This window comes from Cetorhinus maximus, chromosome 16 (assembly GCF_964194155.1).
Source record: "Cetorhinus maximus chromosome 16, sCetMax3.hap1.1, whole genome shotgun sequence".
NCBI lineage: Eukaryota > Metazoa > Chordata > Chondrichthyes > Lamniformes > Cetorhinidae > Cetorhinus > Cetorhinus maximus.
In genome coordinates, this window is record NC_135894.1 from 43,149,359 (window position 1) to 43,210,306 (window position 60,948).

General features: G+C 41.6%; 1 protein-coding gene across 5 annotated transcripts; it reads left to right on the forward strand.

The window, feature by feature from the left end:
- Nucleotides 1–12,456: 12,456 nt before the first annotated feature.
- riox2 (ribosomal oxygenase 2) lies at nt 12,457–59,759 on the forward strand. 5 transcript variants are annotated; one of them, XM_078559778.1, is made up of 11 exons: nt 12,457–12,955; nt 13,331–13,387; nt 21,966–22,405; nt 22,509–22,628; nt 23,173–23,301; nt 25,763–25,866; nt 26,728–26,830; nt 28,886–29,054; nt 41,972–42,060; nt 50,264–50,368; nt 58,330–59,759. In XM_078559778.1, exons 3-11 carry the CDS (start codon nt 21,968–21,970, stop codon nt 58,486–58,488), a joined length of 1,416 nt encoding a protein of 471 aa, XP_078415904.1. In that variant the 5' UTR covers nt 12,457–12,955; nt 13,331–13,387; nt 21,966–21,967; the 3' UTR covers nt 58,489–59,759. The 5 variants fall into 5 exon arrangements, with proteins under 5 accessions (XP_078415904.1, XP_078415908.1, XP_078415905.1 ...); XM_078559782.1 differs by having other exon boundaries at nt 23,188–23,301; XM_078559780.1 differs by lacking the exon at nt 12,457–12,955 and adding an exon at nt 13,034–13,053.
- The last annotated feature ends 1,189 nt before the right edge of the window (nt 59,760–60,948 follow it).

Consider the following 60,948-nt stretch of genomic DNA (forward strand, 5'->3'; position numbering starts at 1 on the left):
AAAAAGCAACTGTGATGTCACAGGAAGCTAGTAAGTTGATTGGCTGGTAAGTGTTCTGTCTAAGGGACAATGTGTGAGAAACCAGCTTAGGACAGGCGAGTTCAGGTAGATCTATAAAAAAGAACTAAAACTTCTAAATAATAAACCAAAATTTGAAAACTTTAAAATGAAAATAAAACAAAGATTAAAAATGCAATAAAACAGTAATTTAAACATCTAAAACACATAGCTTTGTAGTTAAGAAGCATATAACCTTTAGTTGTCAGTGGTACTAGCATTTGATAAATACAGTAAATTGTAGCATATATAGGAAGAAAGTAATTTAAGTAAATTAACTGAGTAACATAATACCTGTCCTGCCATTCTAACTTATGTTGCAGATGTGGGAGCTTTTGGATGCCAAGGCGATCCAGGACAAACATATCTGCAGGAAGTGTAAGCAGCTTGAGGAATTTTGGATCAGGATTATTGATCTGGAAGCTGAAATGCAGACACTGCGCAACCTAAGGGAGGGGGAGAAATACCTGGATACCTTGTTCCAGAAGACAGCAACACCTCTTAGAAGAGGGTCATCTGTTTTGATGTGTGGGACAGGAGGATGTGACTGTCAGCGAGGCAGATAATGGGACCGAGCAGACAGTAGTGTAGGAACCTCAGACTTTGCAATTATCAAACAGGTTTGAGGTGCTCACAACCTGTGGATGAAAGCGAGGTCTGCAAGGTGGATGAGTTGACTGGCCCTGGCACTGTGGCACAGAAAGCCGTTCAAGCGAGGGGAGAAAACAGGAATGTAGTGGTAGTGGGGGATAGTATAGTGAGGGGGACTGACACTGTTCTCTGCAGCAAAGAGTGAGAGCCCAGACGGCTGTGTTGCCTGCCGGTGCCAGGGTTTGGGACATCCGCTCAGGGCTGGAGAGGAAGGGAGGGGGAGGATCCAATTGTCGTGGCCCATGTAGGTACCAATGACATAGGTAGAACTAGGAAAGATGTTCTGCAAAGTCAGTATGAGCTAGGTAGCAAATTAAGAAGCAGAACTTTAAAGGTAATCTCTGGATTATTACCTGAGCCAATTGCAAATTGGCATAGGACATATAAGATTAGAGAGATGAATGTGTGGCTCAAAGACTGATGTGGGAGAAGTGGTTCCGGTTTGTTGGACACTGGCACCAGTACTGGGGAAAGTGGGGGCCGTACCACTGGGACGGTTTACACCTGAACCGTGCTGGAACGAGTGTCCTCGCAAATCGCATAACTAGGGAAGTAGAGAGGGCTTTAAACTAAACAAGAGGGGTGAGGGATTAAGCTTGGGTAGAGGTAGCGATTCAACGTGTAGAGTCTAGACAGGAGAGCAAAATAATAATATGAGAAATGAGGGTCAGAGAATGGCAGGAAGGGACAGAGAGAAAAGGCCTAAGAATACATCAACAGTCAAGACTAGATGTTACAAAGGTAACAAAAAGACAAAACTGAAAGCTTTCTATCTGAATGTGTGTAGCATTCATAAAATAAATGAATTGATGGCCCACATTGAAATAAATAAATGTGAAATGATAGCAATTAAGGAGACGTGGCTGCAGGATGACAAAGATTGGGTTCCTAATATCGAGGGGTACAATGACATTCAAGAAGAATAGTAAGCTAGGTAAAGGTGGAAAGGTAGCACTGTTAATGAAAGAGGGCTTTGGTGCAATAGTTAAAGATGACCTTGGTTCAGGAGATCAGGATGTAGAATTGGTTTGGGTGAAGATGAGGAATAGTAGGGGAAAAATCATTAGTGGGAGTGGTCTACAGGCCCCCCAACAGTAGCCACAATGTAGGACAAAGTATTCAAGAGAAAATATTGTATGTTTGTGATAAAGGGATGGCAATAATCATGGGTGAATTTAATCTACATATGAACTTGAAAAATAAGATTGACAGTAGTACCCTGGATGAGGAGTTCTTAGACTGCTTTCAAGATAGTTTCTTAGAGCAGCATGTTCTGGAACCAACCAGAGAGCAGGTTATATTAGACTTGGTATTGTGTAATTGTGCAATATGACAGGATTAATTAATGACCTCAGAGTAAAGGCACTCCTAGGTAGCAGCAACCACAATATGATTGAATTTAACATTCAGTTTGAAAGGGAGAAGAGTGGGTCTAAGATTCGTATTTTAAACTTAAATAAGGGCACCTATGTGGGGATGAAAGCTGAGCTAGCTGAAGTGAACTGGGAAACTAGGCTAGAGGATAAATCAATAAACAAGCAGTGGCAGAGATTTAAGGGGTTATTGCAGAGTATTCAGAATAAGTACATTTCTATTATAAAGAAAAATTTTAAGGGGAAGACCCACCCCCCTTCCCCCCGGCCTAAAGAAGTTAAGGAAAGCATCAAACTTGAGGAAAAAGCATACAACTCCACAAAGATGAGTGGCAGGACAGATGATTGGTCAGAATATAAAGAACGGCAGGGAATGACTAAAAGGTTAACCAGAAGAAATTAAAGTATGAGAGGAAACTAGCTAGGGCCATGTAAAAACAGATAGCAAGAGTTTCTAAAGGTATTTAAAAAGGAAAAGAGTAAGTAAAGTGAGTGTTGGTCATCTAGGGAGTGACAATGGGGAGTTAACAGTAGATATTAAGGAAATAGCAGAAGAAATAAACAAATATTTTGCTTCTGTGTTCACTATAGAGGATACAAAAAACATTCCAGTAATAGCTGCAAATCAGGAGGTGAAAGGGAGAGGGGAACTTGGTGAAATTGAAATCATTAGGGAAACGATACTGAGCAAATCGATGGAGGTGCGGGCTGTCAAGTCTCTGGGTCCCGATGGACTACATCCTAGGGTCTTAAAAGAGGTGGCTAATGAGGTAGTGGTGGTGGTGTTAATTTTCCAAAATTCTCTAGATTCTGGAAAGGTTCCATCAGACTGGAAAGTAGCAAATATAACCCTTCTATTCAAGAAGGGAGGGAGGCAGGAAACCAGAAACTATAGGCCAGTTAGCTTGACGTCTGTCGTGGGGAAGTTGTTAGAATCGATCATTAAGGAAGTTATAGCTGGGCATTTAGAAGAGCTCAAGGCAATCGGGAAGAGTCATCATGGTTTTGTGAAAGGAAAATCATGTTTAACAAATTTATTGGAGTTTTTTGAGGGAATAACATACGGGGTGAATAAAGGGGAACCTGTAGATGTACTATACTTAGATTTCCAGAAGGCATTTGCTAAGATGCCTTTTCAAAAGTTATTATGGAAAATAAAAGCGCATGGTGTAGGGGGTAACATATCAGCATGGATAGAAGATTGGCTGGCTGGCAGAAAGCAGAGAGTATACATAAATGGTCTTTTTTGGATTGGCAGAATGTGATGAGTAGAATCCTGGGGACTCAACTTTTTACAATTTACATTAATGACTTAGATAAGGGGAGCGAAGGCATGGTAGCTAAATTTGCAAATGACACAAACATAGGTAGGAAAGTATGTTGTGAAATGGACATGAGGTTGCAGATGGGTATAGATAGGTTGAGTGAGTGGGCAAAGATCTGGCAAATGTGGGAAAATGTGAAGTTGTTCACTTTGGCAGGAAGAACAAAAAAGCAGAGTATTACTTAAATGGAGAACGGCTGCATAATCCTGAGGTGCATAGGGATCTAGGTGTTCTAATACATGAGTCACAAAAGGTTAGTATGCAGGTACAGCAAGTAATTAAGACTAATGGAATGCTATCCTTTATTATGAGAGGGATTGAACATAAAAGTAAGGATGTTATGCTTCAGTTATACAGGGCATTGGTGAGACCGCACCTTGAATACTGTGTGCAGTTTTGGTCTCCTTATTTAAGGATGTAAATGCGTTGGAGGCAGTTCAGAGGAGGTTTACTAGATTGATACTTGGAATGAGTGGGTTGTCTTATGAGGAAAGGTTGGACAGACAAGCCTTGTTTCCACTGGAGTTTAGAAGAGTGAGGGGTGATTTGATTGAAGTGTACAAGATCCTGAATGACCTTGACAAGGTGGACATCGAAAGGATATTTCCTCTAGTGGGTGAGTCCAGAACTAGGGGGCACTGTTTTAAAATTAGGGGTTGCTCTTTTAGGACAGAGACGAGGAGAAATTTTTTTCTGAGGGGTTGTACGACTTTGGAACTCACTGCCTCAGAAGGCAGTGGAGGCAGGGTCATTGAATATTTTTAAGGCAGAGGTAGATAGATTCTTGTTAGGCAAGGGAATCAAAAGTTATCGGAGTTAGACGGGAATGTGGAAATCGAAACACAAGATGATCACCAATGATCTTATTGAATGGCAGAGCAGGCTCGAGGGGTCGAATGTTCTTACAATATAAATGCAAACTTATACCACCTGTGTGTGAAGAAGTCTTTCTTAATTTCACTCATGAAAGGTCTGGCTCTAATTATTTGACACTGTCCCCTAATCCTATACTCCAGTTAGAGGAAATAATTCTCTCAATCTATCCTATCTGTTCCACAATGGGTTGCAAGATATCCTCTATAGAATTCTATGATTCTTAGCTGTGAAATTTATGAATCATTCTTTAATTTTAAAAACAAGAAGTGCTGGAATTAAACTATAGATTCATTGGGATTGAGAAAGGGCTCTGAAGATATGTTAACATTTTGGAATCGAGGTCTTTTGTTAAAGTTGAGTGAAGTTTCTGAATTCTGAGTAAAGGACCTCCTAAATAAAGTATCAACCTGCATTCTCTTCTCAGATGATTACTGATCAGTTGTACGTTTCCAGTATTTGCAAGGCTTTTTTTTTACATCTTTTGCTAAGATTTTTGTATACCTAATATTGGAATATCTTATTTTGGATTGGAGGTAGTATGCAGGAAAACATTTTTCGTATAAAACAAACAGTTGTAGCAAACTTATTGGTGACATTGTTGAATTGAAGTCTAATTTCATCTAGAAATTTCCTACAAACCCAGGACAGTATTTTGTAAAGGAAAATAGTGTGCATTGTCTTGATTACTAACAAGTTTTACAGCTCTTAATTAAAACAAATCACACTGCAGAATTTCATGATCCAGTCTGCAGCAACAAACTCCATCCATTGAAATGGTGCTGTTTTGAATTTTTTTACCACCCCCCCCCCCCCCCAAGGAGACAAAAGAAGGTTTTCCAGGAAGATAGCCTGATAAACTTCCCAGTGGAGTGAGATGCAACATTGTCCACAAACATTTTCAGATGTGTTCCACAAAACCTTAGCTTTTTTTTTCTAGGTACTGACAGGTACTGTCTTTTACATAGAATTACAACATGAAAAGAGGTCATTTAATTCTCCCAGTTTGTGTTGGTATTGATCCTCCATTCCAGCTCTTAATTGCTTGTGCTTGCTATGTTGCCACATTTATTCCTTTTTCCTTCAACCACCCATTAGATGTCTCTGCTTCAGTCTGTAACACATTCCTTACCCTCACAATCCTCCTAAAAATTCTCCTCCTAAATCTCTTGCATTCAATAATATCTACATCCACTTACTCTAAAATTCTCATCCTGTTTTTAGTTACTTTGCCACATCCTTTCACAATTTTAAGCACCTCCGTGAAATTGCTCTGATGAAAACAGCTTTGTAATATCTTTGCAGGACAAAAAAGAGACAGTGTGCTACATGTAAAGTCAAGTACCTAACTGAAAACAATAACAGAAAATGCTGGAAAAACTCAGCAGGTCTAGCAGTACCTGTGGAGAGAGAAACAGTTAATGTTTTGAGTCCGTATGACCCTTCTTCAGAACTGAAGAGAAGTGGAAATGTGATGAAATTTATACTGTTTGATGGAGGGGGGCAGATGGATCTGAATAGAAGGCCAGCGACAGGTGGGGACAAAGGAGGGATTGACAAAGATGTCATGAACTAAAGGACAAAGGGAGAGTTAATGGTAGCAGTTACTAGCTAAAAAAGGTGCTGATAGTGGCATAAAGGTAAGAAAGCAGAATGTGATTATAGCAGAACAAGGGTAGCATTGTGTGAAGGAACATCATGGAACAAGTAACAGATGGCCCTGTAGGGGATGGGGTGGGGGGAGGGGGCAGCAGTGGGGGAAAAAAGATGGAGGATGAGATAGGAGGAGGGTTAAAAAAAGGGGATAAAACCACAGATAAATGAATAAAATTTTTTAAAGTGGATTAAAATTAATGTAGACAAGGATTTTAAAAAGGGTGAGGTGGAGGAGAGAGTTCATGGTCTGAAGTTATTGAACTCAATGTGTAGTCCAGAAGGCTGTAAAGTGCCTAATCGGAAGATGAGGTGCTATCCCTCCAGTTTGTGTTGGGTGTCACTGGAACATTGCAGCAAGCCAAGGACGGACATGTGGGCCTGAGAGCAGGATGGTGTGTTGAAATGGTAAGCGACTGGAAGGTCTGGGTCATGCTTGCGAACAGACCGGAGATGTTCAGCAAAACGATCACTCAACCTGTGTTTGGTCTTCTCGATGTAGAGGTGACAACATTGGGAGCAGCAGATACAGCAGACTAAATTGAAGGAGGTGCAAGTGAAGTGCTGCTTCACCTGAAAGGAGCGTTTGGGCCCTTGGACGGTGAGCAGGGAGGAGGTAAAGGGCAGGTGTTGCACCTTCTGCAAGTGCATGGGAAGGTGCTGTGGAAAGGGGATGAGGTATTGGAGGTGATGGAGGCGTGGGCCAGGGTGTCCCGGAGAGAACGGTCCCTACGGAATGCTGATGGGGGAGGTGAGGGGAAGAGGTGTTTGGTGGTGGCATCATGCTGGAGCTGGCAAAAATGGCGGAGAATGATCCATTCAATGTGGAGGCTGGTGGGGCGAAAAGCAAGGACAAGGGGGGACTCTATCATGGTTCTGGGAGGGAGGGGAAGGTGTGAGGGCAGAGTTGTGGGAGATGGGTCGAACACAGCTGAGGGCCCAGTAAACCACAGTGGGGGGAAGGGGGAACCTTGGTTAAGGAAGAAGGAAGACATGTCAGAAGTGCCGTTTTGGAAAGTGGCATCATTGGAACTGAAAAACTACTTTATTCCAGTTTGATTACAAATGGCCTTGAGGCTGCTAATACATTCATTCCTCCTCAATAAAGTTACACAAAAGTTCAAATTCCATACTACATGTATACATTTCTTGTTTTTCATTTATTTAGAAATCTAACTTAACCACTGGTTTCCTATTCCTAAGAGGATACCTCCTTTCTTGACCCAAACTTCCAGAACTTGGGGGAGGACCATGACCCACTTTTGCCTGAGTCTGAAGTTTTCTCCAACAAAGATTGATTTTGATCTTGACCTTCAATTGAATTTTCCAATTCATCAGACATATCTGCCTGACTCTGACTCAGAACTGGTTTTGAGCACAACTTGTGTTGGAGTAACTATTGGCACTCTACTTGTATCCCAACTATCCAATTCAACACACTCATTTGATTCTTCCCAACCCCCTTCTTCTTCATGAACCTCTGAAGGTAAAACATGATCTATATAAACAAACCTAATCTTTCCGCTACCAAACATCTTGACCAAATATATGCGGGGACCAAATATTTTCACAACTTTTCCTGGCAATCACTTGTGATGATCTTTCACTTTAACCTTCTGGTTCGACTTCAGAATTATTTCTGTCACTCTACCCCTATCATGACTCTCCTGCCTGGATTGTTTCTGTTCTATTGACTGCAAAGTGTGGCTTCAGCAATGAAGACCTCATTCCAAGCTGACTTCTAAGAAACAATTCAGCTTGCGTTCTGCCGGTGTTAGTGTGAAGTGCATTATGATAAATAAACAAAATTTGTCAGCTTGTGATTCAATGACAAATGATGATTTTACCCCATTCATTCTCATAAATTTTACAAACTCTTCTGAACAAAACGGAGGTCCATTGTCAGACACAATGTTCTCTGAGAAACCCCACATGCAGTAAACAAACTGCAAAATATCTAGTTTTGCTAGTTGCTGTTCGATTTATTGTAACTCCTCAAACCACTCTGAATGGCTATCTATCACAATGAATAGCTGTTGCCCTTCAAATTCTGCCAAAATTGATATGTAGCCTCTGCCACACTCTAGCTGGCCATTTCCATGGTTGCAAAGGGACTGATGACAGCTTCTTTTCTACAGCTTGACATGCTCTGCATTGTTTGTGTGTGTCTTCTCTGTACTTATCTAACTCTGGCCACCACAGATAGCTCCTTATTACACATTTTGTCAAGCTCACCCCTAAGTGTTGATCATGAAGATCACATAGCAACTACAATCTGTACCTTTCCAGAATTACAACTCTGGCTCACCACAGAACACATCAATTAACAACTCATTCTTACACACAAAAAATGGCCTGATTTCTAAATCCAGTATTTGTGTTGGCCACCCATTTATGATATAGTGGTGAACCCTTGCCAATCCAAGCTCCCTACGAGTTGTTTTACCAGTGTCATCTGCTGTGACCGAAAAATCATCTACATGTGAAAAAAATACATCTTCCCTGTTGGGCTCTACCTCTGAGGGGGATGGTAATCAGTTTTAGCATTACAATGATCTTCCAATCATCTGCGCTTAATGACATGCTCATGAGCAGATAAAATCAAAGCCTATCTCCGTATTTGGGCTACAGCTAATGTGGGTACTGGATTCAATATAGCTATCAGTGACTTATGATCAGTTTTGATCATGAAATTACGATCATAAAAGTATTTATGAAATCTTCTTACTCTGCAAATCAAAGACAATGCTTCATGAACATCTGAACATAAATCCGCTTACTGGCACTGAGGAATCATGAGGCAAATGCAATAGGCCTCTCCTCACCATTATCTAACACAGAGATCACAGTACCTACCCTGTACGGAGAGGTATCACATGTTAGCTTAATCTTTTTTGACACATTGTAATGTACCAGCATTGTAACATCTACCAATTTACTTTTACACAACTGGAATGCTTTGTGACACCCCCTTGTTCAATTCCACAGAACACCCTTAAAAGATCATTCAATGGGTGCAATAAGGTTGGAAAATTTGGCATGAATTTACCATAGTAATCCACTAGACCCAAAAATATCTGAGCTCAGAGGTATTTTGTGGATCTGGCACATTTTAAAAAATTCATTCCTGGGATGTGGATGTCACTGGTTAGTCCAGCATTTATAGCCCATTCCTAACTGCCCTTGAGAAGGTGGTGGTGAGCTGCCTTCTTGAACCGCTGCAGTCCATGTTGTGTAGGTACACCCACAGTGTTGTTAGGAAGGGAGTTCCAGGATTTTGACTCAGTGACAGTGAAAGAACGGGGATATATTTCCAAGTTAGGATGATGAGTGCAGGGGCAAGCAAATACTCAAGCATTTCATACATTCCTGGGCCTGCTTTAGTCTGTAATATCGCCCTTTCCTTTCTCCCACTGCCTGATTAACAGCTGGATTATCAGGAACAGGAGGATATAATTAGCAGTGAAATATATCTCTAACCACTCCATATAGATACCAAAAGACACTCAGTCACAGCTATACGCTCCCAGTCACCCAATAATACCTGTTGTTGCAGCTATCTTTGAAGGTCAGTCCACCCATGTGTACAAACAGCCTTTTAAAAACTATTTCTCAGCAAAGTTAACACTCACAGTTCCTTTACTGAGTGGCTGGAAGCTTCTCCAACCAAATTTTCTGGCTAGGGAATCCATAATACCACCTCGTTGCTAGACTGTAATATCTTTGGAGGAGAGAAAAGAGACATTGTGCCACATGTAAAGTCGAGTACCCAACAGAAAAGCTTGTTTATTCCGGTTTAACTATATATACATACTTACCCAAATGACCACAGGAGAGTGCTATTACAAGCTTCAACTTTTCAAATTCATCTCTATATTTGTATTTCCTTATACCAGACAGCGTCCTGGTAAATCTCTTGCCTCAATATTCTTCATACTTTCAACCAATTTTTCATCTGATTTGCCAAACCGCCCCCATTCTATATCCATCAGCCTTTTGCAAAAGCCTCCTTTATGGAATCATATCAAAGGTTTTCTGAAACACCACATCTATGACTTTTCTCATATCCACCATTACCTATCACCTCCTCAATGAACTTTAAGTTTGTCAAACACAGGTTTCCTTTCTGAAATCTGTGCAGGCTGCTTCTAATTATTTTAATTTCATTTAGACATTTAGTAATTTCATCTTTAATGATTCCCAAATTTTCATTACAGATGTTAATGTTGGCTTGGGGCATTTTATCACATTAATGGTGTTATATAAATGCAAGTTGTTACAAAATGAGATCAAACTTTTAAGTAAGAATATCAAGAGGAAGATTATTACATATTGTGTTAACATATTTTACACTAAACATTTTGTGAGTTATGTTTTCTAAAATTAAAGGAAATATGAGTCTTAATTTGGTATCAATGGTGGTAGAAAGCTCATACTGTAGCCATGGCTAATCTTGTAAAATTATTTATTTTATAAAATGGAGTAACACAGCCCAAGCTGCTATTTTGCAAGTAGATAACAAACCTTTCATACAATTAGTCCAATTGTCCATGCATCAAAGGTTGTGTTGAGAATTGTAACAGAGAGTGGGTGGGAGTTGCGGAACTACATCAGAGATGACCTGTTTGGATTCCAGGGAGTAAGAAGGACAAGAGAAACAATTGACATTATAAGATGAATGAGTGAACGCAGTTTAGAATTTGGACCGGAAATGTATGTTTGTTTTGTAGATTTTAAAAAAGCATTCGATTGGGTTGACTAGATTAAGCTCTTGGCAGTGCTGAAAGACATCGGAATAGGCTGGAGGGATACACGACTCATAAGAAATATGTACATGGAACAAACAGCAACAGTGAGAGTAGCCAACAGGGAGTCAGAACCATGTGTAATTGGAAGAGGAGTTCTACAGGGGTATCACCAGTCTTCCTCAATGTCTATGCAGAAGCAATGATTAAAGATGTGTTTGAAGGTGCAGGATCTGGCTTTAAGATTGTAGGTGGCGGGGGGGGGGGCGTGATGATGAATGATAACATCAGTTGGATTTGCAGATGATAAAGCACTTATAGCAAGTACAAAAGAAAGATCACAAAACTCGTGGATAGACTATTAACAGCAGGCATGAACTTTGGAATGAAAGTGAACAACGGCAAAACCAAAATGCTGCATATCTCAAAAGCACCAAGAAATATTCACATATTCATAGAAAAAAAAAAGAACCAGAACAAGTCCAAGAATTCAAGTACTAAGGAAGCACAATACCTGCAGAGGGAAAGTGCAAAGAAATAAGAGCAAGGATAACAGTTGGAAAGGCTATATTTAGTACAAAAAGACAGTTGCTAACCGGAAAGCTGAATAAACAAATCAAGAAGTGACTTGTAAAAAGCTTGATCTGGAGTATTTTTTTTATACAGATGTGAGACTTGGACCTTACGGATGGAGGAGACCAACTTGCTAAAAAGCTTTCAAATGTGGGTTTGGAGGACAATGGAAAGGATCAACTGGACAGAAAAAGTAACAAATAATGAAGTGCTGTAGAGAGTGACCAAAGAAAGAAATTTACTGAACATAATTAGGAAAAGACAGAGACACCTGATAGGCCACATCTTCAGAGGAAATGGACAAATAAGAGATGTTATGAAGGGAAGACTTCAAGGAAAAAGAGGAAGAGAATATCAATGCTGCATGGCTTGGAGATTGAAGGAAGCTAGTGTAAAATGAAACGATTGGCACAGGATAGATAGACATGGAGAACACTTAAGAGCCAAGGACCTGCCTTAGGGCAGAGCACGCATGATGGTGAACAAATCTTTGCACCCAAGAACTTTCCCAAACATGAAACTACCAAGGATTAATGGTAAAAATTTGCTGGAGATGCACACAAAACTGCAAATAATGAAAATTTAGAATAGAAACAGTGCTACAAATTCACAGAATTCTAGCACTGCCTATAAAGAGGAAAGATAGCATCCTGATTTTGGTGCAGTCCCTTTTTCAACCCTAACTGGGTCTAATGTTGGGCCAGAATTCACTGCAACTGTGATAGCAGTCTGAAAGTCCAAACACCCTGCCATCTATATAATTGATTTCTGCTGTGTAGTTGAGTTTATTTAAACCCCTAGTTTTCTTTCTTGATGATCCTATCATTACTGCTGTACAAGAGCATCATGTTTTTACAAGATGCACCGCAGCAACTCAGCAATGCTCTTTGACAGCACCTTCCAAACCTGCGACGACTATCAACTAGAAGGAAAAGGGCAGCAGACACATGGAAACGCCAGCGCCAGAAAGCTCCCCTCCAAGTCACTCACCATCCTGACTTGGAAATTTATCACTGTTCCTTCATTGTCACTGGGTCAAAATCCTGGAACTCGCTCCCAACAGCACTGTGGGTGTACCCTACCTATGGGCAAACAGTGACACTCTCATGTTACGAAAAAACATTGAAAAATCAGACTGACAATGGTGCAACATTACTTGAAGATGTTAGAGATGAACATCTTTTAAGCAAGTTTTTTTTTGCCTCAGTGAGTCTATTTATGGAGCTGGGTTGAAATGTGATTTGACGAAGCCACTCCAGACATCACAGGTTAAGCTGCTAATGGCAAATCTGTATCCTAGAGCCGCGAAGTTACATTCCCTTAATTAACAAAATATATTTGAACGTCAAACCGAGGACAGATCGCCTTTACGTTTAAACTTTGAAATGGCTTTAACTGTGATACAGTTTAGTCCAGGTTCGCGGAAGCGATGTAAAAAAAAATGCCTGAATACAAAGATTCTGAAGTGTAACAAAGCCTATTTGGTTTGTCACATCCGTTGTCTGGCGCTCGAAAAGACTTACATTGGCACCAAACAACATTTAAAAATAACACCGCGACCAGAAAACTGCGGCAGCGGCCGGAACCTATTTCCAGAGCTGGTTTCTGTCGGAAGCTGCGGAGGGTGGCGCTGGTCATTGAGGCCCGTTTGGAAAAAGTGGAAACCGTCAGGCACGCGGCAGCCCGAGCGTCTCCAGGTAACGCAGCCCGGGCACGAGAGCGTCTCCGGGTAACGGCGACCCGGGCACGAGTGCGTCTCCGGGTAACGGCGACCGGGGCGCGAGAGCGTCTCCGGGTAACGCAGCCCGGGCACGAGAGCGTCTCCGGGTAACGGCGACCCGGGCAACGGCGATCCGGGCACGAAAGCGTCTCCGGGTAACGGCGATCCGGGCACGAGAGCGTCTCCGCGTAACGGCGACCCGGGCGCGAGAGCGTCTCCGGGTAACGGCGACCCGGGCGCGAGAGCGTCTCCGGGTAACGGCGACCCGGGCGCGAGAGCGTCTCCGGGTAACGGCGACCCGGGCGCGAGAGCGTCTCCGCGTAACGCTGGCCCGGGCGCGAGCGTCTCCGGGTGACGGCGGCCCGGGCGCGAGAGCGTCTCCGGGTGACGGCGGCCCGGGCGCGAGAGCGTCTCCGGGTGACGGCGGCTCGGGCGCGAGAGCGTCTCCAGAGAACCGGGGAGCGCGGCGATTACCCCCTCAGGGCGAGTGTGAGGGATTCGGTCCCGTCAGGAATTTTAACTGCCCTTGCCTGTGGCTGGAGTAAGGCTGCAAAGCGTTCACTGTCCTGTACCGCCACTGGCTCTTGTACATCCTCAGACACCACCCACTGTCCCCGGCCCCTCCCCCCCTCTGACTCTAATCCCTCTTTCAAATCCCAATCCATCCATAGTAAATTCCCATCTTAACCAAACTCACCTACCTTATCAAGTTTAGTTCATCTGTTCACCCCCCCCCCCTTCACTTCAAGTTCAAGTTCAGTGCCACCAAGCGCCCCCACCTCCGCTTTCTCCCTGCCTATTTTGTTGAAATCAAGAGATCAAAGAATGAATGGGTAAACTCGATATTTAACGTGTTTAATCAGCGCAGAGTGGCCAGCAACGTAAGGAAATAGATTAATGCACTATTTAGCCATGACAATAATAAAAGTTACATGAAGTCCTAATCAAACTGTACAGTTTTTTGGTCAGCTCAGACCTTGAACATTCTTTCTGTTTCCCATCACTGACACAAGAGAGATATTTAAGCACTGAAGGCAATGCAAAGAGCTGCAAGGTGGTTCTGCAGTCGAGCGTTGTCCAGTAGCCACGGGTATGACTATGCCAATATCGCTTTCCCTGATCTGTCCGCATCTCTTTCCTACTAGTTTGCTCCTTCTTGCCCTAATTTCTTCTTCCTCTAACATACATATGAACGTACAAATTAGAGTAGGCCGTTTGGCCCCTTAAGCCTGCTCCGACATTCAATAAGATCATGGCTGATCTGATTGTGGCCTCAATGCCACTTTCCCACCTACCACCGATATCCTTTGACTCCCTTGTTAGTCAAGAATCTGTCTACCTCTGCTGTAAAAATATTCAATGACCCTACCTGTACCACTCTTTGGAGAAGAGAGTTCCAAAGACACTCAACCCTCTGAGAGAGAAAAAATATTTTCACCTCCGTCTTAAATGGGAGACCCCTTATTTTTAAACTGTATTCCCTAGTTCTGGTCTCTCCCACAAAGGAAAACATCCTTTCAGCATCCACTCTGTCAAGCTACCTCAAGGTCTTATTTGTTTCAATAAGATCACCTCTCATTCTTCTAAACTCCAAAGGTTACAGGACCAACTTGTTTAACCTTTCCTCATAAGATAACCCCTTCATCCCAGGAATCAGTCGAATCAACGTACTCTTAAATATATTCTTAAATAAGGAGACCAAAACTATATGCAGTTCTTTAGATGTGGTCTCACCAATGCCCTGTACAACTGTAGCAAAATATCCCAACTTTTATATTCCATTCCTATTTCAATAAACAACAACATTCATTTGCTTTTCTAATCACTTGCTGTACCTGCATAGTAATTTTTTGTGATTCATGTCCCAGGACACCCAGATCCCCCTAGTTCTGCAGTCTCTCTCCATTTAGATAATACACTGCTTTTCTATTCTTCCTGCCAAATATTTGCCCACTCACTTAACCAATCTGTATCCTTTTGCAGACCCCTTGTGTCCTCTTCATAACTTACTTTCCTATCTATCTCTGTGTCATCAAATTTAGCAACTATACATTCGGTTCCTTCATTCAAGTCATTGATATAAATTATAAATAGTTGAGGCCTCAGCACTGGTCCCTGTGGTACTCCACTCGTCACATCTTGCCAACCCAAAAATGACCTATCTATGCCTACTCTCTGTTTCCTGTTAGATAACCTATCTTCATGCTAATATGTTACCCCCTGCATGCCTGATCTCCTGCCCTTAATATTTCTGTCTCTCTGCAATCATTTTCTCTCCATGATCGCCCTGATCTTTCTTTCATTCCTATTTCTCCCTCATGCCCCCCTATATTCCTCATAGATAAAAGATGAAGATAGAATTTGCTGAGCTGCGCTGTTACTGGATTTGTAACGATTTTTAAAAATATCACATGATTTTATTTTTTCTATATGGCTAGTGAGTACATTAAAAATATTGTGGAATAAGAGCATGCCTGTTGTATGTACTTAATTTTTTATTTATATGACTAGGGAAGCAGTTATAGTTCGATGTGGAGGTTAACAATCTATTCACCAGCTTCAACTGACAGACGAACATACTAGGAGTAGGAGTAGGCCACTTGGCCCTTCAAGCCTACTCTGACATTCAATAAGATCATGGCTGATCTGATTGTAACCTCCTGCCTATCCCTGATAAGCTTTCACCCCCTTGTTAATCAAGAATGTATCTAGCTCTGCTTTAAAAATATTCAAGGACCCTCCTTCCACTGCCTTTTGAGGAAGAGAGTTCCAAAGATTCACGACCTTCAGAGAAAAAATTCCTCCTCATCCCTGTCTTAAATGAGTGATCCCTTATTTTTAAACCATGACCCCTAGTTCTAAATTCTCCCACAAGAGGAAACACCCTTTCCACATCCACTCTGTCAAGACCCCTCAGGATCTTAAAGGTTTTGATCAAGTCACCTCTTACTCTTCTAAACTCCAGTGGATACAAGCCTAACCTGTCCAATCTTTCCTTATAAGATAATCCAGCCATTCCTGATATTAGTCTAGTAAACCTTTTCAGAACTGCTTCGAACGCATTTACATCTTTCCTTAAATAAGGAGATTAGCACTGTACACAATACTCCAGATAGTCTCACCACTGCCTTGTACAACTGATGCATAACCTTCCTACTTTTGTAATCAATTCTCCTCGCAATAACAATAACATTCCACTTGCTTTCCTAATTACTTGCTGCATCTCCATACTAGCCTTTTGTGATTCATGCACTGGACACCCAGATCCCTCTGAACCTCAGAGCTCTGCCATCTCTCACCATTTAGATAATATGTTTATTTTTTATTCTACCTGCCAAAATGGGCAATTTCACATTTGCCCATGTTATACTTCATTTGCCAGGTCTTTGCCCACTCACTAACCTATCTATCTCACTTTGCAGCCTCCTTACATCCTCTTCATATTTCTACGTCCTCTACGTATTTTGTGTTGTCAGCAAATTTAGCAACCATACCATCTATCCCTTCATCCAAGTCAATTATATAAATTGTAAAAGGTTGAGGCCTGAGCACTGATCCCTGTGGCACACCACTCATTACATCAGGCCAAGCAGAAAAAGAACCATTTTTAGCTACCCTCTGTTTCCTGTTAGCTAGCCAATCTTCCATCCATGTCAATATATTACCCCTACACCATAAGCTTTTATTTTCTGCAATAACCTTTAATATGGCACCTTATCAAATGCCTTCTGGAAATCTAAGTACAGCACATCCACCGTTCCCCTTTATCCACAATACATGTGATTCCTTCCAAGAACTCCAATAAATTGGTTAAACATGATTTCCCTTTCACAAAACCATGTTGACTCTGCCTGATTGACACAGCATGAACGGTTGTGATGCCACCAGGAATGGATCTCTCAGGGCAGAATTTCATTATATAGGTGATGCTCTGACTTGGATGGCCTGTTATGACACAGCAGTTTGTAAAGGCTGAATTGTTTAATCCCAGAGGAAAACTTGAACAACTGTTATAACCTATATTTTCAATTGGTATGTTTGAGATGCAGCTCTGAATTCAAAAATGAAACCACTAAGTCTGAAGAGGTTTATATAAATTAAATTAAACATTTATTAATTTAACAAGAAATTAAACACATCTCACATGTCTACAAATTTCTACCACAATAACTTTTAAACAAATCCCCAAATTATTCACTCCCAGGAAAACCTTCACCAAGGCAACAATACCCATAGACTTTGAAAAGACACCAGGCAAAGCACATTTGATCTTACGAATTCAAAATGAGGTTCCTTTCAATTTGTTTCCTTTGCAGACACAGTTGTAGGGGCTACAGGCTGCTTAGATCTTAGATGCCTCTGACCTGCACATACAAAACTCTGTTTTGTTTATACCTAGCCTTCCCTTTGAATGTAAATTCTCATTGTATCACTAGGCCTTTGAACTCTACCTCTTCTAACAATAAAACCCCTTTCATAGCACCAATTATATTAGTAATATAAACACATTGCTTGGTGTCTCCTAGCTAGGTGCAAGACTTTACTCCCTTCTTTTGAATGGTTTATTCAACAAATGCAAATGTACTCGTCACCTTACTGTTCTCCATACTGTCACCCTATTAACATCTCAAAACTACCATACATCAAAGCACCCAGCCTAGCTGGCTTTAATCCAATTAACACACGCACATACCCAGACCCTACTACAATTCCAATTTAAAAATAATTTCCATTATGTACATTAATATCTTCATGACAGGCCACAGCCACAATTTGAGCTGATTCTCATGTTCCACTTGTGGAGCGAATGGCCACATCTTCTTTGGCTCAATTGCAAGCAGTTGAGGGTTGTCCAGATTTTCCGTGGAAGGTTGAAACCTGGGGTCTTTTTGAGGTCCTGTATCAATGGCAGTGCTTCATTAGCTGTCAGCTGGTGGTGTTCTTTGAGGAGGATGTTTTCCCTGTGGAAATCAGGACGTTCAATATGTGCTAGCATAGGAAGCCACTCGAGCTGTGTTGGTCTCAACATCCCAGAAAAAATACTTATGACTTCCTGGAGGAGGGCATCTAGCACATTTGTGTGGTGGCTTCAGAATCAGGTTAAGCAGTACTCTGCTGTTGGGTAGACCAGGGCAAGTGAAACAGTGTGTAGTGTATTGGCTCTGCCACCCCAACTGGTACCCGCCAGTTTCTATATGAGATTCACTCTTGTCTTGACCTTGGTTCCGGTACTCTAGAAGTATTGCCGGTAGGTCAATGTATAGTCAAGCATGATGCCAAGGTATTTTGGCATTTGGTTGTGGGTTCAACAGTCAGTCACAGAACTGGACATGATGTTTTTCGCTGGCCTTCCCTGGCATTGAAAATGTACTTGATAACAGACAAAAATGTACTTTTGCTATCCTGTCTAAGAGCCCAAGTTTCCCTACTTGGAGATTATGAATGGATTGATAACATCTCCACTGGATACCTTCCAGAGAATTGAGGATTATGAGCAAGTGGGAGACTGAAGTAACTATTTCTATTAGTATCTATTTTAGATTGTTCAAACTGTTACAATTATGAGGTTTCTAAGATTGTTGTGTTTTGGGACTGTGTCTTAAAATTTAAGGTAAAATGAAGGTTGTCATGTGACCTGTTCTGAAGTCTGCCTGAAAGTAAGCCTGGTTGGTTTAGTTGTTAGACATTAAAGGAAGGCTTAGATCATTTTACTGGGAAGAAGGTGTGAGATATTTATGCTTGGAAGCCATGGCAGCAATCTGTGTATTAACAGTGGGGACTGAGAGTCTCCATAGCCCCAGAAAAGTGTTCAGAGTGTCTGGTTGTAAACAGTTGTGCTTTAAACTGTCCATTTAGTTCCAAGATGAAAGAGAATTTGACTCTCAAGGATGGCTAATTAGCATTTCTACCTGGATACAAGGCCCACATGAATCATGTTGCCATGGGGAAAGGTGCAGAGGAATCCATTGTAAAGATCAGGATACAGGCTTTCCTGGAATATCATTGAATATTACAGTGCTTGGAGTCTGCCTGGATCTGGGAGAGAGGGAGCAGCTAGAGGCCAAAGAGGTCTTCATGGTTTGCTGTGCAAGAATGCGAGTGGAAGCTTGTGTTCAGATTGAAAAGATCAAATTCGTAGGGAGCTAAAACAAGGCTGGAAGAGTTGCCACCCAGGGGAAGAGGGTGCCTCCGGGAAAACCTCATTGTGAAAAGCTGTTCTAAGATAGTAAGTTACCATGTTGAGAAAAGAGAAGAGCAGGAATAAACTCTCTTGAGCCAAGAAACACTTTGGGTTGATTCTAGGAAAATTGAATGTCTACGCAAAGGACAGTGTAAAGTAAACCTGTGAAGGGCTTTTTTAGTTGGGCTAAGAATAAGAAGGGAGGAGGTATTCTGCTCTGTGGTTTAAAGTATACATTGCCTATAAAGATAGTGTTTAGTTAATGGTGTTTTAGTCATTTATTACAGTAAATACCTTGAAATATGAAATCTTGATGTGTCATTGTTTCATCTATTAACTGGAAGTTTGAGTTTCTTTTTAAAAGTTATCAGTCTTTACAGGGATTGTAACAAACCACATGGTTTTTTTGTAAGAATGCATTTACTTATTTTGGCTGTTCAGTCTCGGCCACACCTGACTTAGAGTTTCAAATCACCTGCTGCTTGTCCTTAGAGTTAGGGTGGGCGATGAAGCAGAAATAAAAACAAAAAACTACTGCAGATGCTGGAAATCCAAAACAAAAACAGAATTACCTGGAAAAACTCAGCAGGTCTGGCAGCATCGGCGGAGAAGAAAAGAGTTGACGTTTCAAAACGTCAACTCTTTTCTTCGCCGCCGATGCTGCCAGACCTGCTGAGATGAAGCAGAAATGTTTGTTATGCAAATATATATGAGCAATAGAAATTTTCAAGGGGAAATGAACCATTGCTTGTTGGATAACTGCTAATTGAATATGCCCAGAAATGAATTAACAGCACCGGGGATAGCTTTTGTCTCAGACTAGCCTGAGGCCACTATTCCAACCTGTATCTTGCTTGAGTTATTCTTGGAACATACCATATTGTGGCAGTGACCTTAGGACTGATGCTGAGGCTTTTGCTGCATACAGTACTGGACTGGCAGTCAGGCTTTAGAATTGTGCTAATATGCAATATTCACATGTTTTACACTGCTACCAACTAACCCAACTTCAGTAATTTTCCTCATCTTTACTTTTATGGAACTTAGAGCAATATTTAACTTTCCCTCAAAAACTAGGCCTTTAAAAAAATTACTTAAACACTGTTTAGCAGATGAATTTTCAATTTGTTTACCATAGGTTGCAGTGTATAAATCAACCTGCTGTATAAGGTAACCCCATTTTTCGGCATCAAAATGTATGCTTAGGCCTATTTTCAATGTATATAAGTCGATGCCCCCCTTTTTTTATTGAATAAATGCATGTTTGGGGCTATACTCACATTAGGAGTCAGCCTCAATCTTTCAACTCAAAAATAAATTTTTAGTGTTCTACTCTCATAAGTTGGCGCATGGGATCAAGCAGGTGATACAGGCCGTGTTGTCAAGAAAGATGTGTGGGAGTTTAAGACACGCCCACACAGAGCGGCAGTGCATGACAACAGATGAATAGAAATGGGTCCTCCTACAAAAATAATAAAGTACGAAGCTGGTTTCAAGCTAAAATTCATAACATTTGCGAGCTCGTCAAATAACTTCTGCAACGGAGGAACTCGGTGTTAGTGAAAAACTAGTACAAGAATGGAAGAAGAAGGAACCCACCATGAAGAAGATGACCAAGACCAAGTGTGCCGTCGGAACAGGGACCAGTCACTGGCCTGATCTTGAGAAATGTAGAATCAGAATGGGCCCTCGGAATTCGTCAGAATGGTTACATCGTCACAGAAATGAGAATACATGATTCATGGTGGTACTAGCCTGAAATCCAATGGAATGAAATTAAAGCTTATGGTAATTTTCAAATGTTAAACATGTGCCGAAAATCAAGTACCCTGCAGGAGTTCTTTACCTCAGAGTGGGGAATGGAGAGGTGTCGGACTTTGGAGAGGGGATGGGAGAGGGGTTGGATCTCGGAGATTGGGTGGGGAGGGGTGGGGAGGAGTCGAACCTCGGGGGAGGAGGCAGGGGTGGGGGAGGAGGCAGGGGTGGGGGGGAGGGATGCGCGAGGCAGGACCTTGAAGAGGGGTGGGGAGGGGTCGGACCTCGGGAGTGGGGCTGAAGGGGTGTCGGACCTTGGTGGAGGTGGGCGTTGGACCTTGGAGGAGTTCTTGGGGGGCGGGACCTCAGAGGGGTTCTTCGTGTTGGGGGGGGGGGGGTGCTGGATTTCGGAGGGGTTCTTCGGGTGGGGGGGCTGCATCTCGGAGGAGTTCTGGTTGGGGGGTAGGCCTGGACCTTGGGAATGGGGCTGGAGGGGAGCCGGACCACTGACACCAACACTGGAGGTTCATGTTTTATACTTGGCATATAAGCGATCCCTGATTTTGGACGGATTTTTCAAAGCTTTAAATGTCGACATATGTGCCACGCTCTATATGTCCCAGAAATTCACTCTACAATGTACCCAGCTCAAAAATAAACCTCCTTATGCGTACTTTGTCTTGATTGGCACAGTTGTGTTTTAGCAAGTTCAAGGTGGAATAAATCAACAGTTTTAAACTTTCTAATTGTGCTCTGCTTTGATTTCAAATTTGAAGTGTCATTTCGCAAGTCTTGCTTTTGACTTGCTGCATTTGTGATAGTTGAAATGCATGGCACAAGCTATGTAGTTTATGACAGTGCCTCACGCAAAGACAACCATTTGTGGATACAAATTCAATAATAGCCTTCAAAAAGGAATTGGATGAATACTTAAAAGATAAACATTTCAGGAATATGGGGAAAGCGCAGGAGAATGGGGGGAATTTGATTGCTGTTTGAAAGAGCATGGTTACTTTTAATGTCAAAATGATAATAATATTTTTTTTCTTTCCCACAAAGAAATGCTGAAGAAGGTTGACAGAAAACCAGAATCTGATTCTGAGAAAGAGGACACTGACACCTGCAAAAGAGTCAAGTTAGATCCAGATGTTTCCAGCATAGTTCTCAACTTCAAAAGCCCAGCCAGCTTGTTTGAGAGTCTGATCTCTCCCATTGGAAGTAAAGAGTTCTTCAATGAATATTGGGAACAGAAACCCCTCCTAATTCAGAAGAATGACCCTTCAGTAGCTGCTTACTACCAATCATTATTTAAGTTTGAGGATTTAAAAGAAATCTGCAGAGATGATCTATGTTATGGAAGAGATGTTAATTTTTGTCGATGTATAAGTGGGAAGAAGAAGGTTTTAAATAAAGATGGCAAGGTTAACTACACGCAATTAAAGAGAGACTTTGAACAGAAGAAAGCCACAATACAGTTTCACCAGCCACAGAGGTTTAAGGTACTGTTTCTGAATGATTTGTGTTTTCAGGTGTGATTTGTAGTAGAAATATCTTTTGATTTTCTTTTCAGTGCAAAGCATATTTTATTTATTCTTTTTCAAGGATGAATTGTGGAAGATCCAGGAAAAATTGGAATGTTTCTTTGGCTCATTAGTTGGATCTAATGTTTACATCACACCTCAGGGTTCTCAGGGTCTACCACCCCATTATGATGATGTTGAGGTATGATTGAAGACTTCCCTTGCTGCTCTCATTTCAGGAATTAGAGTGGATAAAATGCATTGTATATTTTGTTTGATAAAAATATCTGCTTCAATTATGCAGGTTTATACTACAGTACATGCCAAAGTTAGGATACTTGCATTCTCTAATTTTCTTATTAACCTGGTGAATGAGTTTAACTCTGTACAATGCAATGATAGTTAACAGGGTCTATGGCCATATGCTTTTATTTTGATTTTCTTATGTTATGTTGGTAGATCATAATTTTGGTAAATGTTAGTTACTTCCTGCAATTAATATCAACCAATGTTCATTTGTTCATGCTAGAGGGTGAGCAAAGTGTATTTACATACATACATTGTCTATATTTCTCTCATGCATAAATGTTTTGTTATAGAATATGTACTATTGCAACAGTGTGGAAAAGAGAAATGAAGGAGAGGGAGAGGGTTTCAAGGGTTGCTTATTTGAGCACAGTATTCAAAACAATGACAGAAATCCTGCTAGTTTGATTTCTTCTGATATTCTTTCTTTGTACTGATAGGTGTTTATTCTGCAGCTGGAGGGAGAGAAGCACTGGCGACTCTACAAACCCACAAAACCATTAGCTCGTGAATACAGTATAGAACCTGAAGACCGGATTGGAAGTCCAACTCATGAATTTACATTAAAGGTAAAGAATTAATATTATTAGCGTGTGCTCAGTTAGATTTGACATTTTTAAAAATTTTCTTTGCACTATGTCTTTACTTATCTGTGACAAATTACTATGGAACACTTTATGTATATTGTACATTTCTGGAACATTCTCTTATTTGCAAGTACAGGACAGGCCAATAAGGTTACCTGTAAATAATTAGCCTTATTTTTGTGGCTTTATAAAGGAAGACTGGAACAGTCATACTTGAGGCTCCCTTTAGAAAGCAGTCTTCCATGAAAGTCAGTTCAGGCTTTCATATTGAATTTATGCTCAAACATTTGGCATCAGTATAACGCAATTTCAGGATCACGCTGATATTAAAGTGAATGCATATTACACACTGCCACTAAAGCAAAATATTTCAAACAAATCCAACTGCATGGTAGAAGCCTGCCTAATTAACATTTTCAGTGGACATTTCAGAAATGTTGACTTTAAAAAGATTTTCTGAGGATCTGGGTGACACTGGTAAGGTGGTATGCACTGCCCACTCAGAGGGCAGAATTTAACATTTGGTGTGCGGGCATGAACCTGACACGCCTGAGCGTAATATGATGCACAACGATGTTGGGCGTGCGTCCCAACGTCATCGCGCACTTGTGTGATATTTCATTCGGCAGGCGGGCGCCAGCCAAAAATTGAAAGGCCTATTGAAGCCATTACCAAGCCAATTAAAATAAAATGAATGCTGCCCGACCAACCTTTTGGCTGGCGGGCAGGAGAAAAGGCCAAGTGGCCTTTACATTTTTTAGGAAACTTCATCCACGAGCGGGATGAGGTTTCCTAAAGCAAATAAACATTAACTAAAAACTTTATTTTTGAATTAAAAACATGATAGAGTCACATAAGGGGACATGTTTTTTTTTAATTTTTACTGTCTCTATTAATTTTTTTTTTTTAGAAAGCACTTCACCCTCCCTGAGGCACGGAGCTGCCTCAGGGAGTTTAAGCACTCTTTTACGCGCGTGCGTGAACTGCATGTCAGGCCCACTCTCCTTCCTCCCCCCACTCGCACAGGTAGCACTGAGCGCTGCCACTCGCGATCCACACAGGGCAGGCCTTAGTTGACCCGCCGACGTGAAATCGTGAAGCAGAGCCGATCACGGGCGGCAGTTGGCTTCCCGACCTCTCCTGCCGAGCCTGCCCGATGAGGGAAAAATTCTGGCCCTAATTATTCTGAACCTATTGAAGGCCAATTACATTGTGTGGGATAAAAACAGTAAAGGTCTGACAACAAGTATGGAATAAAAACAGAAAAGATCTGGCAACATCTGTGGAGAGAGAAACCAAAGTGAACGTTTCAGGCGACCTTTCATCAGGATGTAGTGCGAGACTCTAATCACATGTAGGCCATAATGTGTACAGGTGGCAGGCAGCACCCCCTGAAAAATTATGGTGAGCCAGTTGAGTTTTTACAAGAACCCATCTGCTCTCATGGTAACTTTCTGGCACTGGTCCATAAATTGCCAGATATTTTGAGTTCAATTTCAAAACTTGCCATGGTGGGATGTAAATTTGTGACCTCCGGGTTGCTAGTCCAGTACTATATGCACCGTTTATTTACACACTTACTCTTGTAAAACCACACAAGAATTATTGAACTATGATAATTAGCTGCCTAAATTGTTAGTTAATAATTATAATTTATTGTCTTGCAACCTCAGCTTCTCGAGAAAATAACACTTAATAGGGTTGTGTAAAGCGAGGGAAGTACTTTCTATACCACAGTGTATCCAACCTTAAATGATTTCTGGGCTTGGGGACCTTCCATTCAGTTAGCAACACTGATCCACCAGCTTTCATTTAGATTAATGGAACTGTTTTGGAGTGCCTTCCTCCTTAATATGAAGCAATGCTCGTAGTTATCCACTGATTAGACATAAGATGCTGTTGTGGATTCAGGGAGGGTATAAAGTTAGTATAAATAATGTCACCCCTTAATGGTCATGGAGTACAGTGAATTCTGTAGGACGTTCACCTTTCACTTTGGCTGTCTGAAATAAACAAGATATAATATGTAATTGGCTTTCCTACATTTAAAGTATGAGTTTGAGTTTTATGAACATTTGAGTGAATGTTAAATTAAGAAATCAGAAAGCATTGTTAGCTAATATAAGATTAAGTAGCTTATCAATTTGTTATGTATATGGTACATTTTCCACATTCCTCCTCTTGTGATAGATCAGTCAAGTAGTTTTGATCATAACCTTTTTACTATGTTAAAAGCACAAGTGGCAAGTGGCATTATAGCTGCCATAGAACGCAATAAATAGCGGGTGTGAAAAGAAAATAGAAAATAATTATCAATATTTTAAAAAGAAATACAGTGTGAACAAAATCAGAAATGTTCCCCTTTTCCATCCATTGACCTGGACAGCATGAGAAAATGTAATAAACTAATACAGGAAATGTCCTTTTGCTTCCTTTTTTCTAGCCAGGTGATCTATTATATTTTCCCAGAGGAACAATCCACCAGGCAGATACCCCAACTGGAGGCTCACATTCTACCCACATTACCATAAGCACTTACCAGAACAAGTAAGAGCACTTTATTCTGGTTTATGTTTTGTAGGAATTTTGCACACGGAATTCGTAACTTTTAGTAGCGATTAATTCTTTCTTTGAACTTCCTTATTCTCTGACCACTTCAAACTTTAGCAGTTCAATAACTAACCAAAATGCAAGCTAAAGTTCACACACATCCTTAATCTCAGTCTATTTATGAATGAAATTGATACATGAGAAGTGGGGTAAGGTTGCAGATGGTGTGATAATTGTATTGTCACTATCCACTTAGCCACTTTGCATTAAATGTGATGGCCATGGTTATTTTTGCAATCAACTCAAACCTCTAGATTCGGTGGGCTTCACCTAGTCTTGCAATCCAAATTATGATCAAAATAGTACCAATTTATTGTGCACACATTTCCTGTAAAAGTACCTTGCCTTTATTCACCTCATAACAATGGCCTAAAGCAAAGAAAGAGCAAATATTTAACTGTGACATGTCTTTTCAAGTTAAGCAGGATTCTATAAACTAATTATGTTTGTATAGAAGCTGAAAGCCAGTCGTGAAAAGTGTAAAAATGACAGAAAACAGAAAAATAATGAGAATAATTTAAGGAACTAATCATATGACAACTTAGACTGCAACCGGTGCAAAGGAAACAAAATACAAATAATGTAGTTTTTCCAAGTATTTTTGTTTTTGTTTTGGATTTCCAGCATCCGCAGTTTTTTGCTTTTATCTTTTTACAAATAATGCAAACTTGTTTCACTCCTGTTCAAAGATATTTGGGAATATATTCCTCAATCTCTGCAGAAGGGATTGTCAATAGGCAGTAACACTTGTCTAGTAAGGTATTTATTGTTTTAAATAAAGATGTTTTTTCATTGTAGTACCTGGGGAGATTATCTACTAGATGTGATTCCTTGGCTTGTTTATGATACAATGAAAGAAGATATTGAACTATCCAGAGGCCTGCCTAGGCAATATCTTATGGTAATGGTCTTTAATTTTTTTCCTTTTCGGATTCAATGATTTTGTTTCACTTTCTGATATTCTACTGCAACTTTAGAACACAGGTGACTCTTTCAATATCTGTGTTCTGTGGTGCATATTTGAAATATATTTTTTTACTATCTCCGCCCTTTCATCTGGATGGCTTACTAGAGAAGTGAAAATCTGCCTTTTCGATTTGGGAGCATAGGCTGTGTCTAAAAAAGACTGCGGGGGGAGAAATTCAACTTGCACTCAGAACTGGTGGAATAATCTTTTTGCATGTCATCACATACTGGCCAGAAGCCTGAGTCAAATTTGGCTTCATGCTCCTTTTGAAATAAGGCTGACCAGCTGCAAGCCCAAATGGGCACTCTGTTGTGGCAATGTTGCAGCAGAAGACTGGGGTAAATCAGTGAGGCTACAAGTCAACGGTGCTATTATGACATCTGGTACATTTTCTTTCAAGCTTGTGGCTTGCAATTTGGAGGCCTAACATCCTATGATTTGCAAAATGGACAGCACTAAGTTTAAATATCTTGGCCAAAACAAAATATCTTCAAAGATTGACTCTTTCATCACTTCTTAACCAGCCTGCCATCAAGAATAACATTGTAGAAGGATGTTCCAGTAGAGTGGAGGGAACTACCAATTATTTTGATAATCAAATGAGAACAGTAAGAGGAGGAAGGGTATCCTTACTTCAAATTGCTTCACTATAGTAGTGATTAATCCGGAAGGGATAAAAAAAATCTCTCCCATCTCTGAAAATGAAAGTCATTAATCCAAAGGTTAATGGATTGTTTTAAATTGCTTCTCTATAAATGCATTTTCTGGGTTGCACTTGAACAAAATGATGCCAAAATTTATACTGGTTTCTGCATTGCTCTTGCCAATAGAAACTTGTGTCAGTTTCTTATGGAGTTCGCTTACCTGTGCTAGAATGTAAGCATTGACATAGAATGAGTACAAATACAGCGCCGTTAATTGGGTAAACTAATTGGGTAAGCTTCTCTCTTCTACCATGTGCTTTGCTCACAGAGCACCTTGGCTCCTGCTCCTCCTCTTCCTCTTCTGTTATTATGCATAACAGAAATATGCCCATTGAAAAAGGCATTCCAGCTGTGTAGCACTTCTCAACAGGGGGTTCCAAAAATTTCAGGTTCACAGAGACTGATAGCATTTTGATTAAGTATCGTGCAGATCTCAGTAAGAAAAATTCAAAAGGAAAATTACCAATTAAACATTCAGATAGCTAATTTATGACGATATTAGGTTAGTTCAGGCTCTGCTGGGAGTACATCTGTAGCACAGTATTCACGCAAATCCAGGTAATTCACATGAGCTAGTCATTGTTGAAGGCGTAGCTGTGTAAATGAGTGGCAGAGGCTTTTGGGGAAGCGATGGATACAACCAAGGAAATTTGTGCATAGCAATGTTGCAGCATGGAACGTGTGTAAATCAGCTTATGCACAAGTTTGCTCATGAAAACTTATAGTACAGTACAACTTTTATACCGTAGTTATGCTCAAGCTGCCAGGTGAAATATTTGTAATTGTGATAACACTGAGCTGAATATTGTCAGTTTGGCTTAGTAGTAGCATTCACGCCTATGAATTAAGTGGTTGTGGATTCAGACTTCACATCAGGAGTTGAGCAAATAATCTAGGCTGAACTAGTTTAGCTAACTAAATTGCTAGTGCTTCAATATTAAGGTACCCAGCACCATGTTGAAAGAGCTGCCTTTCAGATGAAATGTTAAATTGACACTCCATCTGCCTATTTAGGTCGCTGTGAAAGATACAATGGCAATATGTAAGGAAGAGCAAGGAGTTGTCCCTGTGTCCTGGCCTGTATTCACCCCTCCAGTAGAACAATCAACTCAATTATCTTGTTCATTTATTAGACTTTTTTATATGTTACTGTTCTTCCCTGTAAAATTAAATGTTTTCTCTTCTATGTTAATTAATTGGCTGTGAAATGCTTTGAGATGTCCTAAAGATGTGAATGGAAGTATATACGTTTTACATTTGTTCTTTCATTCTATGGGTTTTATAGCAAATGAGTTCATCAACCGATTCAGCAAGGAAACTGAGTGAATTCCTGCGAGGGTTGGCAGATCAGGTAGAGAATGGAAAAGAAACCAGATCATCCGAAATGAAAAAAGATTTTATTTTAAACAGATTACCTCCATACCTGAGCAACGCTTCAGATTGTTTAACACAAGGTGAGGTTGAGGGGATTTCTCTATAAAACTGGATTAATTTATGTAAGCTCTCTGTAAATGTTTGTGGACACCAGAAAAACTAAAAACAACCCTTCATTAAATTCCCTGTGTTTTGGATACACCTCAGAAGTTTGAATATTGAGACAATAAAGGTCATCAATTAGTGCTTATGACACCTTTGTTAAAAACTAACATGACAAATACATTTTAATGTGAAAATATGTGCAGCTTTTTACATTGGATATTGATATGTGTTAAGGTGTTCATAATGAAGGAATATTCTTACCAAACACTATGGCCAGAATTTTCCGGCTGACGTGCGGGTGGTGGAGCCCGCACATCAGTGCTTAAAATGTCGCGCGAGCGTGCCAACGTCAGTGCGCGACATCGCGATATTTCAGTCGGCGGGCGCGCTCAGCAGCGGGGCGTTCGCCAGCCATTAATCGAAGGCCTCATTAAGGCCCTTAACTTGCCAATTCTCCTGGATTTTGAGGGGCCCGTGAGAACTTTGGGTCGGAGCACAGGCCCAACGGGCAGGCGGGTAGAGGATTTTTTAATAAAACTCATGCGATGTCGGGATATGTGGACTCAGAGGGGTTGTTCATGTTTTCCACGAAGTTTTAGTTTCTGAAAGTGTTTAAAAGTTGCCTGTATGATTGTTAGCAGTTCTCATCGATTTTCAAGAGCTTTTTGTGTATTTTGAAACTAGTCTGCAGACAGTACTCTTTCTCGGGCCTGCAGCTTTCCGGAGGCCTCCATTTAGCCTAGGGGTATGGGTTCTGACATCGCCACTGGAGGCAGCTCCCCTGAGGAGGAAGGGAGGGATAGAATAAGGAGGAGGCCAGGACTAGACAATCAGCCTCCAGGGGAGCCATCTTTGGGTGGCCAGCCACAGGCACAAGGGGCGCAGGGCCAAGAGGTTGTCCAAGGTGGAAGGGGCCGCAGAAGATGCCACTATCCTGCTGCCAGGGTATACAGGTGGAGAAGCAGCTACCTCAATATGATTGTGGTGCAGTGCCGAAGGAGGCTCCGACTCTCAAGGGAGACAGTCAACTATATCTGTCAGATGATTGGCCCTGAGATCTCCCCTAACTGTGTGGGTGGACACCCCATGCCAGCAGCTCTGGAGGTCACAGTTGCCCTCCACTTCTATGCCTCTGGCACCTTCCAGGGCTCGGTGGGTGACCTTTGTGGTGTCCCCCAATCAGCTGTCCACACTTGTGTCAAACAGGTTACAGATGCTCTGTTCAGACGGGTATCCACTTCCGCTGCAACCAGGCAAGTCAGGCACAGCGAACCAGAGGCTTCGTGGCCATTGCTGGCTTCCCCCACGTCCAGGGTGCAATAGACTGTACACATGTGGCCATCAAGGTGAACCCGGTGCCTTCGTCAACAGGAAGGGCTTCCACTCCATGAACGTGCAGGTAGTGTGTGATCACAGGATGCTGATTCTACAAGTCTGTGCAAGGGACCCAGGCAGCTCCCATGACGCCTACATCCTCAGACACTCCCAGGTGTCGGGGTTCTTCAGTGCTCTGGCTCGGCTGGATGGTTGGCTGGTGGGTGACAAGGGCTATCCCCTGCGAAGGTGGCTCATGACGCCACTCCGCCGTCCAAGAACAGAAGCTGAGGAGCGCTACAATAGGAGCCACGAAACCACAAGGGCTGTGGTGGAGAGAGCCATCGGTCTTCTCAAGATGCACTTCCGTTGCCTGGACCGCTCAGGGGGTGCACTCCAGTACCCCCCAGATCGCGTCTCTCTGATAGTGGGTAGTCTGCTACGCCTTGCACAATCTTGCGCTGGAAAGGGGGGATGCAGTTCACGATGAAGGCCTTGACGCCCTGGATGAGGCTGCACATGATGAATCCAGCAGTGCCTCAGAGGATGAGGAGGCACAGGGTGATGATGAGGGGCAGAACGATGACCCACAATTACACCAAGGGACACCTGGGACAATTTAATCCAAAGAACCTTCAGCTAGTTCCAGACACATGGATCAGCAGGAACAGCACTGCCTGGCACTTCCACACGTGGCACTTAGCTGCCACATCTTCCACCTTTTCAGCTGCAACTAAGGGCTTAGTACAGAAACATCACTGTCCACTCAAACATTCATGATAAATATGTGAAAAAGAAAAATGCACCACAAACGAAACACCCTCAGCCATGGTAACAAAAGTGGACTTTATTATGTCCAAAAGAAAAGCAAACAATTCTCTATTGCAATGAGAACAATTTGGGTCCCTATTCTAAGGCCAGCACAAAATCACCAGTGACATTACCCGTGGAGTGCCTAACGTGCCTTATGTTTACGTTTTCGGGTGCTACGTCTAGGTGCCACCCCATCGCTCGAAGTGGCTTGAGAGACAGCCCGCTGACTCTGCTGACCTATTGGCCTCGATGACCTTGTTGGGCGTCCTCTGGCCCGTGGAGCCTGTGATGGCTCCGCCTGGGAGGGAGTAGCCAGTTCCTGAACTGGCACCTCCCCAGTTGTCGCAACCTCAACGGAAGAAACGTTGACTGGCAGAGGGAGCACCCTGAGAGGAGCTCGCAGCGACGACAGGCAGCGGCTGTGCCGACATGAGGCCCCTTTCGACCTCCCTGCTCACCGCAGATGTATGGGCACTCAGCGCCGACACTTGGTGCCCACAACATCTCCCACATTGGGAATGACCACCCGTGGCCAGTACCGCTGTGAGGGCTTGCAGGTCAGAGCGTATCTCAATCATAAGATGTTCCATCCGATTGAACCCCCTCTCAATGAGAGTTGCTAATCTCTCATTGGAGGAAGCCTGAAGCTCTGCCCTGAGGTCAAACCTTCACGTGCACTCTGCCTGGACTCCTTCGTCGCAGAGGCCAACTGAAGCATTCCCTCATGCAACCCTGCCAGATGCAAACGCACTTCCTGCCGCCTGTCCTGCAGCTGTTGCATTGGTGACAACTCCAGAGGCACGTCATCAGTGCCGGACTCAGCATGTGCCTCGTCCCCTGCAGCCCATCAGCTGCTGGTGCCATCGGCACTCTCTGCCCCTACCATCTCCTCCAGCGATCGTGATGTGCCCTCTCCACTGTGACCCGGGATACTAGCCGACGGTAAAGTCCCCACCAAGGTGTATGTGTCTGCGCTGGTGCCTGGCTGGCTGAAATGATGTGCCGCAAGTTGCACGTGTTGCCCCTCAGGTGTGGAGGAGGTGCTGCGGTGTCGAGGTGCGCGTCGCTCTGGTGGTGATGCTGAAATTAACAACAAGGACACTGCATCAGTTAGCGTACAGTCAGTTCAACCTTTCATCCCTTTTTCCCCCAGCCTCATAAGTCGCTCACCCTTCAAGACCCTAAGGAGATGAACATTGCTGAGGTGGAAAAGAGTCAAGAGGAGCCCCAACCATTAAATGCACATGCAGACAGGCTGGTCAGATGGCCTCAGGAATGCCACATGGCATGTTATGTACCATTGGAGTGTGGAGAGTGTAGAGGTACCTGACCTGGATGCATTCTGGCCTGGATAGTTGCGGTGCTGAGGAAACATTGCAAACAGTTGCGACATTTGTCGTTGATCACGGGAGATTGAGAGGTCACATTATTGGCCTTCATTCCGCAGGGAGGGACATAGACTGGGTGGCCAGAAGGCAACATTTCCCCTTGGCGCAGGGATGAGTAACGTGGTGCCATTTATCTAAGTTGAGTGCCATGAGGTTCACAGCTGAGGTGCTGAGGACCTTTTGGACAAAGTAATGTGGGGCGCACTGACTGAAAGGGTGCTGGAGGTCCCAAACCCCCTCAGATGCAATAAGTCTTTGGCTGTGCAGCAGTGATCCAATGGCATGTTAGACCATGGTGATAGTGGTCATAAATGGGATAAGGTGACTTTGGAAGGTGGTGGAGACGCGAATCTGTATGACCCACATGTCAGAGTGTCTCAGTCTATGAATGAGCATTGTTTCAGCATTAACGATTGCAGCAACCATCAGTGGTTTGGATGGTGGGCAGACAGAGTGGATGGGACTGTGGACCTCAAATACCTGGCCGCTGGATCCCAGCCTCGCCGCCCTGGCCTCCTGCCCAGCTCCATGGCCTGTTCTTCGAAGGTTGTGAGGCGCTGCAGGAGGGCACGCCCACCTCCACTCCTCTGGTGCTCCCGTGCATTGTTCTGCCGACTTTTTGCCTGCAAAACAGAGAAGAGAATTTATTGGGGCTGATCGCTCATGTACTCTGCACACGCACGCCGCACCCTAACCACAGTGGCCCATCTGAGGCCTCCAGCGGCTCCTGTCCACACTACTGGTCATCAGTCCCCAGAAAATAGTACAGCTGGTCCCAACTCCCTCCCTCAACAGCCACCTTGGACACATTCGGCGTCCATCAATTTGAATATCACACAGGTCTTAGCGCCCATGGCAAGGAGGCGCAACTAGGTGCGGCGCTGATGCCAGCAGATGCCACTTGGCCAAAACACCTTGAGGCACCCCTTGCACCATCTCATTACCATCAATATGACATGTGTTGGAGTCCTGAGTATGTGTCGTGCGGCCTCCCCTGCAGGTTGCCCCCAGACTACTCAAATGCCACAAACACCAACTTATGCTGCAGGGAGAACCCATCTTCTCCTCAACCACTAAGGCTGATGTAAACATGGTCAGTACCCATTTGCCCACCCAGCGTGCGCCAGATGTCCTAAGCAGTAACGACAGCAAGACGTTGTGGGGGGGGTGGTGCTCAATGGCTGAGGCTACCTGCTAGGTCAAATGGCCAAGGCCAACATGGTACTCACCCGTCCACAGTGCAGCAAATCATTGAATCTTTTTCTGCACTGGGCGCCAGTGCACCGCACATCATCATGGGCACTGACAGCATCACCCACCTCCTCCCACACCTGGCTGGTGACATGGGGGGCCCTCCTCCTCCCATCCTCCGGATACAGCAGGAGGACAGCAAGGCATGCATCAGAAAATCGGGGGGCACAGTGGCCTCCTGCTGGCCTCTTCTGCAGTCTGCCCCCTCCTCCTGCTCATGCTGCTGTGCAATCGGTCCTCCCTCCCTCTCTCCACGATGGGCCATGGTGCACTGACTCAAGCAGGCTGCCTGGCCACTCTTTAAACAGGCTGCTGGCTCCCCATTGGAACTGGCAGTCTGAGGTTGCCCGCCCCCGCGACTAATTTCCCGTTCTCCATGGGAGTTGCTTACCCGCTTGCCGGGCCTTAATTGGCCTGCCCGTGGAAAATGGTGGCGCGGCACGTTTCGCCAGCGGCAATCGGCCGCCCGCCCGACCGACAAACGGAAAATTCTGCCCTATCTGTTAATCCATCATCATGCCAACTGCATTCCCATGCTAAACTCATGCAAAAATTGATGCCTTTACCAAATCGTGTTGCCTGTTCTTAATGAAACCACGCATTTTAAAATGTTCACTAATATAATTTTCAGTACTAATTTGCTCACAACTCAAGTTTATGTTAAACCAGTTACTGTATGGTTAATCGGAATTATCTTTCTCTCCGTTTCTGAACAAAGTTTTTACATTGGCTGCTCTCAGTCAGCATTGTGGCTAGTTGGGAATCCTTATGTGCTTAATTGAATTTTCGATTAGTAAATACAAAATAAGTAATAAGGCACTATGGCTGAGGATATGATCTTTAATCATTCTCCTTTTTTGTGTATTTGTTGATAAAATGGTAAGACAAATAAAAGTGTGTGCAAGTCATTTCAAGTCACACACCATCCTGACTTGGAACTATATTGCTGTTCCTTCAGTCGCTGGGTCAAAACCCTGGAATTCCCTTCCTACCAGTACTGTGGGTGTTCCTTTGACACATGGACTACAGAGGTTCAAGAAGGCAGCTCACCACCACCTTCTCAAGGGCAATTAGGAATGGGCAATAAATGCTGGCCTAGCCAGCTAGGCCTACATCCCATGAACGAATATGAAAAAAAAGTTACTAGTCTGCTAAAATGGTGTAACAAAATTGAAAACTTCGAATTTCAGCACCATGAAAACACATTTATATGGAGAGGGGAGTTGTGATTGCGGCAGCTCGATCAATCCGGACGACCATTTGAGGCCAGCGTGAAGAAAGCAAATCCAGCCAATAATGAGCAGTTTTGAAAGGACTGATCATGGTGAAGAAAGTGCAGCATTCAACCATCTTCTAGATGAAGAACAGGAGCTGTTCTTGTGCACCTTGTTTTGCAAGTCAACATTCTCAGCAATCACTGTTGAAGTCAAAGCACTTCTTGCAACTTGAAGTTTTTCTGGACTAAAAACCTAGAAGCTGCAATAAAATGTGCTGCGCGCTAAATTCATCTGAGAATTCCAAACTTTGATGAAAGAAAAAAACTGCCAACATTTACAGGGACTCGTGGTCAATGTTAGTTATGTAAATATACACTTAGAGTACATTTAACTGTATTGTGTGAGGCCAAAATGGTGTCACTGTGGATAGTCAGTGATTTCAATCGGATAGCACTGCTCTGGTCCAACAGTCCAATTTTTAACATTTAAAAAGGATTGAGAAATTGTGGGTGGAACCTTCATTATCTTTCTTAATTTCTTTAAACAGTCTAGGACGAGTACCATAAGGACCCAGTAACTTATTCATTTTTAGTTCTTTTTTTTCCTTACAACCAATTCCGTTTCTGCAGTTTTTGACAATTGTTCCTTGTCCTCCTTCATAGAACCATAGAAAAGTTACGGTGCAGAAAGAGGCCATTCAGCCCATCGTGTCTGTGCTGGCCAATAAGAGAAAAACGAAACTAGCCTCTCATTTTAATCCCGCTTTCCAGCAGCTGGTCCGAGGCCTTGCAGGTTACAGCACTTCAGATGCAGATCCAGATACCTTTCAAATCAGTTGAGTGTTTCAGCCTCAGCCACCAACTTAGGCAGTGAATTCCAGGCGCCCAGCACCCTCTGGCTGAAAAAGCTTTTCCTCATGTCCCCTTTAATCATTCTACCAATCACCTTAAATCTATGCCCCCCTGGTAACTGACCCCTCAGCTAGGGGAAACAGGTCTTTCCTGTCTACCCTATCTAGGCCCCTCGTAATTTTGTACGCGTCAATTAGGTCACCCCTTAACCATCTCTGTTCTAAGGAAAACAACCCTAGCCAATCCAATCTCTCCTCATAGCTGTAATTTTCAAGCCCTGGCAACATTCTTGTAAATCTCCTTTGCATTCTCCCTAGAGCAATTATGTCCTTCCTGTAATGTAGTGACCAGAACAATACACAAAATTCCAGCTGTGGCCTAACCAGTGTTTTATACAATTCCAATGTTTTCCTCTACATTGGAGAGACCAAATGCAGACTGGGTGACCGCTTTGCGGAACATCTTCGGTCTGTCCGCAAGCATGACCCAGACCTCCCTGTCGCTTGCCATTTCAACATACCACTCTGCTGTCATGCCCACATGTCTGTCCTTGGCCTGCTGCAATGTTCCAGTGAAGCTCAACGCAAACTGGAGGAACAGCACCTCATCTTCCGACTAGGCACTTTACAGCCTTCCAGACTTAATATTGAGTTCAACAATTTCAGATCATGAACTCTCTCCTCCATCCCCACCCCCTTTCCAATCCCCCTTTTTCCAATAATTTATAATTTAAAAAAATATATATTCTTCTTTTCCCACCTATTTTAAAATTTATTTCAATCTATTCTAGCCCATTTCGATCCCTTCCCCCCACTCCACCCCGACTAGGGCCAGCTGCCACTAGCTTGTCTTGCTTGCTACCCTTAATGTCCCCATTAGCACATTCCTTAGATAATATCACCACCGTCAACACCCCTTTGTCCTTTTGTCTATGACATCTTTGACAATCTCTTTGCCTCCATCTATCACTGGCCCTCTATCCAGCTCTACCTGTCCCACCCCCCCTCTACCAGCTTATATTTCACCTCATTTCTCTATTTCATTAGTTCTGATGAAGAGTCATACGGACTCGAAACGTCACCTGTGTTCCTGTCCGCAGATGCTGTCAGACCTGCTGAGTTTTTCCAGCTATTTTTGTTTTTGTTTCAGATTTCCAGCATCTGCAGTATTTTGCTTTTATCCAATGTTATATCCCTGCTTTTGTATTCAATACCTCACCCAATAAAGGAAAGCATTCCATATGCTTTCTTGACCACCTTGCCCACCTATCCTGCCACCTTCAAGGACCTGTGGACATGCACTCCAAGACCTCTCACTTCCTCAACCTCTCAATAATTTCCCTCTTATTGCATATTCCCTTGCTTTGTTTGCCCTCCCCAAAAACATTACCTCACACTCAATGAAACCAAATCATTGCTATCATTTGTGTGACTCACTTCTACCATTTGTAAAAATAATTGCACAGTATTAATTTAATATCTCTGCAATGTTTATAATCCTGCACCGTTAGACTGTTCCTCATCCCTGAATGGCCATTCCTGAATGGCCATCCTTTCTAAATAGTCTTACTTTTTAATAAGCTTATAAAAGCTCTTCTATTTTCTTTGATATTATCCACTAGCAATGTTTCATATTTCCTTTCTGCTTTTTGTACAATATCACTCTTTTAATATATTTAAAATTGTTGGTCCTAACTTTTTTCATACTCATAATGTGGGCATTTCTGGCAAGGCCGGCATTTCTGGCAAGGCCAGCATTTCTTGGCCGACCCAGTTGCTCTTGAGAAATTTGAGGTGTACCTTTTGCTTCAACCACTGCAGCCCATGTGTTGAAGGTACTATTAGGTACCGAGTTCCAGGGTTATGACCAAGTGACTATGAAGGAACAGTGATATATGTCCAAGTCAGTATGCTTTGTGTCTGTGTTGGGGGAGGGTGTTCTGGGGAATTTGGATCTACATCCCTTGTCCTGCTAGGTCATGGAGAAAATTGTCAGTTTTCCAATGTAACACCCTTATTCAAAAAGGGAGGGAGATGAAACACGGGTAACTATAGGCCAGTTAGCTTAACGTCCGTCATTGGGAAAATGTTAGAGTCTATTATAAAGGATGTAATAGCAGAGCATTTAGAAATGCATAATATAATCAGGCAGAGTCAGCATGGCTTAATGAGGGGGAAATCATGCCTGACAAATTTATTAGAATTCTTTGAGGAGGTAACAAGCAGGTTAGATAAAGGGGAACCAGTAGATGTAATATATTTGGATTTCCAAAAGGCATTCAATAAGGTACCACATATAAGGCTACCCAAAAGATAAGAGCCAAGGTGTTGGGGGTAGTACATTAGCGTGGACAGAGGATTGGCTAAGTAATAGCAGACAGAGAGCTGGGATAAGGGGGGCATTTTCAGGATGGCAACCTGTAACTCGTAGAGTGCCACAGGGATCAGTGCTGGGGCCACAATTATTTACAGTATATATTAATGACTTAGGTGAGGGAAGTGAATGTACTATTGCCAAGTTTGCGGATGACACAAAAATAGGTGGGAAGGCAAGTGGTGAGGATGACACAAAGGGTCCACAAAGGGATATAAACATGTTAATTGAGTGGGCAAAAACTTGGCAGATGGAATATAATGTGGGAAAATGTGAGGTTATGGATACGGCAGGAAGAATAGAGGAGCTGAACATTATTTAAATAGAGAAAGACTGCAGAAAGCTACAGCACCGAGGGATTTGGGATCCTTGTGCATGAACCCCAAAAGCTAACATACAGGTTCAGCAGGTAATAGGGAAGGCAAATGGAATGTTGGCCTTTATTTCAAAGGGAATGGAGTATAAAATAGGGAAGCCTTGCTAAAACTATGCAAGGCACTAGTTAGATCACACCTAGGATACTGTGAACAATTTTGGTCCCCTTATCTAAGGAAAGATATACTGGCATTGGAGGCAGTACAGAGAAGGTTCACTAGGTTGATTCTGGGTATGGAGGGATTTTCTTGTGAGGAAAGGTTGAGTAGGCTGGGCCTGTACTCATTGGAGTTTAGAAGAATGAGAGGCAACCTTATTGAAACACATAAGATGCTTAGGGGGCTTGACAGGGCAGATGCTGAGAGGTTGTTTCCCCTTGTGGGAGAGTCTAGGACCAGAGGGCCTAATCTTGGAGTAAGGGGTTGCTCATTTAAGACTGAGATGAGGAGGAATTTCTTCTCTCCAAGGGTAGTGAACATGTGGAATTCTTTACTGCAGAGGGCTGTAGAAGCTGGGTCGTTAAGTATATTCAAGGCTGAGATAGACAGATTTTTAATCAGTAAGGGAATCAAGGATTATGGAGAAAAGGCAGGAAAGTGGAGTTGATGATTATCAGATCAGCCATGATCTCATTGACTGGTGGAGCAGACTCGATGGGCCGAATGGCCTACTTCTGCTCCTACATCTTATTATTTTTATCATATGTCTCCTCTTCCAATTTCCGTTTTGTTTTAATCTAGGCTAAGGCATAGAATTCTGATCTTGAAACACAAATTTTCACCACAAGGTAGTTGACAAAGTTCCTCTCAAAGGCTATTGTTTAAACTCAAACCTGTAAGAATTCAGGGTAAATCTTGGTTATGTGTAAACAATTGGCTGAAGGGATGAAAACTCTGGGTATTCATGAGAGTGTTGGGGTGGGGTGCCCTATGGATCAGATTTGGGACCACTATCACTTTTGTTTTAGATTAGTGATTTGTACTCTGAAACCCAAAGCAAATTGATAAAAATTTGCAATGTTGCTAAACTAATAGAGGCAGTACAATCAGAGGAGGCAGGTCAGAAAATCCAGAATGAGCAGGGCAAATTACGTAGGTGAGCAGAACAGTGGCAGATGCAATTTAATACAGCTAAGTGTAAAGTACCATACATAGCAAAGATAAATGGGAAATTAATGGTGCTGAAACAACTAAGAATGAATTTGGAAAAGACCTACAAGCCGTGTCGTATTAATGCAGAACACAATCAAAAATCTAATAGAATTTTGGATTACATATCTAAAACAATAGAATATAAGCCATATAAAGTCATTATTAACTTCATAGAGTTTTGGTCAGAACACATCTTGAATGCTGTGTGAGGTTCTGATCATCGCTTTGGAGGAAGCACAGAGAAGAACCATGAAAGTAATCTCTAATGTTAGAGGTCAGAGTTACACCAAAGACTGGAGGAATGTTGATTTTTCAATCCTCAAAAGGTTATCGTCTAGAGGTATGTGCAATATACTTTACAAATGTAAACAATAAGGAAAAGATAAATCACAAAATTACTTTCAATTTCAAAAGCAGGACAAGGTTCAAATAGCTAAAAAAAAATTAGGATTGATGCCAGCAAGTTCATCAAGCAAAGAGTAGTAGATGCAAAACCCCTGGAATCATGCAAGAGCCAATTGGATGCTGTAACCAAAGATGTTAAGTGACAAAAGAATTGAACTGCAGAGGTGAGGTGAAAGTGACTGCCCTTGGCATCAAGGCAACATTTGACCGAGTGTGGCACCAAAGAGCCCTAGGAAAACTGGAATCAGTGGGAATCAGGGAAAACTCTCCATTAGTTGAATCATACCTAGCACAAAGGAAGATAGTTGTGGCTGTTGGAGGTCAATTATCTCAGTTCTAGGACATCACTGCAGGAGCTCCTCAGAGTAGTGTCCTAGATCCAACCATCTTCAGCTGCTTCATCAATGACCTTTCAATCATAAGGTCAGAAGTGGGGATATTTGCTGCTGATTGCATAATGTTCAGCACATTCGCAGCTCCTCAGGTACTGAAGCAGTCCAAATGCAGCAAGACCTGGATAAAATCCATCTTGGGCTGATAAGTGGCAGGTAACATTCATGCCACACAACTGCCAGGCAATGACCAGCTCCAACAAGAGAGAATCTAACCATCGCTCCATGACATTCAATGGCATTACCATCGCTGCATCCTCCACTATCAACATCCTATGGGGTTACCATTGACCAGAAACTTAAATGGACTAGTCATATAAATACTGTGGCTACAAGAGCAGGTCAGAGGCTAGGAATCCTGCTGCGAGTAACTCGCCTCCTAATTCCCCAAAGCCTGTCCACCATCTACAAGGTACAAGCCAGGAGTGTAATGGAATACTCTCCACTTTCCTGGATGAATACAGCTGCAACAACACTCAGGAAGTTTGACATCAACCAGGACAAAGCACCCCACTTGATTGGCACCCCATCCACAAACATTCACTCCCTCCACCATCGACGCATAGTGGCAGCACTGTGCACCATCTGCAAGATGCACTGCAGGAACTCACCAAGCCTCCTTAGACAGTACCTTCTGAACCCATGATTGCTATCATGTAAAAGGACAAGGGCAGCAAACACATGGGAACACCACCAGCTGGAAGTTGCCCTCCAAGCCACACACCATCCTGACTTGGAAATATATCACTGTTCCTTCATTGCCACTGGATCAAAATCCTGGAACTCCCTCCCTAACAGCACTGTGGATGTACCTACACCACATGGACTGCAGCGGTTCAAAAGGGCACCTCACCATCACCCTCTCAAGAGCAATTAGGGCTGGGCAATAAATGCTGGCCTAGCCAGTGATGCCCACATCCCATGAATGAATAAAAAAAAACTAAGGTTGACTAAAAGGCTTTCCTCATACATAATTATTTTATAGTCTTGAGAAAACCAATTAAATCTACTGCCATAAAATAAAGCTCCAACTTGTAATTACAGAGCTTTAGAACAGTGCTTGTCTGCATTTTTCAGTTGCTGTAAACTTCTTCCAATTGGAACAATCTCCAGTTGTCTTGCCCATCCTGCTACATAAGAGCAGAAATTGTAAAATTAAATATACCTTGAAAGTTATGGAGATAATTATGTTTAAATTGTTATATTTATTTAGGCATAAAATATAATTTATAATGTTCAAAATATTTCCGCTCATTATCAGATTTTATTATATCTCAATCTGCTTCAGTGATCTTGACTGTGTCTTCTGTCTGCTGATTAATAGTGTGTGTGCATGCTAACTGGTTTTACTTTCTTCTCCAGTTGGAAAACTGCCCAAACTCAATGATCAGATCAAGCTAAGATTTAAAGACCATACCATGATTTTGGTAGAACATGACCAAGAAAGAACGGTTAGTATAGACAATTATCAAGAAATGTAATTGTTTAAGCAGTCTTCTCTTTAGATTGAGTTTGATAACTGAAAATTATTCCAGATTTCCAGGTGTATGTTCTAGTATCAACAAGTGGAAATACCATTGGGACTTTTAATATTACCCAGTATACAGTGAAGTTAGTTTGGTTAATATTTTATATTTGTGAATAAATTTTATAAAGTTTAACATGTTCTATTCTGGTGGCAGAGGAAAACTGATGCTTATTTATAACTAATATAAAAATGACAGTAGAGTATTCAATAATGTGCTTTAGTGGATATTGGTTATGGGATTTGTTACGCCTATTTGAAAACACATCACTTATTTGTGTGTCATGTTATTCTATTATAAATTCATTCAGTATCTGCACTTGTCATAGCCTGTACTAAATAAAGCTACTGCTTTGAGTGTTATCAAATGGTATCTTATATGAAAAATTATTTTCTATGGAGTTTTAATTTAAATAATTTCTTGGCAAAAGTAATTATATTTCTATAATAACTAAAATGTATGTTCACAGCTTCATTGATTTATTGTTGCATTAATGTTCTTTGCTATGGAGTGGTGGAATACTTCTGAATCAGATCATGAGATGTGGTCATTGGGAAATGTTTTAGATATTGTATTTGTAAAAGTAGTGAGAATTATGGTCCCTTGATTATCAGCAGTCAAATACCCCTATTGTAAATGTGAAGTTGAATCTGGAGATCAGGGAATAGTGAGATAATAACACATAAATGAAAATTGGTAGGGATACTTAGCAAGTATTTTGCTAAAGTATTTACAAAAGACAAGGATTGTGGGGATTGGTTTAAAGCGAGATGAGAAATATTATACTAAATAAAATGTAAATATTTAAATGTAAATATAAATAACCTAAAGAAGGATGAAGTGCCTGAACCTGATGGGACACAACATAACAACATTTAAGCTAAAGACCAAGAAGGACATAAGTAAAACAAAGAGCTAAGTAATAAATTGGAAAAAAGCTGATTTAATGGGTGAGAATGGAACTGGAGAAAATAAACCTGAAATTTTTATTGAGAAAGAAAGGACTAGAAATAAAGATACATTTGAACTAATGCTCAATAGAGTCCAGGAGAAACATATCCCATTTGAAAAAAACCCAAGAACAAACTAGTTAGTGATGTCACACCATGGATGAATAAAGAAATACGGGTGAAATTTAAACTAAAAAGAAAGGTATGTACTAAGTGTATAGACAACAAAGGAGAGGTTGACAAAAAGGAATATAAAAAATTTTCTAAACTACAAAACTGAATTATCAAGGAATATGAAAAGAAATAGTGAACCACTCTACAGACATGAATAGCAAAAGAAAAAGAATCAGGATAGGGACAGGGTCACAAGGTATACACACGATAATCTCACACACATTGACAGGAAAATGGCATAAGTATTAAATTTTGGTATTTACCAGGGAGACTAATGTGCTGGACATTAAAAAGAAGAGATAAAAAAAGATATAAAGACATTTAAGATAGAAAGGGGGTGATAATTGATAAGCTATCAGACTTAGAGAGGATAAAACCCCTGGTCCGGATGGATTGCATCCAGGCATATTAAAAGACATTAGGCAAAAATTAGCAGGGGAACTATTACATATATATTTTAAAAGTCATTAGAAGAAAGAGTAGTGCCAGATCTTTTGATCTCCCTTCTAATGTCACGTCCTTCTGATAAATACTAAGGCAAAGTAATCATAATATTTAATATGTCTGCAATATTGCTGTCAATACCTATGAAATTGTTGTGTCCACCTTAGTGGTCCTATCCCTATCCTGATTCTTCGTGTGCTAATGTGATAGCAATATTTAAAAAGGCAAATGGAACATACCCAGGAAACTATAGACCAATTAGCTTAATGTCACTTGTAGGAAAGATAATCAAACCATTACTCAAAGATGAATAGAAAAACATCCAGAAATTGAAAATATAATAAAGAATAGTAAGCAAGGCTCCAAAATGTAAAGCCATGCTTAACCTTGTTAAATTCTTTGAAGAAGTAACTGAAAGGATAGAAAAGGAAGCAGTAGACATAATATATTTGGATTTCCATAAGGCCTTTGAGAAGGGGCCATATAATAGAATTATGAGTAAGGTTCAAATATTGGATTAAGGGAACAAATAGCAGACTGGATATCAAGGTGGCTACAAAATAGAGAATAGGTGAATTAACTCAGACTGTCAAAAGGTAGGAAATGGTGTCCCACTAGGATTGGTGTTGGGACACAGTTGTTCACCTTTTACATAAATGATTTCAACTCAGGAAGCGGAAGTACAATTTCAAAATTTGTGGATGCACCAAATTGGGTTAAGTAGTTAATACCAGGTGTAGTGGCTGCTGCTGTTAATGAATCAATGAGAGACCTGGGCCACAGATGAGTGAGGATGGTATGGGGAATGTGGAAAGGGGTCGCTGGCTTGGGGGTAGGTGGAGGGGATCAGAAGAAAGGGCAGAGATGTGGCTCAGTGTAGGGAAAATGGCTTTAAACTAACATAGGGGAGGAGGAGGGTTTGGGTGAAGGGAGATTTAGAAATCCAAAGATAAAAGCTGAGGCAATAGAAAAGTATATTGAGGTGGGTAAAGACAAACTGAATGGAACAGGAAAGGACAGAGAGTTTAACTGTAATGCATCAGAGAGTAAGGTCCACGCAGGGAATAGTAGTAAAAATATAAAATTGAAGTCACTTTTGCTGAATGCATGGAGCACCTACAATAAGATAGATGAACTAGTGGCATAAATAGAGATAAATCGCCATTACAGAGACATGGTTACAAGGTGACTGAGGTTAGGAAGTAAATATTCCATTGTACAGAGCGTTTTGAAAAGATGGGCAGAATGGAAAAGGAGAAAGGGTAATCCTGATAATAAAGGTTGACTTAAGGACATTAGTGAGAAGGGACCTTTGCTCGGAAAAAAAGGAAATAGAATCAATATGGGTAGAGGTTAGGAATAACAAGGTCCGAAAGCATTGGTGAGAGTAGTTTTAGGCCCCCTAACAGTTGTTAAACCGTGAACAGAGCATTAAACAAGAAATTATTGGAGCTTGTAACAAAGACAATTTAATAATTGGGGGGACTTTAATCTTCATATAGATTGGACCAATAAAGTTGGCAAAGGTGGTCTGGAAGATGAGTTTGTAGGATGCATTTGTGACAGTTTCCTGGAGTAATATGTTGTGGAACCAACTAAGGATAAAGCTATTTTAGATCTAGTATTTTGCAATGAGGCAGGGTTAATTAATAATGTCATAGCAAAAGATCCACTGGGAAATAGTGATCATAATACAATTGAATTCCACATTAAGTTTGAAAACAACATACTCCAATCACAAACAAGAATCTTAAACTTAAACAAAGCCAATTACATCAGTATGAGGGGAGAGCTGGCTAAAGTTGATTGGGTAAGTTGACTGAAAGGTCTGGCAGTAATTAAACAGTGGTAAACATTTAAAAAAACAATTCAAACTGTCCAGCAAAAATACATTCCATTGGATAAACAAAAACTCAATGAGAAAGATTAAGAATGGCTTACTAAGGAGGTTAAGGATAGTATTAGATTAAAAGAGGAAGTTTATAATGTTGCAAAAAATAGCAAGTCTAAGGATTTGGAGTATTTTAGAATCAGCAAAGGACCACCAAAAGGTTGATTAAAAAGGGAAAAAATAGAATGAAAGCAAACAGTCAGGAATATTCCAACAGATTGTAAGAGCTTTTACAAGTATATAAGGAAGAGAGCAGCGAAATTTGATTTCTCAGAAGCAGAGACAGGAGAAATTATCATGGAAAATGAGGAAATAGTAAGAGACATTGAACAAATATTTTTTGGCTGCTTTCACAGTGGAAGACACAAGTTAGATACCAGAAATAGAGGGTAACTTAGAGGCCAATAAGAGTGAGGAAATTCGGATCATTAATATCAACAAAGAAAAAGTACTGAAGAAATTCAAGGAATTATAATCTGACAAATCCCCAGACCTAATGTCCTACACCCTAGGGTTCTGAAAGAGCTGCAGAAATAATGGATGTGCTGGCTATGATTTTCCAAAATTCCCTAGATTCTGGAACAGTTCCAGTTAGCAAGTGTAAAACTGCTATTCAAGAAAGGAGGGTGAGAGATAAAAGGGAACTTACAGTCCATTTAGCTTGACTTCAGTCATCAGGAAAGTGCTGGAATCTGATATTAAGGAAGTCTTAACAATGCACATAGAAAAACATAGGGCAGAATTTTCTGCCTGCCAGGCGGGCGGGCCCGACCCAATCTCTGGCGGGCGGGAAGCTGATCTCTGCCAGAGAAGCGGGCCCCGCCACCGTTTTACGTGGGCGGGCCAATTAAGGCCCACGTAAAACGGCCAATTAAGGCCCGCCCAGCGTGCCGTCCGCTGGGAAGCGCTATACGCTTCCTGTGCGGGCGGGGGGATTCCCCAAATGCAAGAGTGCGCTCTTTTGTGCATGCACACAAAAGAACTCACATCTCCCTGAGGCTAAGTGCTGCCTCAGGGAGATCACTGACAAGTTTTAAAAATGTTAAAAATAGAGAAAAAAAAATCCTTAACATGTCCCCCTCATGTGACAATGTCACATGAGATGGGACATGTTCATAAATTACACTAAAACTTTATTAAACCCCTACATGAAACCTCAACCCACTGGTGGATGAGGTTTCATGTTTTTTCTATTGCCCGCCGGGGCTCCTGGTCTGTCCGCCAGCCTTAAGGTTGGACGGGCAGGTCCTTTAATTGTTTCAATGATCCTGTCAATGGTCTCAGTTGGCCATTGACAGGTCGGCGGGCCCGCAACTGATTTTGCTGCTCCCCCGCCTTCCTGAAAACTTAAATGGGGTGGGGTATATTATATGCTGGCTAGCTGAATGGCTCTGTTTTCAAAGTCCGTGAGGACCTTCATTTCAGGCATTCCTCCACCAGTATGCAACCCCTCACTCTTGTGTGCCAGCTTGTCCTGCATGAATAAAGATGGAGACAGTGTAAGCAAGACACCTCCTGGGGCCAGATGATAAGTATGCCTGGCATGTGTGGGTGGTGAGTGTCCATCAATGGGATGAGGACAATGAAAGTGTGTGTGAGAGAGTGAATGGTAATGTCCCTTCAACTGGCAGTGACTGAGGGACCTATGGATGTGTGATGGGTTTGTGCGCATTTGAGCTGAGAACAATGAGAAGAGTGACTTACCCTGGAGGAATGGAGGAGATCATTCATTCACTTGCAGCACTGGGTGGCTGACCTCTTTTGAAGGGCGTTGGTGCTGACCACTGCTGCCACCGCCTCCCATGCTGGATTGGTGATGTTGCTGCCCATTTGAAATGGACCTGGACAGTCCTAGTTGTGAGGTGAATCTGTTAAGTGCTCTGCAGGCATAACGAGTTTTGATCTGCGAGTCCCCTGGTTTGTAATTATAATGTCCTTACAATTGGGCATGAGATGCCATGACGATGAGAAGAGGATTCTTTTGTTCTTGTGACTCCTGTTGGTAGCTTCCAGAATAAAGGGCTAATCCTGTGGTCATGTGACTTGGAGCAGCCATTCTTTTGGTTCAGCAGAAAGTCAATTTTAAAGATAGCAACAAAAATAAAGTTTTGATACATACAGTTTTAGATTTATTTTCATGTCATATTGACCTAACCAGAGGCTGAGTAAATTGGGTCTATATGTTCTGGAGCTTAGAAGGATGAGAGGTGATCTTACTGAAACAATCAAATTATGATGGCGCTTGATAGGGTAGATGCATTTTCCCCTGGCTAGGGAATCTAGAACAAGGGGGAAAAATTTCAGGATAAAGGGCTGAGAGGAGGAGAAATTTCTTCATTCAAAGGATTGTGAATCTTTGGAATTCTCTACCTTAGAGGGTTGTTGATGCACCATAATTGAATATATTTAAGGCTGAGATAGACAGAATTTTGGTCTCTCAGAGAGTCAAGGTATATGGGGAGTGGGTGGGAAGGAGCGTGTAGTTGAAAACCTGAGATCGGCCATGATTATGTTGAGTGGTGGAGCAGGCTCATTTGGTCACGTGATCTTCTCCTCCTATTTCTTATGTTCTCAGCGGCCTTCCTAAGGCCTGATCCCTCGATCAGGTACTGAATGCCTTTGAATGAGGGATACCCCCCACCCCCCTCCGCGGAAGCTGTCAAGCAAACACAACTGGGTTCGCTTTTTGGGCTCTGGTCTTGTCGCAGGTTGAATACTGGCAACGGCAGGATGACGCCCTTGATTGGGGATTAATTGCCCACTTAAGGGCCTCAATTAGCGCCAGGTCATGAAGGCCGTCCATGAGCCTTCCCGCCATGAGTGGAGGTGGGAAGGCGGCGGGTCCCCGCCCTACACCCTCCCGCCCTATCAAAAGCCCACTCCCCAGATTCCAAACTCACCACTGGGGTTTGGGGTGGGTGGGTGGTGGCATTAAATTCCATCCTTTGTATCTCCTCACAATTTGCTTTCCTGCTTAAGTTTGTATCATCAGCAAATTTAGCTACAATATATTCGGTCCCTTCATCCAAGTCGTTAATATAGATCGTAAATAGTTGAGGCCCCAGGACATGGTGCTAGGAGTTTGGAACTCTCTTGTGATGGCAGTAGATGCTAGATCAAATGTTAGTTTTAAATCTGAAATTGATAGATTTTTGTTAACAATAAATATTAAGGGAATTGGGACAAAGGCTGGGATGAGGAGTTAGGTCACAGACCTGCATGATTTCATAGAAAGGCAGAACAGGCTTGAGGGATGTAAGTTTTTGTGGGTGTTCAAACTCTAACTCTGAGCCTTTACTCACCTAATATTAATTTGTCCTTTTGAGACTTTGACCATTCAGGCATAATTTTGGGAAAATGTTATTAAGTAACTAAATTCACAACAAAGTTAGGCAGCGACTTTACTGGCTCAACACGGTTCTTGCTTCCTAATTCAGCCTTGGATCAGTCGACGCATGTGTTGGTTCCTCTTTGTCTTTGTTCTTTTGTTCACTGAAGCATGCAGTCCTTCTTTGCAACTTTTTCAGTTCTTCTTCCCACTCTGCGTGCTTTGCTGGAAGCTGGTGCTTATTGACCCTTTCTGACACACAGCCCAATCTCATGATCGGTGGTGTTCCTGGACTCTGATTTGGGATGTGTATGATCAATCTCTGGTTTCTTAAGGGTGTCAGTCATCTACAGATGTCACATCTTGTTACCTCCTGATTGGTTCCCTAAGGTGTCAGTTACCTGTGGAACAATCCCTCTTATTATAGTGCTTTTCCGTCCTTTCATTAAATTTTATGACCTTCTACTAAGATAATGGTGTGCCTTAGATAGTTTTTGTGTCCACATATTGGAGATAAGAGAGCATGTGGTGTCAATGTATTGATGATTAACTTCTGGGCTCATTGTCCCAAATGCCTAATATGGGTATCAATATTGCATATAGAAAACTCATTAAGGCAGCTGCTTAGCAGTGTTTGGGCTGAAAAAGTTACTCGCTGATGTAGATTTTTATAATGACTGTTCGTGCTTGGCACAAGTTATTTAGAAACAGCAGAAAAGTACAAAATGGCACCTATCCTTAAAATGAGTTCAGAAATTACGAAGTTGCTTCATAAATAAAACCTACACAAAGCATGTATAAAATCAGTGCGTAAAGACAATTGGTGTGCGAAGATGAGGTAGCATGATACCCTTAGAAAATACAGCAGGATCCATTTAGTAGATAAAAACAAAAAGCTAAAAGCTAAAGTTCTGCCGAAGGGTCATGAAGACTTGAAACGTTAACTGATTTCTTCTCCACCGATGCTGCCAGACCTGCTGAGTTTTTCCAGGTAATTCTGTTTTTGTTTTCCATTTAGTAGATGCACGTTCATAAGTACCAAGAGACAAAAACACTTACAAAAGTAAGGTTAGATTAACCTAAATGAAAGATATTTAGGACAGAAAGCAGGAGAAACAGGAGTGGTGGAATATACTACCAGAGTTAGTAACTGATGCAGAGACCATGTCAACATTTAATAAGTAGTTTAAATAATAGAAAGAAAAGGGAGTGAAGGGAAAGGAGATCAGGGTAGGCACATGGAATTAGGATCGCTGCTAATGTGGAGGATGGAAATCAATGCGGATTGATTGAGTCGAATTGTAATTGTATGTAATTTTAGGGTTACTAATGTTTTCTCAGGATGAATCTCGAGAAATGATGGTGTATGTATATCATTCTCTGAAAAATAGCAGAGAAAACCACATGATGGGGGCTGAGGACAATGAAGAAGAAGAAAGTTTTCAGGTGAGAATACTGTTGTTTTCTTGAAATTTCTATTTCCTTGAACTCTCACATATTTCAACTTGGGAAGGAAGAAAGACCAGCATGATTTAAAGATATTCAATCTAGTAGCAGAAATATGGGAACATAAAAACAGGAGCAGGCCATTTAGCCCTCAAGCTTGTTCAAGATTGAGCTGTGGCCTAACTCTAAATATCTGCCTTTGCCCTATATCCCTTAATACCGTTGGTTAACAGAAACCTATCAGCTTCAGGTTTGAAGTTAACAATTAACCCAGTACCAACTGAGAGCGTTCCAAACTTCAATCATCCCTTGTAAAATTGTTTCCTAACTTCACTCTTGAAGTTCCTGATTAACAGCTCTAATTTTTAGGTTGTGTCCTTTAGTGGAAATAGCATAGGTAGTTTTTTCTCTATCAGTTTTCCATGACATCTTGAAAACGTCAAACAGATCTAAACGTCAGGGAATACAACCTTAGTTCATGTAGCCTGTTCATAATTTAACCCTCGGAGTCTGGGTATCATTCTAATAAATCTACGCTGTGTTCCCTTGAAGCCAATATTATATCCTTCCTAAGGTGTAGGGCTGGATTTTTAAAACAAGTAGGGATCCAGATTGGAGACGGGTGGGCATGCAATTTGACACCGCTGACCTCTGTGTTGGTTCCCCACAATGATCCTGACTCCAAGCCATTTTGAAAGAGGCCGGGGTCGGGGTTGAATCGCGATTTCCAGTTGGCGATATGGGCAGCCCACATTGTTCCAGGCCATCATAGTGGGCTCAGGATGGGGGCTCGATGGATCAAGCGAGGGCCTCACCCTGGACCAATAATGGTTGCTGGGCTGAAGCTGCTGGCCGTCCTTTGGAGGGTTTGCCCTCCAGGATCATGGCCAGGCAGCTGTGGCACGTTTGAAAAATTAAAATTAACCTATCTGCCCTGGTCCGTCACTGTCTGCATCCTCCATCAGCAGCTCCCATCTCGGCAGGTAGGGCTGTCGATTTCTCCATGCTGGAGGGCCTCCCGTTGGCCTTCCAGTACTGGAGCTTACCCATGATTCCTGATTGTACGGCGAGCTTGCTCCCTGGCTCCCTGGCTTTTAGTTAGTTGGGGCATTGAAAATTGCAGTGGGCATGTCTAAAGCATGCCGTGTGGGGCCAGCACCCGGCACTCGCCTATATGTCTGGTCCCTAACTCCTGATTAAAATTTCAGCTCATCATGTCTAGAACTGAACACATTACACCAAGTGTTCTCTAACCAAGGCTTCATATAATTGTAGCATGACTTCTATCCCATTGTAATCTAATCCTCTAAATATAAAGGCCAGCATTCCATTACCATTTTTGATTATTTTCTGTACCTGTTCATGACATTTTAATAATCTGTTTACTTGGACTGCCAAGTTTCTTCTGACCTCCACTGTTTCTAGCTTTTCACTGTTTAGAAAATTCTCTGTTCCATCCTTTTTAGGTTCAATGTGGATGACCTCACACTTGCCTAAATTGAAATCCATTTGCCACAGTTTTGCCCATCCACTTAGTCTCTTTGTAACTCTATACTTCGATCAACACTGCTTTCAGTATCACCTATCTTTATGTCATGAACAGACTTGAATATCTATTCCATCATCTAATTCACTAATCAATGCAGTGAATAGTTGCAACTACAGCATAGGCCCCTGCGTGGAGCCAATAGCCACATCCTACCAATTAAGCGTACCTGTCCATTATCCTTACTGTCTCCAGCTGTTCAGCCAATCCCCTAACCTGGTCACCAATTTGCCTTCAGTTGCATGAGCTTCCACTTTAACTATCAGTCCCTTCAGTGGGACTTTATTGACTGCTTTCTGGAAGACCATATAAACAACCTGTCCACCACTTGAGTTACCTTTTCAAAAGTTCAGTTGAATTTATCAGGTATGACCTGTGCTATACAAATACATGTTGGCTTTCCCTGATCAGCTGAAAATTTTCAAGATGTTCAGTCACTCCATGCTTAAGTATAGACCAGTAATTTCCCAACAACAGATGGTTGGCTAACTGACCTAAAAATATCCTCAATTCCCCCTCTCAACTTTCTTATATAGCTGACCAACACGTGCAGTTTTCCAATCTAAAGGAACGTTCTTGAATCAAGAGAATTCCTTATTTTTATTTTTAATATCGTCATTGTTCGTTTTTAAGGAATCCATATCACTCCTAATTGTAATTGTTTTGTGCTGATTTTGATATCCCTATAAGTATTTTTCATACCCCCTTTTGGTAGCACTTACTATCTGTTTTGTCACCCATTGCCGTTCTTTATCATTCCCATTCAACTGGATCTGTGCTACTTTTAATTTTATGTTATTCCTTTCCTCTTTACTCATTCATATTTGCTTCTTTTGGCAAGTAGACCTCTTCCCCCTTAGGGGCATAAACTAGTTCTGTATTGCATTCAATTCTTCTTTGAACACCCCCAACTGATCTCCTGTTGTTTTACTCTAACAAATTTGCCCTGTTTACTCGTTACGGTAGCATAATGGTTATGTTACTGGATTGATATGAGTTCAAATCCCACCTTGACATCTGACGTATTTAAATTCAGTTAATTTAATAAAATTGAAATAAAAAGCGAGTAACAGTAACGGTGACTGTGAAATTACCCATTTGTCGTAACAATCCATCTGTTTCGCTAATGTCCTTTAGGGAAGGAAATCTGCGCACCTTGTCTGATCTGGCCTATCTGTGACTCCAGACCTGCAACATTGTGGTTGACTCTTAATTGCTCTCTGAAATGGCCCAGCAAGTTACTCAGTTGTCTCTGACATGAGCATTGAATGCTGACCTTGCCAGTGATGCCCATGTCCCGTAAATAAAGAAAAAAACTAGATAGAGTCTACCTCATTCCCCTTGTTGGTTCTAGAACACGCTGTTACAGAAAACTAACCTGAATATGCTCAAGAAAGTTGCTACATTTCTGACGTGAATTCATCTACTTATCTCAATCTATATGGAAATTAAAATCCCACATTATGTGCCTAAACCACATATTGTCTAATCTCTGCATTTATACATTGTGCCACTTCACAGCTGCTACAAGAGGGCCTGTACATAAATTCTGCTACAGTTTTATATAATTTTCTGTTTCTAAATTCTCCCCTTAAAGTATCCACTGCCTATCTATTTATATCATCTCATATAGAACTTTTTTTAATGCTGCTAGATTCCCTATCCTCCTGGTAGATTTTCTAACCTGGTATATACATTTCCCATTCATGACCATCTTGTGCCATGTTTCAGTAATGGCTACCATGTTGTACCCTCTAAGATAAATTTGCGCCTGCAATCCATTCAGTTTGTTCCTTATACTTGGTGTTTTTATGAAGAATATATATTTGAGCCACACACTCTAAGCTGTCTTTCTGCTCTAATGTTGTTTTTCTCACACGTTTATAGGAGAATGCTTAAGCTACTACAATACTTTAACGATTCAAAATTTTGAAAGGAGTTATGATGAGAGTTTTCTTTAAAGTAAAAGAGTGCCGTTTATGGTTTAATGGTTGTGTCCAGCCAAGTATGATACAAAGTCAGACAACCCATAATGAACATAGGAACAAAGTAGGCCATTCAGTTTCTTGAGCCTGTTCAACTATTCTGTTAGATCATGGCTGATTTATACCTCAACTCTTTTTACCCGCCATTGCTCCATATTGCTTTATACCCTTACTTAACAAAAATCTATCAATCTCAGTCTTGAAAATTTCAATTGCCCCAGCATTTGCAGCCTTTTGGAAAGTGTTTTGCAGAGTTTCACTACCCTTTGTGTGAGCAAGTGCTTCTAGATGTCACTCTTGAATGATCTAACTCTGCTTTTAAGATTGTGCCCTCTTGTTCTGGATTCCCCTACCAGAGCAAATAGCTTCTCAGCTTGTACCCTATCAAATCCCTTTATCAACATCTTGATTAAATCACTCCTAAATCACTTAAACTCAGGTGAATATAAACCAAGTTTATGCATCCTGCCTTCGTAATTTAACTCTTTCAACCCTGGTACCGTTTTGGTAGTTCTGCACTGTACTACCCCAAACCCAATATATCCTTTCTGTAATCTAGAGGAGAATTTTCTCCCCATCGGGGGGGCTGAGCAGGAGTGGCCTGTCGCGGCCTGCGATTGGCTCCACACTGCCATTTTACATGGGTGGGCCAATTAAGGCATGCGCGCAAAAGAGCGCAGAAATCTTTCTGAGGCACAGAGCTGCCTCAAGGAGATTAGTTTGGTCAAAAATTTTAATAAAGAAAAAAAAATTTAAAGACTGTGTCACATGAGCTGGGACATATCAATGAACTTTAATAAATTTTACTCAATTTATAAACACTTCATGAAACCTCTTCCCATCCGTGGATGAGGTTTCAGGATAAATGCAAAGGCTGCCTGGGCTCTTCGTCTGCCTGCCAACCTTAAGGTTGAACGAGCAGCTCTGTTAAGTGTTTTAATTAGTTTTTAAATGGCCTTAATAGGCCTTTGACAGTTTGGCGGGCGCACACCCAACTCTGGTGCACGTTCACTGAATTGAAAATTGGAATGATGCGTGGTGACGTCGGGGTGCATGCCTGATGTCACCGCGCGTCATTTTACGCGTCGTTAAGTGGGGCCTGCCCCTGCATGCTGACCCGAAGATTCTGGCCCTAGTGTCTAAAACTGAGTGCAGAATTCCAGATGGGGTCTGAGCAAAGCTCTGCACAACTTAGATATAACTTTCTTCTCTTGACATTCCAGCCCCTTTAAGGCGAAGGCCAACCTTCCATCTACCTTTCTTAATACCTGTGCCCTCTATTATAGTTTAGTGATTTGTGTACCTCTTTGCTAATTTCAGCCATGTAATGCTACAGTTAGCCTTGTTGCTGGTGCTAAGCAAAGCAGAAATCTGGCAGTGCTGCAGTTCCTGATTGCCATCCAGTGACCTCGAATGGAAAGTGGTTGCAGAAGGTGTTGCCTATACACTATACAAGACTTGGGCATTTGCAGCCTATGGTGAAATAGCCTGCCGAAATTTGATATAATGCTCTAGTATAATGCTTATATAATGCTCTAGTATAATCCACCACCTTAAAAAGAGGAGACAAAAGGAAAGGCCAGTACAAAAGAGGATATTATCGTTTTCCGTTGTCTCATCGTCCTTTTGGCACTGCTGCAAACCATAATCACTATTAATTGAAATAGGTCATATTGGTGACAATATCAAAACTGCTGTTTTACATTATATTTTAACAGTAGTCTAGTTACTTGTTGCAATGCTAACACGTGGATGCCCATGTCCCGTGAATGAATAAATTAAATTGCCTCTGCCTATTTCCATAATGCTGAACTGAAAGCCACCTGTTCCACATGAACCCATTTTCCCAATCCTTCTAGATCTGCCAACAGATTTTTTATTTCACCTAAGATCCTGACTCCTTCACGTAGCTTGTTATTACCAGCAAACTTGTGGACGGTTCCACAACAAACGCTATCCAATTTAAACAAAAGCAAAATACTGAGGATGCTGGAATTCTGAAATAGAAAATGCTGAAATACTCAGCAGACCAGGAGAGAGGAACAGAGTTCACATTCCAGGCCGATGGCCATATGTCATTGTATTTTTAACATAAGCAAAATGATAATTGATGGCACCCCTGCTTGGTGTATACATATCTGGCATTGCCTTGCTTAATTGCATAATGGCACATCAGTCTACATTGAAAGACATCTTGATTATCCAACTTAAGATGTGCTGGAGAATCTAGATCCTGTTGCTGCAGAATTTTGTTAAAATTGCTACTGATATTTTCCTTGAGGCACTACAGATCTCTAGGTCTTTGGGGAGTCAGGAAATGAGTCATTGGCCAAAAGAATACTCAGCCTTTGACCTGCTCTTGGAGTCACTGTTTTTATGAGCTTGGTCCAATTAAGTTCCTGGTCAATGGTAACTCACAGGATGTCAGTGGAAGAGGACTCAATGATGGTAATGCCAATGAATATTAAGGGGATGTGGTTAGCCTCTCTCTTGTTGGATGTGGCCGTTACCTGTCACCTGTGTGGCTTGAACTTAACTTGCCATTGATAAGCCCAAACGTGAATGTCATCCAAGCCTTGCTGCATGCTTCATATTTTGAGGAGTTGCGAATGGAATTGAACCCTCTGCAAGAAGGCCATTGATGAAACAGCTGAATATGTTTAGGCCTAGGACACTACCCTGTGGCGATGTTCTGGGACTGAACTGATAGACTTTCAACAACCACAACCATCCTCCTTTGTGCTTCAACCAGTGGAGAGTTTTCCCCCTAATTCTCATTGGCTTCAATTTATTAGGGCTGCTTGATGTCACACTTGATCAAATACAGCCTTTAGGTCAAGGCAGATACTTTCACCTCACCACTGGAATTCAGGTCATTTATCTATGTTTGAACCAAGGCTGTATTGAGGTCAGGAACCGAACATCATGTGCAAGTTATTGCTGTGTAACACTGCACTGTTGAAAACCCCTTCTGTCACTTTGCTGATGATTAAGAGTAGGCTCATGGAGTTGTAATTGGCTGAACTGGATTTGTCCTGCTTTTTGTGGGCAGGACAGAACCAAACATTTTTCTTTTGTGAATAGATGCTAATGTGGTAGCTGCACTACAACAGCTTGGCTAGAGGTGTGGCTAGTTTTAGAGGACAAGTCTTCAGTGCTGCAGCTGGGATGTTGCCAAGGCCCTTAGCCTTTGCTGTATCAACTATGCTCAGCCAGTTCTTGATATATCTCTCTCTCTCTTAGGCACCTAAAAGGCATTGGCGACCATGGACATCTGTGTTAGTCCATGGTTATGCTTGGCAAGGTACTGCAGTGGTTTGCCGTTGCCTTCTGCAGATGGCTGACCAAGAGACTCCCATTCTTATTGCCTGCCATAGGCATATCATAAAGATTTGCAGGTTGACAATCAACCTGTTTGGACACATTATGAACGCATCTTCCTTGGCCATCAAGCCCTGGAGTGGGACTTGAACCCAAAGTTTCTGGCTAAGAGGTTTGGATGCTACCCACTGCATCACAAGACCTTCTACTTGATATCAAATTAGCAGAAGACTGGCTTATGCGGTAGTGGGGACTGTAAGAGGGGGCCAAGGTGAATCATCCACTCAGCACTTCTGGCTGAAGATGTTTGCAAACACTTATGCCTTGCATTTTGCCCTGGTGTGCTGGACGCTGCCATCATTCAGGATAGTTGGTGAATGAAATGGTTTCCAACACTGTCAATATAATTATACTCAAAATTATTCACTTAGTAAGGTTTTGCATTAATCCTCTGAAGGTTGCATTCAGCTGATCTACATGGGTGAAAGTGAATGGTTTGAAAAGCTGCTAGAAGTGTGGGAATTCTCAAGAAACCATGGCAGTTTTGGTGTTCTACAAATAGCAGTTTTGATGTTCAACAAAGCCTACATTAATCTAGTGATGGAATATTTGAACCCCTGCTTGTCATAAATATGTGGATTATGTTTGTTCATTATTAGGCACAATTCAAATGATGGTTGCTAATTAAGAAATATTTGATGTTAGATGAGAATGGTTTGTATATTTGAATTTCTGATGTCTGCCCCAATACAAATAATAGGAGTTTACTGGAAGTTGCATGAGGGCCATTGAATATTTGTATCTTTCCATTGATGTGACACTGTATTTATAAATTCTAATAAGTTTCTGAGAAATGGACTTAAAAGAGAATTGTGCATCACCCACATCCTGAGAAATTAAGAAAGAAGCAAAGATATTGATGGATTTTGTTGCATTTCATAATTTGCATTTTTGAAGAATATTTTATATATAGTTATTACACTTCTTTATTTTTATATATTTTATATATAGTTATAGTTATTAACGATTTATAATTTGAGTAAAGAAGCTGCTTCATTTAGTAGAAATTATTATTCCAAAATTATTTTTTTTCCTCCGCCTCCATACAGGCCCATGGCTTGAGATTTTCTTGGTCTCATTTGGAAGCACTGAAACAACTTTGGACAGGTGACACTGTTTCTGTGAGTGATCTCAAACTGGATTCGGACAAAGCTAAAGAAAATCTTGCATTGTGTCTGTGGACAGAAAATTTAATTGAAGTGGCCTAAGTAAAATGAACTATCGTTTGACTTGGCTCGTTGTTGTTTGAGTGCCTTTTACTGTTCTATATTCTAATAAAAACATGGAACTGGTTTATGGAGTATTCATATTATTACAAAGATGTACAGTATTTGCAAAAACAATTCCAAAAGTTTTCTGACATGTACAGGAAATAACATTTATTATCAGATTTACATATTTATGTGTTTCAGCTGATGCACATTTCACTGTTTTTCAGTGCCATTCTTATGCAGTCCATGATGTAATACTAAGCAAATATGATTCTCTAGTGATACCCTTTCCACCATCCACAGAGAATATGTCCTTTCACTGTAAAAAAAAAAAATCCCTCCACATGTATGTTTTCTTTTTTTTAAAAATGAAAATACACATATGTGTATATATACATATGTTTGCCAACAATTTCTATTGGGTCCTGTTTAGGTCAAAAATCTTTTAGCTATCTGTTATATATGACATTTAATTAATTAGCAGAACTAACCAAAAGGTAATTGGATAGAATTTTTAATAATGAAATTAAAAAGACAAAGTTGTAGCACCAACAAATTTTTCTATATCCCTGCAAAAAAAGCTTCAATAACAGATGAACTATATCCTTAATTAGAGCTTATTGGATGGATCCCATTGAGTTCATAATCTTGCATTGATACTGCCAAAAAATTGTGCACACTATTAACCTGTACTTATCTTTGGTTTTTATCTAGATGCTTAATACTGCAACAATATTTGTTTGAAACCCAGCAATGTTTCATACCTTTGGCGTGCTTGGAATACGTGAATATCTTAAAGATGATTTAATCTTTAGAGAACCTGTTTCTTGGGGTGGACACGCCTAGCTTTGTTAGAGAAGAATCCTGAAGCACTAGAGCAAATGATATTTGAAACAAAATTGAAACTTGCCTTTACGCAAAGCTTACTTACATAAGATATCTACTCTTATTGTTTTAATTCACGAGTGCTTTTCAGGGTGGATGACCACTTTTCTAGGCTTTAATGACATTTTTTCTCTCCCACTTTTAGTCTGTTGATTTTTAAACTGCACTCCGTGGATCATATGGTTTCTGTAAAAAAAAACATTCAGGGTGAGGTAAGGGGGCGGAGTAGAGGTCTTGAGATCATCATATTTCTTCCATCTGTAGCCAGGCATACCACATGCCATAGGCACTGTATATTAAGAATTCGGTACTCTTTATTTTTTTCTGCATTTTTTTGATGTATTATTTCTGTTTCTGTCTTTTAATAAAATCATTTACTACAATTATGATGTGTTCCTTGGGTAGCTGACACTGACTGTTGTAAAGTGTCACAGACAGAATTTGTGCTTCCCTATTGTCCGTGACCGAATTGTTTGTATGTGTGTTTTACTACCCTCAGAGTGGTTGTCCCAATTTAAATATTCTCAGCAGCAAGCCGTTTTATGAGTTTTAGAATAAAGAAGGTTATTTATTAACCCACACTTGCCCCAGAGGTTTAAAAACACTGCGTCTTTCTCACACAAAGATTAGATACAGATGAAGGAAAAAAACAATACAATTACAACTTGGGATTATTTCAGTCTCTTTCGTAGCAGACCTGTAGTTTCTTAGGTGAGTTGATGGTTTGGCTGGAGTAAAGGTCCTGAAAAGCAGAGGATTCTCAGTAAGCTGTGAGGCTTTTTGTAGTTGAATTGCCAGGAGGTCAGTTCTCTGATGAAGTTGAATTTGGAACAGGTTGGAGAGAGTCCTAGTCCCGCTTTCAAAGTATTGCTGTTTATTTCCTTGGCTGCTTAGTTGACTGCAGCCAGCTCAATAGCTGGTCCCTCTGCCCCTGCAGAGCTGAATCTTGCTGTTTAAAAGGCAACAACAAACATGGCTGTCTTACCCTTGTGACCTGTTAGCCCAAGGTCTTTTTCCAAATAAGGTGGTGTGTTAGGCCAATGAACATCCCCTGTTGTGGCTTTTCACACTTTGAGAGTTTGAGACAGCCAATGTCTTTATGTTTGGATGACATGCCATCACAATGCAATGGAAGGTTGATGGGACCCATTTCACATTCACCTAACACCCAACGTCCTCGAGGTCCCTGGTGAAACATGGCGATGAGTTATCTGTAAACCCCATTGTCTGTAGGTTTTGGTCCATCCTTAAGCAATAAAATGTGTGAATCTCACAACACACTGAGATTCCTTAACTGAGGTGCACATTTACTCAGGTATTGACCACAAACTCTACTGTCTACAATTCAAATGCCAAAGTCACATGGTATGCTGCAGCCATCTTAACAGCTTTTGTGTTCCACTTTTAAAATATGGCTTAAAAATTTCTAATATTTTTATGCCTGTGTTGGACATGATTTGCCTCCCTCCCACAGAGAAAAAATGGAATTCTGTGACTTTTTTTCATGTGTGAAGCAAATGAAAAACATGCACATTCACCAGACTTGTTCCGGGGATGTGGGACTGTCTTATG

Coding starts and splice junctions, on each gene's coding strand:
- riox2 (XM_078559778.1), top strand. CDS start 21,968: ATGCTGAAGAAGGTTGACAGAAAACCAGAATCTGATTCTGAGAAAGAG. Junction 22,629..23,172: donor CCCATTATGATGATGTTGAG/GTATGATTGAAG, acceptor TTGTACTGATAG/GTGTTTATTCTGCAGCTGGA. Junction 25,867..26,727: donor ATAAGCACTTACCAGAACAA/GTAAGAGCACTT, acceptor TTTTCATTGTAG/TACCTGGGGAGATTATCTAC.